This window comes from Acomys minous (genome assembly GCF_964271855.1).
Source record: "Acomys minous genome assembly, chromosome: 8".
Lineage (NCBI taxonomy): Eukaryota > Metazoa > Chordata > Mammalia > Rodentia > Muridae > Acomys > Acomys minous.
The window spans coordinates 71414626-71486714 of NC_140489.1; the positions used below are offsets into that span (position 1 = coordinate 71414626).

The 72089-nt window shown below is 38.5% G+C and overlaps 1 pseudogene across 1 annotated transcript; it reads left to right on the plus strand.

Annotated features, from left to right (window-relative positions):
* The first annotated feature begins 38503 nt into the window (after nucleotides 1-38503).
* LOC311604165 (protein C1orf43 homolog) lies at nucleotides 38504-39362 on the plus strand (annotated as a pseudogene). The gene has a single exon. The product of its transcript is annotated as a protein C1orf43 homolog (transcript).
* Nucleotides 39363-72089: the final 32727 nt, after the last annotated feature.

Here is a 72089-nt window from a genome sequence, read left to right on the forward strand (position 1 = left end):
GCAGAACTTCAATGCTATGCAATAATAGATTAGATAAAAGCTTCAACTCCTTTAAGGTGTTCCTGAATATTTTTATTAAGGGACAAAGGGTAGGGACAATCACTGCCCTAATATAGTATGGAAGAACGCAAACACTGAGCATTTAAAGATAACATGAGAAACAGAGAAAACAGTATGAGCCTCAAGTGACATAAAGGACGGGGATGTCCTTCATCTTTTCTCTTTGGTATGACTTTAGACAGTAAGAGCTGTTCTGTCAGTAAGCAATGTCCTGTTTTGGGGAGGGGGGTGTCACGTATACAATTCAAAGAGTTTAATTAGGCCACCATTAGAGGGGGTATATTTCTTAAGACAAGGTAGAAGCTCAAAGGCATCATCCTATCATGGAAATATACACAATTGTTTGAATGGCTGGAATAAGGGCATGGATGGAAAATTCTGCTATAAAAGAAGTCAGAATTAGGAGACTGTGGAAGCTCCTGGATACAGTAAGTCGTAGAGGAGAGTTCATAGGTGAGTGAGTGATCTTAGGACTTTGGTCTCTACCCTGCAGGTGAATACACAGGGTCTAGGAGGTCTAGGAGTATTAATTCATGCTCTGACTTTAGTTGATTATTGCACAACAGTCAATTGCTACCATATTCTGTCCTCCGACATAATTACATTTTTCACTCCAGAGACAAAGATTTATGTAGCACGTTGAAACTTACCTACAAAAATGTACTATTTGGGACAATTATTTCAGTTAAGGTTGGTAATGGAGTACTTAAAGTAGTTTGCATGCTTAATTAACTGTAATTTATTTAAAAGCACTTTAATATCAAATTACTGTGGGATGCATTTGAAGCTTAAATTATTCTTTCAAAAACTTTTATTTTTAATCTTTTTTTTTCAGATCAAAGTAAAACTAAAGTTATCAAGTGGAAATAAAAACACAAAGTAAAACAAAGTGAGTACTGATAAAATGTTAAGACTAAATAAAAACAGCTTATTAAACATCCACTCACAGATTATAATTCAACCCATGTGAAGACAGTTTTCAGAAAATTACAGTAATAATAATACTTTTAATTCCAAGGCACTTAATTTATTCCAATTTAAACTTGGCTACCTTTTTAATACCACTTTTCACTCAAAACTGCATTCTTTTTTTTTTTTTTTAAACTTTCATGCTATACAATGGGTTACATTAAATTCTAAAATTCTAATGAACTAGATTTGGTCAAGTGAAAACACTTTTGTTTGAATTGACTTTTTATCCATCAATTCAAATGGTCTTTGTAGCCCCCTTGGTTGCTGGCACCACAAGAGTATTATTAAATCCTTATGTACATTGGAAATCAGCTGGAGATATGAGCAGCTGTGATTTGATAAGCGTGAATATATCCATTCATGCTACATGGCTAGGAAGTAGGAAAAGTGACATTTCCCTTCCATTTATAAACAAGCCCACAACAATGTCATACACACAGCCACTGGTGTTCCATGTCCAAACACCTAGTATCTCTGAAACGTAGCCCCATTTCCAGTTCTTCCTGCCCGTGCCTTACCTCATGTTCTACCCATGCCCTGTCCTGTGTTAACCCATCTGCCATCAAGCTATCAGAAGACTCCCGAGCATATGTAACTGATGCTACATTAAAAACTTCCAGTGGCTGCATGCTTCCACCAGAAGTCCAAAATCGTTCGAGTGAAATTCAGTATCATGAAGCTGCGCATACACTCATATTCTCAGAGCCATCTGATGTAATTATTACAGGCCAGCAGCTCCCTGCCTTTCCATACTGCGGGTTGACCTGAAACTCTCGTTCAGTACTCTGCCTGCCTGGAGGTCCCTCCTTTCCATTCTGCATATTCCACCTGGGCTAGTTCTTGTCTCCCTAATTCTCCTCTTATATTTATTTAAGTAAGAACCTCCAAGTATCATAGAGATGATTAGTAGATCCTACCCTGTATCCAGTTGCTTACAATTTTCTCATCTTTAAAGGCAAAGGCAGTTTCTTAGGTGTCCATATTCCCTGTATCTATTTCAAGTGTTATCAGTGTTTGATCTATAAATTAATTTTTGATTGACTGATTACTTCATGACTTTGTCACAAGATAAACCCTCCCCAATCACAAAACTTTTTTTTTTTTATCGCTCTGGCAAGGATGCGGAGAGAGAGGAACACAAAACTCTTAATGCAAACTTCCCAAACGCTTATGTCTAAATCTTTACTGCTTTTCAATTTTGAAAATTTCAAATTTTTATGTATGAATAATAAAATATTAGAGATATAAAATAAAAATCTAAAATTTGGATGAAGAACATATTTCTATAACATAAATTTCTAGAAAAAAAAATGACATAGCCCTAAAGTTGTTTCTGAAAGTAACTGAGATCCATCTCTAGGAATTACTATTAAACCATATATAGCCTTCACTAATCAGGATATTATATTATATCATTTTATAGTATAATAACTGTACCATTAAGGATACCTTTAAAATATGGTTTAGTTAAAAGTAGCCACCTGTGATGGGCAGACGGAGAGCCATAGCTAAGGTTTTAATGTAAGGAACAGGAGGACAGATGACTTCACATGAGCTGTTCAGCTCACTATTGTGCCGGTGAGCTGAGCTACACAGTTCCAGAGAAGAAGTTTAATTTTCCAGAAATATTAGCTATCAACCTGGGAAATTAGGTTAAAATTTTGTGAGCATGTATTAAGCATCTCACAAAATCATTTTATTATCATGACACTTGGTAGAGGAAGTGAAATTACTCTCCCCTACTTTCCATTTGAGGAAATTTAAGGCACCAAGGGTTAGACTCAAATTATTCACCCATCTCTGTCTCCAAGTTCTATGTCATGTAAGTTTCCAATTATCTCTTCTAAAAGTAAGTTACTCTCATGTGCCTTGACTCAGGTTGAACCACACAACTGGCTTTAGCCAACAGAAAAAAAAAAAAACATGGTACCATGGTAAGTGTGCAATCAGGTCTATCACCATATACAGAACAGGGCCACAATATAGTGGGGCCTGCTTTCCTGAAAGATGAGTGCTGTGTAAGCAGAGCAGCCCAGGTGTCCCAGGCCCGATAATCCAGTTCTGCCTGACTGAAATAGATGAGGCAATAATGCGTGGGTTTGAGATCCAGGAGAGAGCCTGGCCTCTTACATTGAAAGCAATGCAGAGGTCAGGACCCACTGAGGTCGCTAGATTGTGACTGGTGTACCGAACCTCTACACAATGTTACATATTATTGCTCTGTATTGTGTCTGTCTTTGTAGTTGTTTATGCAGGAGATCCACAGGAACACAGAAGTTATAATTTTTAATTATTCAGAAAGAACACACAGGTGTAAATTTTACTAGATAGCCAAGTTTCTATAGAAGAACCTACTGAGTTGAGTTTATTTCAAGTATATCTTAATTCTTCAATAACTAAAACAATAACACAAACTAACTTCATAATTCTGCTTTATTATTAAAATATTACTTTGTTAAAAGACTTAAACACCAACTTGGGAGCATCCTCATGCTGCCATATGCCAGAGAAAAGGCAAGTCTGTCTGTTTCTGGAAGAAAGAATCTCAAGCCCTTCCCTATGCTCATTGTTTCTCCTACATACTAATGAAATTGCTAAGTGTATATAACTGTATCTGTCTTGAAAACATCAAGTTCAGAAGCCCGAAATAGTAGCTGGACACTGCAAACTCCTTACTTTACTATCTGCATTCAGAGCAAGGAGAGAAAAGTGATTGGCAAGACCCTTTGCAGATCCTGGGGATCAAGGTCCTACCCTGGATTTGCCTCTCCAAGCACTTCCTGGCATATTTATTTACATGACTAGCTTCCAGGCCCAAGACCACACTTGTTAGGGCCTACAATGGACTGCTACCCTTCAGTAGGTAAGTGAAATCCACAAAGCATCTTCCATTTAATAAAGACAGTATCACCCTGCTTCTAGGTTTTCTTTCTTTCTTTCTTTCTTTCTTTCTTCTTCTTCTTCTTCTTCTTCTTCTTCTTCTTCTCCTCCTCCTCCTCCTCCTCCTCCTCTTCTTCTTTTTACTTTCTTTCTTTCTTTTTTTTTTTTTCACCTCCTAGAAAGAGATGCCAAATAAAGTGACTTTCATTACTAGGGGAAATCACTGGCAAACACTGTGACATACTTCGTGATGATGTTTCCCACTTAATGATTTAACCATCTTTCCCCAGCACCAAATGGCACAGTATGGGCCAATGAATCATAGCTACTCTTTTGTGTTATTAAAATGATGGGAGTTGCCCTGGCAAAGGGAAATAAAACTAGATGCAGTTTAAAGTGCCTTTGTGTCCTTTCCTGAGCCTGCCTGACTGCTAGGTATGAAACTTTTAAAGTTATACGAGCTGCTAATTTTACATTTGCTGATGATCTTTGTTGCTTTCTTCTAACTTGGCTTTTTGCTTCAAATGGCAAATTGCAGGATGGTTGAAGGTTTGAGTTACTTCTCTATCCATAAAGTCTGTAAAATTGTGAAAGCATTAAAAGTAACTGTTCTTACAAATGTTAGTATTTGTGTCACTCTTCAATTGCTTAAAGAAGATGTCAGATTTGAAAGATAAATAATCAACATAATGTAATTATTTATAAGAAAGGATAAAATATTTGTTCCTTTTGTTTCTGGGTTGTTCTTTCCTAGCTTAAGATACATTCGCTTCTGTATAATTACTTATAAACAATTTGTAAAATGCTTGAGCACTTGAAAAGCAAGTATCAGGCAACTAACAATTTGCCCCCTATAAAAAAATACTAAAATTATTTTCTCCTAAATTGATCTAGTGTAAGACATATAGTCTTCATTAACAAGTTTAATTTATATCCATGATTAGGCCTGTTTCCTATTTCTAGAGAAGGCTGATCTCTCAGTGAGAAGGGTAGACTTTATGTAGCTGGTGGCAAGAATTACAGAAGGAATTGGTTACATAAAAAACAGTTTCCTGCAAATAGGAATATAAAAAACAGCAAATGCCTCTTCATTTTCTTAACATTAAGTTTCCATTGCTTTGAAACAAATCATTTGTAGGCTGTTTGGTTTATATGTGAGAAGATAAAAGCAATCGATGTTTCTTCCAAATGAAAAAGTAGATTCAAGTCATGTTTTTATTTGTTGAGAAATACAGTGTATCTATACTATGGGATACATTCTAATAGTTACTCACCTGTCTGTTGAGTACTTGTTGCCTAGCAACAATCAACAACCTGCAACCATTAAAAAAGAAAAGGCAGTCATCCATGCATCAGGACAGTGTGCTAGGGAGAATTGTAAAGAGCTCCCAAGATTGCTGCTTTTTGTTATGACACATGGCAAGATTTTCTCCCTGAAAAGTAGGTGAGCATGTGAGATGATGGCATTCACTCCAGCCATTAGGGGGCCTGACAAAGGTAGGATTTTGAAGATATAATTACAATTACAAAGCAATTGACTCTGAGTCCATCAAAGGCAGAAGATCCTGGCTATATCTCACCTGAAAACCTCGGTACAGCTTTGAAAAGGGACTAAGCCCTTCTCCAAGACACAGATTGACAGTGTGTGTGTGGGGGGGGGGGCAGGGAAATACTTGGTAAGTAAAACTGGTTTCCAAGGCACAAATGGAACACTTTCAAATGCGTCTGAAAATAGAGGGATGTACTGTGCATTTACCTTGTTAATAAATACAACATTGTTTCTCAACCTTTCTAAATGCAAGCCTTTAATACAGTTCTGCATGTTGTGGTAAACCCAAACCACAAAATTATTTCTGTTGCTACTTCATAACTATAAGTTTGTTACTGTTATGAATAATAATGTAAATATCTGATATGCAGGATATCTGATATGAGACCCCTGTGAAAGGGTTGTTCAAACCCCAAAGCGGTCCTGACCCACAGGATGAGAACCACTGAAATATAACATTAGAGAAAAGATGACTGGCTCCAATTGAGCATTGTACACAGGTAGGGGAACAGCATGGAAACCTCTAAGACATACTTTTGCACTAGCAGTATAGAAAAAAATAATGTTAGGCAACTAGAGAGAAAAGTCTTCACCATCAATGCTGATTTCTCATAAAATGTGTTCTGTAACCCATCTTTCTCATAATTATCTGTGATACTTGATTTAAGATTTAGATCTCTGGAATATCTAAACCTGGAGGTTCATACATTTTTTTAAATGCCAAATACCCACTAACTACATAATCAGGAGAATAGATATAAAACAATCTGTGTATATTCCAATAATAAAATACCATGTAGCAATGAAAATGAACAAAATACAAGTACACAAAACAAATGAACCTCAATAGCACTGAGGAAGAACCATACTAAGCACAGTATATCTAGAGATACCAGTCACACAAAGTTCACACATAGAATAAAAAAAAAAAAACTGTGATAACAGAAATTTGAGTAGTAATTAGAAGTAGGAGATTTCCTAGACAGTCAGGGTCCTCTTGTGTTGATGTATGTATTCTAGGTCTTAGGTTTTTATTGCTGTGAAGAGATACCATGACCACAAGCAACTCTTATAAAGGAAAACATTTAATTGAAAATGGCTTTTACAGTTTCAGAGATTTTGTCCATTATCATTATGCAAGAAAGCATAGCAATAAGGAGGCAGACATGGTGTTGGAGCTGAGAGTTCTACACCTTAATTTTCAGGCAGCAGAAGGCTGTGTCCCCCCACTGAGCATATAAGACCTCAAAACCTGCCCCCACAGTGACGCACTTCCTCTGACAAGGTCATTCCTAGTCCACTGGCCACACCTCCTAACAGTGGCACTCCCTGTGGTCAAGCATTGAAACACACGAATCTATGGAGGCTATTCCTATTCAAACCACCATAGTCTACATCTTTCTTTTTGTAGTGGCCAAGGGGCTGAGATATGTGTAGGTGGATGGGCCATACCAAGACATGCAGACAGAGGCCAGATGATAACTCCCAAGATTTGGTTCTCTCCTATCACCTTGTGTGATCAGAACCTCAGGAGTGTGTGCAAGCACCTCTAGACGCTAGGTTATTTCACAGGCCCTATATTTTTCACGTTAAGGATCACATGGACTATAGATATTTATCAAAGCTCATAAAAAGGGATGGCTTCAGATGTGGGCATTTCATTATATGTAGAGTTTACAGGAAAAATATTGATAATTATTTTTGTTGTTGTAAATTATCTGATAGGGGAAAGAGAAAAGGAAGGGTCAGCAGGGGAAGGAAAGTGGTCATTTGTTCTTGCAGTTTTATTCAAGACACATTTTTCATTTCCCACTTAGGACACAGTCATCTTGAACACCCTAAGAATGCACAGATTCTATTTACAAGTGATACATCAAGCACTTTATTCTGACTTTCTTAGGACAGGTAATATTTACCAAGCTAGAGTTTCTTTCTGTCTTTGTCCTTGAATGCTTCTATTTTTAACTTCTATTTTGTAAGTTCACCCAGGTCCATTAGAGGCAGATTGCAGAACCGTAGGGGGAATAAAGTAAATAACCAGGTATAGGCAAAAAAATAAATAAATAAATAAAAATAAAAATGAAGCCCCAACAGCATATTGGTTTTTGCTTGACACTAACACTGCTTTTAATAGTATCCCATGTCAAACACTCTACTAGCCATTAAGTAATCAATCCTGAACCCTCAAACTTAAGAATCATGCACACAGGCTTGACCAACTGCAGCGGAGACGAAACAGAGCTAGGGACTCATGGAGCTCCTCCAGATAAATAAGAATTCAACTGGCATGGAATGATGGTCATAGGTAATGAACATTTGTCTGGGCTGGTAAATGTTGAGCTGAAGTATGTAGTTGACCAAACACAGGCAGATAACAAGCCAATTTGTATGAAAGCCAGGCACAACAACAAAAAAAAAGTACCTGGTAATTAGTGGCAGCCAGTTCAGCTTGGAGCATCCCACATGATAATGGATGTCACCACTTGTCATTCACTTGGACAGTCATTAAGACTGTGGAACATCTCTATTGCTGCCTATTGTCTGCTTATGTCATGCTCTACTACCCATCTCTTAACCATCACAGTCTCTTCCACAGCAACTGCCTGTTCCTAACTAAATAACAAAAGATAACAAAATAAAAAATACTTACTCCACATAGACTCTAGGTAGAAGCTTAGATATTTTATTTCTTAAATATTTTTCTCTCACCTTAACAAGTGTTACTTATATAATAAACAATACAAGTACTAGAAAGGGGACATATTTTGAGTGTAGTAATGGAACAGCTCTCCAAATCCAGCCCAGAATGCAAGAAGTCATTATTTTTAAAGCCCTTCAAAGTACTCCAGAGTTGTGGAGCTTCTAGCCTAGGATTTAAGGAAACCTTCCTGTTAGTTAAAACTGTTAATATTTTTCCAGGCATATATATGCACTGTTAGTGCTATGAAGACTTACAATGATTTCTTAAAAGTTCAGGTCAGGGTTTGTTATAAAACAGTTTGCTATAACTCACAACAGAATTATTCTTTTGAATCTGAGCTGTATATGTAAGCTGGTCTAGGTGTGTGTCTGTGTTTGGCTTTCTTGCAGATTGGCTTGCACTAATAGCTCCTCATTAATGCTGATCATTTTCTTGCAGCGGAATGCTAATGTATTTGGAGGCAGTACATGAAAACTGCTCCTGTTTCCAGGTAAGCCAAAACATGACGACTCCTTTCTGTAGCCTGAGAAGATACAGAACATGCACTGAAACACCACTGACATTAACAACAATACTCAGGCAGATGTTCCCAACTGTACTTGTTTTTTTTAATATTTTATTAATTTATTTATATTACATCTCAATTGTTAACACATCCCTTGTAGCCTCCCATTCCTCCCTCCCTCCCGCTTTCCCCCTACTCCTCTCCCTTATGTCTGTAACTGAGGGGGGACCTCCTCCCCCTGTATATGCTCATATGGTATCAAGTCTCTTCTTGGTAACCTGTTATCCTTCCTCTGAGTGCCACCAGGCCTCCCCATCAAGGGGATGTGGTCAAAAATGGGGTACCAGAGTTCGCATGAAAGTCAGTCCCCACTCTCCACTCAACTGTAGAGAATGTCCTGTCCATTGGCTAGATCTGGGTAGGAGTTCGAAGTTTACTGCCTTTATTGTCCTTGGCTGGTGCCATAGTTTGAGGAGGACCCCTGGGCCCAGATCTGCCCATCATATTGTTCTTCTTGTAGGTTTCTAGGACCCTCTAGATCCTTCTATTTCCCCATTCTCCCATGCTTCTCTTACCTAAAGTCCCAATAGGATGTCCTCCCCTCTGTCCTACTTTCCTGGTACATGAACACTTTCATGGGACATGCCCCTTAGGCTAGTATGCAGATATAAGTGAGTATATACCATTTGACTCTTTTTGCTTCTGGGAGAACTCACTCATTATGATCATTTCTAGTTCAATCCATTTGTCCACAAATTTTGGGAATTCCTTGTTTTTAATAGCTGAGTAGTATTCCATAGTGTAACGTACCACAGGTTCTTTATCCATTCTTCTACTGAGGGACACTTAGGCTGTTTCCAGGTTCTGGCTATTAAGAATAAGGCAGCTATGAACATGGTTGAGTATATGTCCTGTTGTGTGATGGAGCATTTTCTGGGTATATTCCAAGGAGTGGAATAGCTGGGTCTTGAGGGAGCCCTATTCCCAGTTTTCTGAGAAAGCACCAGATAGATTTCCAAAGTGGTTGTACTAGTTTGCATTCCCACCAGCAATGAAGGAGCATTTTTTCTCCACATCCTCGCCAGCATGTGGTGTCACTTGAGTTTTTGATTTTAGCCAATCTGATGGGTGTAAGATGGAATCTCAGTGTTGTTTTGACTTGCATTTCTCTGATGACTAACGACGCTGAGCATTTCTTTAAGTGTTTCTCAGCCATTTGCTATTCCTCTGTTGAGAATTCTCTGTTTAGTTCTGAGCCCCATTTCTCAATTGGGTTATTTGGTTTGGTGGTGTTTAATTTCTTGAGTTCCTTATATATTTTAGATATTAGACATTTTCACCAAACACAAAGGATTATACCTTCTTCTCAGCACTCCATGGAACGTTCTCCCAACTGTACTTGTACTGCATTTATTTCAGCAGGAGACACAAAAGCACTGTCTCTTTTTTTCTCTGCTTTACCTCCTCTCTCCCTTTCCCCTCTTTATCTCTCTTTCAGTATCTAAGCCTCCTAGTGCTAGATTTGCAAGTGCCAGCAGTGGCAAAGGTTGGGCAAGATTCACCATTAAACTCATTTATTTCTCATTCCTCTTTCACTCTTCCTTGGTCCCAAATTGAGGAAGTTGTAAAGTCTAAGAAAGATGGTTGCCCACTTCTGACCACGAACATGCTTCCTGTGTATGATGCACAGTGCACATTTTCAGATTACCGTTCCTCTGAAGCCATTTTCACCTTGAAAACTTGGAAAGAATCATGGCCCAGAGAGAGCCAGTTACACCTCTCCTGAGAATAAGTTCACACTGAAACATTCATTTCAATGTGAACAGTCAGGAAAAGCACTTGAGTAAATATGTTTCTGTCCCAATTGTTGCCATGGGCATAAATTGATCTGAGATCCACAGAACGGAAGGTAAGAGAAGGACATCCTGAAACCATAGAAACAAGTAAATCAAGCTGGAGAATGGGATGAAAAAAGTAGCAAAGAGGGCACTGTTGAATCAGGAAGGAGAAGGCAAGGACCAAATCAAATAGCTGAGCACAGAGACCAGGCGGAAGGGAGGAAGCAGAATCTGCTAGAATACATCTGGATCCAAGCAATATGCAGGCAGAGAAGAACACCAGGACCGAGCTAACTCCTATTTGAAAGCACCTATCTGCTCACTGGTAAAAGTCACCATTACATTCACCTATTTTTCATTTCAAAGAGCGCGCTAGGCTATATAAGTTCTAACATTTATAGAACTTAGTTCGTATATATGTACATGAGAGAAATATAAAGAGAAAATAATCAAGGACTGTTCTCACATCAGAGTTATCAAAATTTTTACAAGCTAAACGTTTTATTTAAATTTATTTTTATTTTATGCATGTATATTTATGCATGTATCTTTGTGCACCATGTACATGCCTGCTGCCCCAGAGGCCAGTAGAAGGTATTCCCCACGGACTCTAGTTTCAGACAGCCATAAGCTGCCATGTGGGTGCCAGAACGGGATCCTCTGCAAGAGCAAGTGCTCTTAATGCTGAGAGCCAGCCTTCAACAAAATTTGTGAAAGCAAATCTCATGGAAGTACGATGTTTTCCTACCACAAATATTTCCTATAATGCTTTCCTTTTTCATTTCCTACATTATATCCATAGAGTCATAGTTTCCACAGAAGATAATCTACATAAAGAAAAAAGAAAATTAAGGCAAAATATACCACTTTTCTTAAAAACCCTCTTCTTACATATCACTATTTATTTGTTTGAAAGGAAACCATGTAGTGCTGAGTTTACCATTGGCATCACAGTCTGGACGTTTTGATATGGCCATAACTGCCGCATAGGGAAGAGGAGGCAAAGATGTTCCTTGAGATATTTTTATCTTGAATAATCAGCTAAATTTCATTAGGGTTTATATAAATACTACCCTTCAAGTCTTCCACGGCAAGGCTACCCATAGCAGGTATCTTTAAAACCTCTGGCTTCACATATGATATATTCTAAAGTATACTGCCCCCTGTTCAAGGTAAGGAAATGCCATAAAAACATGAGCACAGGAAGAGCTTCAGAAAGCAAGCTCCAGTTATACTGATGAGTCCAAGAACTCTGTGTGGCAGGATAGGATACGGTGAACATGAAAATGAGCCAAAAGGTGAACTTTCCTGAGCTACCAGATGGACTCCGTTAACTTATCAGAAGGCAGTTTACACAGCCTTACAAGGGGAAGTTGCTGTAGATTTCAAAAGGAGGAATAATGAAGACTGAGTTCCCAGAAAAAGGAAACAAAGGAAACTTGGATATCTAAGTAAAAAGACAAGAGAAGAGTAAACAGATCAGAGGAGGAGACCTTGTTTAGCCTGTGAGGGGACTGGAAAGATTATCATGAGATGTGTAGTCCAAAACCACTAGGCAACATATTTTGGAAAATAAGCCCCAAACAACCTGCACCTGTGTGTTTCTCTACAAAGGTTTCTTATTGTTGTTGCTTGGTTTGGTTTTGCTTTCTTCTAGTACTAAGATTTGAACCTAGGACCAGTTACATCTAGTCAAGTGCTCCAGCACTAAGCTTCATCCTCCTCTGAAAAGGCTTTTGAAAAAACTACACCCATAACTTGAAAGATCAGTTGCGTTTTCAAGAACTAAAATGTGTAAATTTCTCCCACAAAATAAAGTTCATAGAGAATATTTACAAATTTCTGAAGCATGAAAGAATCATGTCATAATATCAATTTGTATCATTTCATACATATTTGACTTGCTAATTGGATAGTTGTATATGCACAAAAACATGTAGAAGTAATATATTCAACATAATTTTATCATTCAAATGTAGTAGTACAAATAGTAACATTAGCTGTATATAATTTATTTTGTTTCCAAAGTGGTTCTAAGCAAGGAACTATACCTCATAATTTCTACTTTATGACATTTTACCTAAAAATATGGTCACTATTAGTAGAATTTTGGAAATCAAGCCATTTAATTCAGAGAATTTAGGAAACATCCAAAAAGTTAACAATTGTATAAATCTACAGCCTACTTTTAACTACACTACATATTGCCTACCAACTGTTAAATATATTATGCAAAATTAGGTTACACAAAATGTGAAATGGACTTTTTTTTATACAAGGTATTCTACCACCCTTGCCTCCATGTGCTTTTACTTGTGGAGCCACCTGGCCACCTGGTTCTGTGTTCTTTACATTATTAAGAGCAGCATATGGATAACATGTCTTCTGTGTATACTGTCGCTCCATGTCCACTTCTCCCCCTCAGGTTAGCCAGTGCATGTGCATCAGTCTGGGCTGGAGGAAGGGAAACTTAGTGGGGCATGTGGGTACCATGCAGGGCTGTGGTGGTACTGCGAGGGAAGTGCACGTGGTTCTCACTCTAATGCAGGTGGTGAGTGTCTCTTTCCCATTGTCTGGGGCCCAACCTCATAGTCTTTCATTGGCTAGTTTTAAAAGAATTCGTACAAAGAAAACGAAGGAAAGAGGTTAGTGTGGTCTACTTTTGACAATTAGGTTTCAATAGTAGAGAATTGCCTTTGTGTTTAAAAAAAAAAAAAAAAAGGTTTGCAAAATTGTGGTGGAGGTTGAAAATCTGTTTCCTCTTACAGAATGAGGGAGATAAAAAGATTTGAATATATTGTCATAAACACATATTTTACAATGTTTTATAGGAAAGACTAATATTTAATGTTTCTTATTGGTGGAGCTTGGCTTGGGTTTTGTGTGTGTGTGTGTGTGTGTGTGTGTGTGTGTGTGTGTGTGTGTGTTTTGTTTTGTTTTGTTTTGTTTTTGAGACAAGGTTTTGCTATTCAGCCTTGGCTATCTTGGTTGGACTTGTTTGTTAGTCCAGGCTGTCCTCAAATTCACTGGGATCTGCCTGCCTCTGCCTCCCAAATGCTGGGATTAAAGGCATGTGTCACCACACGCTGGTTCTAATTTTCATTTTTATAACCTTTTTATATCTGCATGATGTTTTACTTTGCAAGCATATACCTTGAACACTGTTTAGAATGACAATGGTAAGAATGGCCATGCCTTTTTCAGTTTTCTCTTTAATATAACATTTGATAGTTTGTTGTATTCGGCGTGGCCATGTTGAGGTCTGTTGCTTCTGTTTTCTGTGTCTTCACCTGGGAACAGCTTCAGGGAACTGGTTGAGTTCAGGGGGACTCGGGTCTTTATGCCCCAGGGCAGGTGGGCTGCATTTCTGGGGCAAGGTTTGTGTGGCCATGTACAATTGGCCACAACAGGGGTGTTACTGGTACTTCATCTGCAAACTCAGGGACTTGGAGGTCTCAGAGGGGGACAAAAACCTTATGAAGTCCAACAACAAGTGAGGCCTGATAACTGTTAAGGTAGTAAATTTTTATAGGGGTTGATGGTGAGGCAGTTGATTTTCTGGCACCAAGCTGGGAGAGGGTAGGGAGCCCAAACCTGCCATCCTCATTTGAGGTCTCAGGATTGAAACTCTCCTAGGCCTTTTCCCTGTTGATCCTGGTCCTCAGTGGTGGCACTGTTTTTGGAGGCTTAGGAGGTGCAGTCCTGCCTTATATCACTTGGGTCTGGCTTTGAGATTAAAAGCATCACACGGTGCTTGCATTCGGAGATGTGAACTTGCAGCTTTCTGTCCCTGCCTTGCTGCCAAGCTTCCCACACGGATGGGCTCTTATCCCACTGGAACTTTAAGGAAAAACAAACTCTTCCTTCTATGGCTTGTCTTCATCGTAGCGTTGTACCACAGTAACAGAAAAGTAATGAATACCAATACTTAAACGTATTAACATCCCCTTCAGTGTTTACATATTACGTGTTAAATCAGACAAGTTAAAAGTCTCCTTACTTCCCCCTCAGATTTTATCCTTTTATATTTTCCCCTTATTCTCTCCCAAAGAGCCTCATTGAGTTAAAGCAAATAATTATTCTAGTGGGCGTAGACATTTACATGGTGGCAGGGAAAGCAGACTCTACGTCCACTAGAATAATCATTTGCTTTAACTCAATGAGGCCTTTTTCTTGCTTAATTTTTCCTAAAATCTTACAGTGAAATGAGTTTAGATAGAATTTCATTCTTTTTTTTTCTACCAATTATGCAGTCTATAGTCAGTGTAGCATCTTTTTTTTTTTCATTTTTGAGTATCATTTGTTCCAATTATAATTCTGCTTACATGTAACTGCTAGATTGGATACTTGTTTTGTTATTCTGTCATTATCGCCTATGTTGTGATGTTTGTTTCCTTATACTTTGCCTTTAAACTCTTGGATAGCTTCACTTTTGCTCTCTACTGATTTTATCTCTAAGACATAATTCTACTATGCATTATCAGTGATGCGGTTTTCACTCTGCTGCTGAAATTTTTGTTTCTTTGGAAATGGTCTTTTGCTAACAACCTTCTTGCTTCACAAATAATGAATGTCTTCCCTCCTCCCAGTCCACTATAGCAGGAGTGGGACATGCTTTAGTTGTTGTTTTCTGGTTCTTATGTGGATTCGGAAAATACATTATTTTCATTGGCAGGCTCATCTACCTGGTTATGATGATGTTCTCATTTCTTATTCTTTCAGTTCTCACTTTTGTGAGTATCCGTACATATGCTTTGGCTGTGCTAAGTACCACTTTCAACCATGTTGATTTTCTGGAACTCTAAAATCCTGATGAACCTCATATAACACATTACATGTTACATCCCTAGCATTCAGGAAAGTAAAAACTCTTATTGCTTCACCATCAGCAGCTACTTGTGGTGTTTAACAGCTGCTTAAGGAACTACTACCCTCTCTTTTCATTCTGGACACTTACTGAAATTAATTTCCAAATTATGTATGAGGTGTGCATTTGTGCAGTGGAGAAAAGGATCTTAGTTATCTGAAAAAGCAGCATCTCTGCCACAAAGCAACACTTTGTCCAGGTCTTTGTTTGATGCAAGCCCAGCCTACAAATCGAGAAGCTGATAGTGAAAGCAAAGGACTTCTGTCCCTGGCAGCCACGGAGGGAGGGGTTCCTCTCTTGTCAGGCCAAGCCTGGGCGGCCATCAGTTGTTTTTCTCTGTGTGGTTCCATTGCCAATATGGTTAGGGGAAGAGAAAACAAGCAATCTATAGGTTGTCAGCCTTCATTTGGGGCCATGGTCTTGGTGTTGATCTTTTCTAAAAATTGGCGTTTTATGCTGCTGCTTGTCCTTAGTCCCTGGTCTACCCTTGCTCCAGCTAAGCCTGCACCAGAAGTTCAGTTAATCGCCCTTGCTCTGTTCAAGTGTTCTTGGTGTTGTTGACAACAAATGGGTAGCTGTGGTGAGGAGAGTGCGACATTAGGCACTTCATATATGCTCCTTGTCAAAGTCACAATAATTTATCAAGGAAAATATCAAAGTCAAGATGAGCTCAGCTATTCCTGTCCTATGTGCCTATTCCTAAACTTGATATTCTGACTAGTTTATAACACATAATACTGGTTAGTGTCAAATTTAAACCTAACTATGTTGCTCAAAAATTTTTTACTGTAAAATGCAAGAGAGATTAATTTATGCCATTATTTTCCCCTAGAAAATTATTCTCACAGGAACTTTTGACTACCAAATTCAAGTAAAATATAATATTTTACCTCATAAAATTTAACTATACATTGTGTCACAGAAAATTTTTCTACATTAGGAATGTTAGGTAAATCACATAGGTAAGAAACAAGCTTGGGAGAATGAAAATGATGGCAAAGTTTTTGAGTAGACATCTGAATCCTATCAACCTTCAATAAAAATAGAATCATACACACACACACCTAGCTGCAAGGTATCCCTAAAATCTGAGACTATTAAGTGAGAACTAAAACCATTACTGATCTATAAAGGCCAAAACAAGGGAATCTCTGGTCCCCAGAAAGCCTATGACACAAACCAGAATATTTAAGAGACCAAAACCAGAACAGCAGCCAATCACAAGACTTCCTGGGCTCCACTTACAGAATGTGATGTGTGGGATGATTGGAAAACAGTCTGGGCTTTCTCAACTCTGGAACCTAATCCACTGGTTTCAGATAAGACAGAGTTTCACACTCTGGATAAGCCACAGCAGGTAAAGTCCACATTGAATAAAGGGGAAATAGGACAAAAGAAAGATCCAGATGAAAGAGGAGAAGAGACAGAAGTCCTCCGCGTGTCAGAAAGCACACGGCGGTGTTTCTAAACACATTGAAGAGATGTTGTGAGTTAAGAAATTCTGTAGTATATGCCCCCTTATGAAAGAGAAATTAATAGGTTACAAGGTTACAGGAAAATATTATGATAGGACACTCAAAATTATCATTTAAATATTGAATAAGCTACAGAATGATAATCACATAAGTACATAAACTTTAGGAAATATACTGGAGGAGATGAAAATAATCTAATGCCCCACATTACACTAAAACAAATAGAAAAATCATGGTAAAATACTATAAATTTGATAGTGAAAGAAATCAATATTTTAATTACTGGAGAAAACTAGACTTGAACAGATACATGAAAATATATGAAATATTATAAATAAAAATAGTTAGGGAGAAATATGTCCCAGAGGGTAAACAACTTACTGCCAAACTGTTCAACTTAGGTCCCATACAGTGGAAGAAGATTACAGACTCACGCAAGTTGTCCTCCTGACCTCACCTGGTCTCTAAGACATATGAATATACCTGCGACCATACACACACCCGAAGTAAATTAACATAATAATTTTTTTCTTTCAGTATAAAGAATTAACTGGAAGAAAACTTAAGCATACTATATCAGTGAAAAAGATATAGACAAGAATCAAATTCTAAAATTTAAAATAATGCAGATATATATATACAAGATTTTTAGCAATATTGATATTAGAAATAAATGTTCAAGGTCGGGTGGCAAAGTCCAATGATATACAGAATTGAAAATGTCACAAGGGAACCCATTATTTTGTATGGCAACAAAAATTAATAATAAAAATGAAAAATTTAAAGACAATGCTCCAAAGAAACAAAGGTAAAAAAGATGCAGTGTATGCATGTATGTAAAGAGAAACTGTATATAGCAATTGAATATTTTAAAACTTTATTCCACACATTTTGATATAAAGAATACCGTAAAGCATATACTTTGAAATTATGACCATTATACACAACACAGAGACTCAAACTAATTTTATAATGAAATAAGAAAAGCATTACACTGGACATCCAGGCAAAAACAAAATCAGAAAAGGAAACATTGGCTGCTAACTATCTACAACCATGCTTCCTGGATGAGGCAACATAATAGTGGCTAGGCCAGCAGTGCGCCTATAATTTCAGCACTGGAGGCAAAGGCAAAAGGATCAAAAGATTGAGAACAAATTGGGGTGTATAACAAGTTCAAGGACAGGCTGGGTATCGTAGTGAGAGCCTATCTGACAAAATGCGAACAAAGGGTATTGTATTTAATAAAATCAGCTGGGAAATTTCAGCGGTGCTTTTATATTTGGCATGAATGTCATCAAGTAGAAAATCCATGACAAAATGCTATAAAGATTCAAGAATTTGGAAAAACTGTAACCATAAACAGTTTTTCTGTCTCAGGTACTTAGTAAAAATGATCTTCTGACTACAGCTAACTGACACAAGAGAAAACGTAATATCATAGCACATATTGTAATAATTATCTGCAAAAGGTTAAGAACCAGGAACACATATATACAGTATACCCAAAACAATTAGCTAAAAGAACATCGTGGTTTAAATTGAATCCTGAGAACAGGAGGGGAGAATACTACTGGGGCTCTAGCAATGGATGCTGATGTACATGCTTCATACTTGGGGCTGGAGAGATGGATCAGAGGTTAAGAGCACTGATTGTTCTTCCAAAGGTCATGAGTTCAATTCCCAGCAACCACATGGTGGCTCACAACCATCTATAATGAGATCTGGTGTCCTCTTCTGGCTTGCAGGCAGGATATTGTATACATAATAAAGAAATCTTTAAAAAAAAAAAAAAAGAATGTACTTTTTCAAATCTTGACATACTCCATGATATGTAACATTACTAGACAACTTGTGCTCTTAAGGAATTATTAATTATGTGTCTGTGGTCTTATATTTTTAATAATTCTTGTTGAGATATGTAAAGGTTAATGCTATTCCAATAGTTTGTATGGGATTAAGCAGTAAGTAGGGCTAACCTAAACCAGGACTAGACATAAGTTGATAATTGATGGATGGTATAAATGGAAATGCATGGGTTTACACAGTAATATATATGTTTATGTATTTGTCAATTTTTTATGATAGCCCACTTCCTTGAGGAAAGCTAGGATTTTTGCATATTAAATGAAAGATTGCTCTATTTCTCAATGAGTATTATAGTATTAGAGTAAAAAACAGAATCATTAAAAAGTTTGAGAGCAGCAACTCTAGGTTTATCTATCTAAGAGAACGGGATTACAATGACTCATTAGCCAGCCTGCATTATTTTGTTCAGGATATTTTCTCAGGATTAGTGAAAGCAAAACCACTTTTTAAAGACACAAATAGAGAAAGAGAGTTTACTAGAAAAAACCCTGATTTATAATTTAAATAAATACAGTTTTGTTTGTTTGTTTTGTTTGTTTGAGACAGGGTTTCTCTGTGTAACAGCTCTAGCTGTCCTGGAACTCTCTGTAGACCAGGCTGTCCTCCAACTCACAGAGCGATGCCTCCCAAGTGGTGAGATTAAAAGCCTGTGCCACCACTGCCTGCTTAAATAAATACTTTTTATCTAAGATGATAAATTTTTTAAGTATTATCTATTTTCAATTTAAAGGTATAGCTTCATATTCCATACTTCATTAACATGAAAGTCAATTTTATATGTCATTTTATTTTTAATTCTTCATCATATTGCTTTGTAATTCTTTTATTGTTAAAAACTATAAAGGCATTAAAGCGTAAGTTTTTAAGCAATTCAAAATTTCAGCCATTTTGAAATGGGATTAAATATAACAGGTATATAGCAACAAATTGAATTAACTTAAAAGCAAGGAAAGAAATCATAAACTGAGAGAGCTTTTTCTTATGTATTCCTGGAAGATTTATTCCACAATTACTGAAGATTGAATAAACACTCATTTGTGAGTTTGTTACACCGTTTTGAGGAGGCATTATGTTAGCACTGTACAGCAATGCATTATAGAATGACTGAAGCAGAAAGCAGTGCTCAGTGGAAATAAAAGTATCATTATGCTCTCTAGGAGCTGTTTAGTACTCTAATGTAAACAAGATTAAGGAAAATATACACGTAACAGGGAAAGCAGTGGAGATAGGCATCTACATAATTTAACTATGCCATTTTCATGATAGAACACAGACTAGGGGCCCAAGTAACAGCACATAAGACGAAGCCTGGGGAGATGGCTCAGTGGGTAAAGTGCTTGTCTTTCTGGGTCTGGGTTATCTCACTCAGGATAATCTTCTCCAGTTCTAACCATTTGCCTGAAAAGTGCATAATGTTTTTGTTTTTAATAGCTGAGTAGTAAATTGTGTAAATGTACCACGTTTTCTTTATCCATTCTTCAGTTGAGGGACACCTAAGTTGTTTCCACTTTGTGGCTACTATGAATAAAGCTGCTATGAAGATAGTTGAGTAAGTGCCCTTGTGGCATGGTATAGCAGCTTCCAGGTATATGCCCAAGAGTGGTTTGCCTGGGTCTTGATGAGTAAACCTGCTATGAACATAGTTGAACAAGTGTCCTTGTGGCATGGTGTAGCTTTTTTTTTTTTGGTATATGCCCAGGAGTGGTTTGGCTGGGTGTTGAGGGAGGTCTATTCTCAATTTTCTGAGAAACCTCTAGATTTCTTCCCACAGTGGTTGTACAAGTTCACACTCTCCCCAGCAGTGGAGGACTGCTCTTCTTGATCCATATGATCCAGGATTCTTACCATGTAATACACACTCAAAGATAAATATAAATTCCAGCTGAAGAGACATGTGTATCCTGATGTTTAAGGTAACACCATCTATGATAGCCAGTTGTCTGTTGCCCAATGGATGAATAAAGAATCAGTCGATAACAGAACACTTTTCAGCGACTAAAAAGGATGAAATCCTGTCATGCAAGACAATATGAATAGAAGAGACATTCATTCTGATCAAGAAAACGAAGCCACTTATAGAAAGCTGAGCATGGTGTGATGTCACTTGTATATGGACTTTTAAAAAGTTTATCTCATAGAAGCTAAGAGTAGAATGGTAGGTACCAGCAGCTACAGATCAGAAAGAAAGAAGAGATGGGAGAAGGCTGACCAATAGGTGCAAAGCTGTCGTTAGATACAGGAAGGGAGCTCAGGTGGGTTGTTGCACAGTAGGGTGACCATAGATATAATACTCACGTATTATTTACTTTGAAAAACTAGGGGACAGTCGTAGAGAATGGCTCAAGTGTTAAGAGTAAATATTACTACTTCCTAGTACTGCAATTCAGATCCCAGTACCCATACAAGCTGGCTCAGAACTGCTTGAAACTTCTTCTCCATAGGATCTGACATTCTTTTCTGATTTATGTGGGCACCTGCATACCCAGATCTATCCACAAAAATAACAAAATTAATCTTTATAGAAAAATCTAGAGAAAGGAGGGGGCTAAATGGTTTTAACTGGAAGAAAATAATGCATGATCAAGAAAATACAGATATCTAATTAGATTACAATATTTCACAATATATATTAATAGAAACATCATATGGTACCTCATTGTTACATTCAAATACATTTTTACAAATCAGCTAAGATAAAATTAGTGTTAATTACAATATTTATTTTTAAAGATGCTAAGAAATGAAGACAAAAATTAAGCATAGAATGAAAATAAATATTGAGTACTAAAATTGTTAAGTGGGAATATGACAAGTTTTAGAGATATGAATTTGACCATCATATTCAGTATGGATTTGGTGGAGAAAATACTGAGCAATAAGAACAGTAACTGCATTTTACTCCAGTCTACAGAACCTAATAAATGCCTTTGTTTTATATTATGGTATTTTCTATACTAGTCATGACTGCACTCTATAGATTCTTGAAAGTTTTCTCTTTGAATTCCCTTCAAACTTAAGGAAAAAGAAGATAGAATACTTATTTAATAGTAAATAGCTAAACTATTGTAATGCACAAGTATTCTAGCATGGTCAATTTGTTGTGATGGCACTCTGTGACAGAGAGCCAGACAAATTTGGTCCAAATTCTTTTAGCATCAAGCCATTATTTTCTCATCTAACTCAATGGTATACCAGTAACAAATTAATTGCCTAACTGTTAAGTACTTACTTATCAGAAGAAAGAAATGTGCTACCCAAATTTATAACATCCTCTAAAATAAAGGCTGGGAAAGGAATTAGGAAATCATATCCTATGGTGCTAAGGGCTACGCAGAACAGTAGGAAACAACTGCCCCTTAATAGGCCTTGGAGTAGCATTAGAGTCATTGGTCCATTAAGTTTCAATTACAGGCAGGTGGCCGCGAGAGCACTTGGAGGAGAGGGGAAATGCTCAGGTTGGGTACCAAGAAGATGCTCAGAGAACCCAGAAGAGAAACGTAAGGAGAATATCCAGAACGGCCACAGCAGTGAAACGCCTGGAGATGGTAGATTATTGCATGGGAATCCCACAATAGTTCAAATCCATCTTTGGCTCTAGATTGAGATAGTACTTGAGACTGTTCTAAAAAATATAAAGGAGATAGTAAAAGAAACAAACACCTCACCTCTTTTGTGTTTGCCTGTGGGAAATTCTGAGTGATCCAGAAGAACCGTCCTATTCAAGGGACACGAGGAGCAGGTGATGAACTCCTTGCTCTCTGCCTGGATGCTTTGCTTAATTTAGAGAGCATTCATTTTTTACTCCATAAGAGATCAAGAACTCCCATTTCCAAAACAACATAGCAATTATAACCAGCAGAATTCCCATAAAAGAGAACATAAAGAACCTTCAGAGACACTTAATTGATCGAAAATAAGAATGGGCCAGGTTTTTAGCACTCCCTGGAAGTATTAGGTAGAGCTACAGTTAAAATTATCTGTTTTGTTACAAGAATAGCACAAAGCTGTCCTTATGCCAGAGTAATTATCTAGTTAATTGTTCTAAAATGAGTATAACCCAGTTTCCAGATACATAACACACATTTTTGCCAAATGTAATTTGACTTATGCCAGCAGTCCGCAACAGTTTTAAATGCAGAAGTTGCCAGCAGAGTACAAAGGACACCCTGAGGCGGCCTTGGCACACCCAGGACTACAAACCATCAAGCCCAGAGACAAGGAGAAAAGAAAAAGAAAGCCACTGAGCCAGAATCCAGTAAATGAGAGTGAAGAAATGGGTAGGTACAGGGAGAGAGAGGACATAGGAGCAAGTGAATGAGAAAAGGAAGAAAGTAAGTGAGCATGGTGGACAACAGACATTCACGCTTTGGCACTGTGGACCTTATTGCCTTTTTTTTTTTTTTTAAGATGTAAATAAAATGAAGTACACAATGGTTTTTGGCAGAGTGCCAGGGACATAGTACCAATGAGCTGGCCTTTCCCAGAGGGATGTTTGTATATTCTCTTTAAGTACACAATACAGCTAGTTAGAATTTCAATGATGACAATGGTTCTTTAATTACTGAAAAAGCTTCGCCCGATTTGAAGGGGAAAAAAACCATGCTTTGTAAGTATATAGAATACCCCACTTGCTACTGTATATCAGACTAGAATTTCATGAATGGTCATTACTGTTGAGTCCTGCACCAAATGCATCCCAGAAGTCAAGGTTACATATGGAAAGATGATGATTGTAGAGAAGAATCATACATCCTGTAATTCCTACTATCCAGTAGCCATTGTCTGCCCACTGGTTGCAACAGGATATATAAAATGAATGAAAAATAAATGCACAAACTTATCAAATCTTAACCAAAATTCACAAATGCCTCTGTAATCGGCATGTTCCAGCCTTCTTCCCCACAGCCTCTTTATCTAGATGTGACTGAGGAGCACTGTGGACTTTGGTTCCTATGTTGGTTATTTTCTCAGCCTTGGATATAAGTATCAATAAGGGCTGAAAATCCTCAAAAGTGAGAGGCAGGAGCAAACAAATCCATCTCACAATGTCAGACCTGGCAATTAGCTGATCAAAAGCTAAATCACCAAGAAAGAAAATATGAGGTACTGAAAAGCACACTCTGGTCCTATCTGCCGGTTCTGTGATCTTTAGTATAGAATCGATAAACTCAGCCATTTCGTTGTACAAACCAAAAAGACTATGGGGGAAGGGATACTCTGCAGCTTCTTAAGGCCCTTATTGGCTTGCAGCAGCACTAGTGACAGGCTCCCAGTTTTCATGGCAGTGTCTCTCCTTTGCCTGACATCATAGCTAATCCAGAAGTGTGAGACCATTGTTCCTAATCAGTTCTCTTCCTTTGATAGTTTAAAGACTTCAGTCATTTAGGGAAGCTCATGACACATGCATCACAGGAAATCTCATGTGCACAGCTCCTGTGCTCCACCTGTACAAATCTCATTTATGAATGAGGAGAGATATAAGGATCATAGAAACACTGTGTATCTTACAGAAATCCCAGTGCATATCCAACACAGATGCCTGGAGGCCGGCTTCTCAACACTCAGTCAAGTCTTGGTGTGCTGGTGTTCAGTGGGACTTACAGGGTTATGCAAGACTTGCCATAGGAACCCCAATGATGTATTTTTATTGTCAGGTTCTGCATCATTTTGTTGTTGGTTTTTCAGGGCCTTCTTTAATGCCGTGTATAGGCAAGTTACCAAAAATACCCCCACCCAAAAAAATAATCTTAGCTGTAGGGAAATGACATCAATAGAAAATTTAATAATAATAATAATAATAATAATAATAATAATAATAATAGAAAGAAGAAGAAGAAGAAGAAGAAGAAGAAGAAGAAGAAGAAGAAGAAGAAGAAGAAGAAGAAGAGGCAGTCACAAAATTAAGTCAGACAGCTGGACTCCAGACATCAATTTAATTCACTTTCTACCAACAAGAGCAAGAATATTCTTCAATCTAGGAAAACCAAAAAAGAGAAAACCTTTGCCAGGTGTGGAGATGGAGAATGGCTAGCAGAGAAAGGATGTCATGGCAGGTAACACTAGTCACAAGGTGGAGAAGAGCTAGGTGATGAAGGGAAAGTGGCTTTAGTGAGCCAGGCTCTGCGAAGGGAAACTGGCTTGCTCAGAGAATGTATGTGGAACTCTGCCCTCCACAGAGCCCGACATGTCTGTACTCTCTGCACACTGGAAAATAAGCTTTGGTTAGACAGCACAAATATCTGCCAAAAATGGGATGCATGGGCTAGAAATAAAGAGTGAACAGTCTTCTGACTGGCACGCAATTTGGAATGCACCTCATGGTGCTTAACTCTACAAAGTGTCTTATTTCAGTTATTGCTTTCTATATGTTATTTTTTCCTTTTTTAAATGTGTTATTATTATAATCAATTTGCTTTACATCCTGGTTGTAATCCTTTTGTTCTTATCTTCTTTTTCCCACCCTCCCTCCCTTTTCCATTCTCTTCTTCTCCCCTTGACCTCTGACAGGTGAGGTCCTCCTCTGCCACTGTCTGACCACAGCCTATCAGGTCTCATCTGTATAGCCTGCATCCCTTTCCTCTGGGCTCCCACATGGCCTCTCCCCTAAGGGGCAGTGAACAAACCAAAGTCACCAGAGTTCTTGTTAGAGGCAGTTTCCTGCTCCCTCCCCTCTGATGGAGAATGAGCTGTCCATTGGCTACATCTGAACAGGGAGTCTTGGTCTTCTGCTTGGTGCATCAGTTTGTGCAGGCTTCCCTGGGTCTAGATCCACCAGCCTTGACAGTTTTCTTGTGTAGCTCCTGACAACTCTTGTCCCCCCTCTATCCCCCAACTCTTCCATACAATTCATAGCTCTTCACCCAGTTTGGCTGCATGTCTCGGTGTTTTTGTTGTTGTTGTTTTGTTTTTGTTTTCTAATCTGTTCCTATTTACTTATTATTTTTCTTACTTACTGAAATTCCAATGTGATCAGGCTGGGGGGAGGGGAGGCTTATTTGATTATTGTCATTTACTTAAACAACCCTTTGCAGCAAGAACCATTATTTTCCAAATTTCTCCGTGCGAGCAAGTTGTTAAGGGGGAGTAGGGTATGGGTGAGGACACCTTTCCATGCTAAGTAATCTTTTTTAAAAGGAAAAAGAATGTAATTCCAGAAAAAAAACCAATTTCTATGAATTGATAAGGTTTCAGAGGTATGAAACTGTTCACAAAAAAATAAAGTTGGGCCTTCTAAGCAGATCAGCAGAGTCCTTACAAATATTTCTAGCAAGTGTACATGTTGCATCAATTTCTGTATCAGGAAAAGGAAAAAAAAACCTTTGCATTGTGTTTTCTTTTTTTTGTAAGAAATTAAAAAACAAAAACAACACCACTATCATCATTGCTAAACCAAAACTATATTGCTCAACTGCTAGATCATTATCAGAACTTAAAAACAATATGTGGGGGAGATAATTCCTTTCCCTCATGATCAGTGCCATGCACTATGTTAGGATCATCCTTGGAAATTCCAGGTTAAAAAAAAAAATGTGCTCCTCCTTCACGTACTATTTGCAGAAGTCACTCATCTATTGATTCCTGATGTTGCTGGTTTTAGAAAGATAAGACTCCTAATCCATCCACTGAATGTTACTCTGCCAGAGATGAAATAGCGCTAATGCCAACAAAGATTACTGTGATGTTAGACTGGGGAAGATTGTGTTGTTGGAATTACAGCAGCCCCAGGAACACTTGCCATCTCATGTTAATGCCGGACCAAAGTCAAACACTGAATCTTCCTTCTTCCGTTCAGAAATCCAGCAGTACAACAATATTTGTGTGCTTAATGCTAGGTTCCCATGATAAGGTAGGATAGTTGCTTTTCAACTGGCTTCTTCCTTTAGATGTTTAGTTGTTCGTCAGGTACTATCAATGGAAAAAAAAATCACCATCAGCTTTTTAAATGCAATTCACTGCTCAGAGGAAGAAACACTGCACAAATAGAAATATACGAATCAATGTAAGAACCATGCTGGCACTACCATAGGCATTAATGTACAACAACATATGTACCCTAAATCTGGGCATGGTTGATTATGTCTATAGTCACAGCCTTTGGAAGGCTGAGTCAGGAGGATTGCTTTGGGTTTGAGGTCAGTCTAGGCTACATAGTAAGGACCCATTCGGCCAGGACGAGAGTGAGACCTGATTTTAAAAAACAAACAAGAGCTGGACAGATGGCTAAGCATTCAAGTACATTTGCTGCTTTTACAGAGGACCCTAATTCAATTCCCGGCCCCTACATCAGAAGCCCACTGCCATCTGTAATGCCAGCTCCGGGAATCCAATGGCAGTAGCATCTGTGGGCACCTATACTCAGATGTACATAACTTCACACAGATATATGCTCATATCCACAACTGAAAATAAGTATTTTTAGAAATTTTCACAAAAAGTACTTTTGAATTTAAGAATATCCTGCAAGACCCCCCAAACTGTGTCTAATGTTCAGCTGTGGGTCCCAGCAACTGTTTTGATCTGAGGTTGTATGGAGCTTCTCAGAGTATATTTATGCTAGGCTCCTTATCAGGGGTCGCTTCTCTCCTACGGAGTGGGTCTCGGGTTTGAGGCAGTCATCTTTATCCCTTTACATCTTGTACGTCGGGTAAATTTTGGGTCAAATGTTTTCTGGGTGGCTTGGTGTCCCCCTCCCTCCACTGCAAATCCTGCCTGGCTATGAGGTGGCCACTTCAGTCTTGTGTTCCCTGCCACTAAAAGTCTCAGCTAAAGGCACCCCCATATCCTCCCAAGGACTATCTTAGCACAGGTCTCCAGCTTGTCCTAGAGATGTGCCCCTGAGTTTCCCTTCTCTCCCCGAGTCCTCTCACCTCTCACTCCTCCCCACATCTAATCTTCAGCCTTGTTTCTCTCTTCACACTCTCTCCCACACAGTTCCCACACTTCATCCACTTTGGATGTCTATTCTATTTCCCCTTCTGAGTGGGATTCACGTATCCTTCCAGAGGGGCCAAGAACCCCACAAGAAGACCAACAGTGTCACCTAACCTAAGCCAAGGGGGCTTACAGTGACTGAAGCATCAGCCAAAGACTGAAGCATCAGCCAAAGAGCAGGCATGGACTGAACCTAAGCCTACTGACATATATGAAATTGGTGGACAACTTGGCCTTCATGTGGGTCCCCTAGCAAGTGCAATGGAGGCTGTCTTTGAGATAGACTCAGTTGCCTGCTTTTAGATCCCCTTCTCCTAGCTGGGATGCTTTGTCTGGCCTCAGTAGAAGAGGATGTGCTTAGTCCTAATGAGACTGAATGTACTCGGGTGGGTTAAAGGGAGGGCTCCCCTGTTCTGAGGAGAAAGAGAGGAGGAGGGGAAGAGGGAAGAGGGTGGGAGGGTGGAACTGGGAGGAGAGGAGGGAAAGTTTGCATTTGGGATGTAAAGTAAATAAATAAAAATTTAAAAATATTCTGTATATTTATGTTATCTATCAACATCTATGTTTGTATTATGTATATAGTGTCATAGCATACAAGTTTATATTTATGCCATATATACTATACACTAGTAGAAGGAATAGGAGCATTCATGGGAAATTTTGCTCATATTCCAAAGCAAACATACACATTCCGGTTATTTTCACACTTTTGATAGGATATATCAAGATACATATACCATGACATTTGCAGACAGAATTTAACCTGAACGATACTTTAAGTAGAAAACAAATGGAAAGCTATCTGTTCACAATTGTAATTACTGCTAGCTGGTACAAGAGAAATCATTGGTGATTTTTTGGGGGGTTGCTTTTGGAAAACACTCCCCCACCCCCTCCATATGCTCGAAACTCTGTTTTGAGTCTGCAGAACAAACCATGCCAGGGAAAACCTAGAATGGTTTAAATAAGCCAAAACACCAAAAGATACTTCCATAAGGAAGACAGAAGTAAATATCTCATTCAGGACACAAGACAGGTGCACTCTGCCCTGCCAAGGCTGAAAGTAAGACACGCATCTTTTAGCATGTAGCAGGACGCTGGGATTAAGTTGTGATGTTTAAAGTAGCCTCCTTATATATAATCCCTTATGTCCTCTTCACAACATTCTTCTAAAATATTATTGGGTCCACTTACAGATACTTTATTCAAATACAACTTATGCAAAATGCAAAAACAAGACACCCGTAACCACCAAGAGAAATGTACGTTATACCTATATGGATACATCAGATATGTAATCAGTATGACTCTATTAAAAGATGACAAAGTAAGGTTGCAGGTGCACCTAGTAGTCTCTAGGTGGGAGCAGCTCTCTGTTTGCTGGAGTCCAGCCCTGTGTGAGGACAAGGCCTGATGTAGGGTGGATGCAAGAGGACAGAGAGGAATGAGTCAGACACGGGGATGGGGAGGAGTTGTACATCCTGACTGGCCATCAGATAGCTCCGTTATTTGTACAGAACTCAGTAGGCAGGAATAGATGCATGTTGTTCCAAAACACAGATCATATCTTTTTGTCCCCAGACACATGTTCTTACTTCCTCTTGGTCATACATTTAGGCATCATTGGTAAATCATGACAGACTAGAATTATCTTTTACAATCATTTTTCCTCATCAACCCCACAACCGAACTCTTAACAATCTTGTCATTTCAAGGGCCATATTTTGCCAAAGCATGACAGCCTGTTCTCAGGCTGGTCGTTCTTTCAGTTTCAAGGGCACTAGATAAAAAGAAAAGCTCCAAGTCAGCCTGGGCAGATTGTCATGTCACAAGCAGCGTATTATTACCTTTTAATAGTCAGAGTGCTAATTGTCATTAGGCCCAGAAGAAGTCTTCAGGCCAAAGCTGCTGTGGTTATTATTCAATTTCTGCCATAATACAATGGTTATAATTTATAAGTTTTAGAATTTATTTATATGGCTATTCCTGATACTCTTTTGTTCCTTGGCCATAGGACACCACAGTGACCCTGTATGAGTTAACTTTTTCTAAGAAAAGGAGGTCTTAATACTTCATTCTTTTATCATTTATCCACATCACTCCTTGTCCATCAGAAGTAGTAGGAAACGTAATTTGATCTACTGCCAACTACTCTAGCCCACTGAATCTTGTTTACCTTTTAAAGTTCACTTTGTTCTGATTATCTTGATCCTGTGTAAGTGCAACGGCAGATGTTTCAATAGTATCTTAGCCTCATAAGGAGGTCTCTTGGATTTTTATTTGAATTATGACCTCCAGGGCATAAGGAAGATCTTCAGGTATAGCTAGATAAGGATATCTCTCTGATAGTGGGAGGTGTAGAATGCTCAAGACGTTTCCAGGAAAGCTTAGAAGCTGTACTCCTGGGAGAGAGTCTAAATGATTCATAAAGAAAAAATCCTATTAATCCAACATCCCCAAGTTGTACAAATAATAAAAGACCCCAAGCATGCAACTTGTGGAGATCAAGACCAAAAAGTGGGAGACCACAGGACGACGATTGCATCACTTGGCTCAGCTTTGCTGGATCTTTGTCAAACAGTTGTAGTGGCTTTATGACGTTCACTGTTTCTATTAGATATGGCTGTGCTACATCTTCATGGGAATAAACCTGGAAAACACAAACTACTGTGAAAGCAAGATACTAGACGTAGGAGGTGCTGCCTAATGAGTCTGGAGGCAAAGAAGCACGCGGCAGGCCCATGGGATGGCATACAAAACGGGGTACATTCAAAAAGAGGATTAAAAAATGGAATAATAGAGGTATTTACCACGCCAGGATGGTCAAGATAGAGACCACATATTAGTAACATGTAAGTCAGAATCATTTACAAAGTCAACTTCTTCACTGTAATGAACGTCTCTAGAAGTCAAAGTAAGAACTCAGAACTAAGCAAATATAATATTTGTTCAAGAGCTACCTCTCTTTCCAAGAATTCTGCCTTCCCAGGATCAGCATTCTTAAGTCAACTTAGTCCTGAAATTCTATTCAATTTTTTGGTCTGAAAAATTATCAAATTCATTGTTGTAACATATCTAACAAAATGAAACCGATAAAACCTAAAAGAAACTGGAGGCTTGTGGTCTATTTTCTTACTAATATACATTAAAATACATTAAAATAAATTGAATCAAAGGGGTATATGTAAACGTGTGATTTATTAGTTTAATGAGTTATTGGGTGTACTTACTTTCTGCATGACAATATAAGTTAGATTTATGCTTTCATGGGGTCGTGTTGTCAGGTGAATCTAACAAACATAAAGTAATGCTGACGTTTGGAGTAGAGGAGCACAGCAATGAAATGCACAGGCAGTAGAGTCACAAGAGTAGGGATGAGGTCCCTAGAGTGGCAAATGTTGTTTGTGTCTTTGCAGGTGACCTTGCCTCTGTAGCAGGCCTCCTATCTGTAAAATAGAAAAGAAATGTCATTCCGCATTCCCTCGGCTACTGCAGGCCTAAGTGGTCTTTCTCTCACTGGCAAGAGGGTCCAAGCCATGTCAGCTACTGGGCAGGATTGATGGAACCTCAATGTCTTAGATTCAGCTTCTTTCCGGAGTGGCTAGAGCACTCAGAGCAAGAGACCTGAGCATGAGGCTCTTGGATCTCATCTAGGGTATAGAAAAGAGTTTCCCACAAGGTATTACAGTTAACTCCTTTTAATGAGATTGCCAGTACCTGATGGCAGTGGAAACTCAGATGTTCCAAAGCCAGAGATGAAATCACAGTGTTATAGTCCTTCAGTTAAGCTGCCATGCTAATGGTAGAGGGTATGGTGGAGGGGAAGCGGATGACACATGACACCAGTGCCTTGTCTCTGCTGCTTCATTGGCAGTCAGCTAGCCTCCTCTTTAGTAGTGACCAAGGCAGCTAGCTAATCCAAGCCCCAAGGATCCAGCAGTGGGTTCTTCAGGGAGGAGGGGAGCCCTCTCTTTCCCAGAATAAATGATGAATCTTAGGTGGTCATGGTGGCGGAATGGAGTGACAAAGCAAGCTAGCATTTATTTCATGAATCAGGGGCATTATAAACCTTGAGCAGTGGGTGAGATTTTGGGGATGACTGTGTTTGATTCCCTCAGGTTAGGAATGCCAGGAATAGTACAGTCTTATCATAAAAGGGGGAATGTTCTACATAATTATCCTATAGGTGGTGGAAGAACTCCAGGTATGGTTAAAGGTCATTTGCTGAAAGCTAAGGTCTCATTAGCATAGGGTACAGTGTTTCCAGGAATCCCCAGGCGTTTGCTGGGGATTAGGTGCTACAGGGATAAAGGGAGCTCAATCTAATTTCCCCCAAGGACATGAGACATCCCTCAGGTAGAAGATGTGGGGATCAGGGCTCCCCAGATCAGGCAGAGAAGAGGGAGCCCTGCTGATAAAGGAAGTCCATCATTTTTCACTGAGCTCAGGAGCAATCCAGTAATGCCAGTCTTAGACCTTAACATCATGGTTCCACAAAGAAAGACTTCTTTTATGGGGTCAGTTAAGGCAGAAGTGAGAAGATTGATAAGTATGCTCTCAAGCCAACTTCTTAAACTATATGTTGTGACCCCCATTAGCAACTGGGTGAGTAGGGTCATGAGAAATTTGACAACAGTAAAATGTTTCAGAAAGCACAATGACAAAAATTAATCCAAAATCAAACAGATAAAACACCAGAGATATTGCTGGCACCACTTGTTCTTGCTGCTTGCAACTTCAGTACAGCCTTTGCTCTGAGCAGACAATATGTACACTTTGTACTCTGTAAAGCCTGTCACAGCAGAACAGCAATGAACACTTCCTGAAATGCCTCACCCCAGACTTCACACTACTGCGTGCTTTAGATTGCAATGGCTTTACTCCACATGCAAAGCTTTCTGCTCATAAAGGACTATAACACCATGGTTATAAAAAAACAAAGACTTGATGTTTTCCTTCCATTCTCCCTCAGCATGTAAACATCTAGTGAGTTTTTCTTTAAGTTGTAATGCACTAGAAAGTTTGAATAATAAACCATAACAATCAACATCAATGTTGATATTGCTTTTAATTTCATGAAATTTGGCTTGGGATTAAGGTATATTTTCCAAATTTCTAAAGTAGCCTTACACACAATTCTGCCTTTTTGTCCTATGCAAGGTGGTAATATTAGCACTGATAATTATAAAATCGAAATATCAGTGAAATCTAAAAACTGTGAAGATGCTCCACATCCTGTAGTATTGTCAGCCAAGATTGATACTTTAGATAAAAATTAATAAGCATATGTCATTAATATACATATTCTTTTGTCTTTAATAATTAATAAAGTTTTATATATATACTAAATAATTGTTTTAAAATAAATCTGATTGATTATCAATAAATGTTTGGTTTGTCTTATATACGAAAATACAAAAAGTTGTTTAAATTGTTCTCAGAGAGAAGACAGCTGAAATTGAAAAATTTTTTAAAAGAAAATAAAAAAACTTTGCTCTAGAGCTCCCAAAATACTATAATATTGCAAAGATTCTTAGCAAGTAAATACTTCTGAGGACCCACTTGGTACAGAATGTTAGTGGCTATTTTCCATAAGTGTGGTGTACTTCTGCATGTATTCCATGGATACTCCATAACTGCTCTTTTGTCAGAGACTGTAGGCAAGAGTTTATGTATATAAATCACTTGGAAAGCATAGGTGGTATTGTCCTGCAATACAGGGAATGCATGTGCTATACCGCACTGTGATATAAAGAGAATATCTCCCTCAAGAGAAAAGTTCTAGCAGCTTTTCTGAAGTTTTAAAATATTTTGAGTTTCCTAAACACAGAATACCTCTCTTGCACACAATCTGTCAAGTGTGCAGATGGTCCTTGTTGCATTATTCTGTGGGAATTGGGCCCAGAAAGTAGCAAAGGGAAACAATGTCCCTCTGGTTTTTTCTAGGCGTGAAGGAAGAGGTAGGGGGTAAGGCTTAGTTAGCAGTTGGGTAAGGATGAAGCAAAGCTATTAAGAGAGGTTTCCTGTAGGTGTTTATACACTACTACAGGGAACAAAAACTACAGACTACAGTGTGTCAGAATTACTCATAAAGATACTGAAAACCCAACTACTTTTAAATTTTTTCTATATTTGATACTTTAAATTAATTTCATATTCTGTGTTAAGTAAGAAAGCCTGAAGAAAGTTGTAGTGAAGTACCATCACCATCTCCTGTCTGCTCCTCACCATTAAGTGCTTTTCCCACAGATGAAGTCTTCCCAGCAAAATATGGACCCTATTAAAATACGGCTCTTGGGCGTACACACAAATGAAGCTTTATTCTACTACAAGAGCATTTGCCCAACCATATTTACTGTGGCTCTATTCATAATAGACAGAAACTGGAAACAATCTAGATATCTCTCAACAAAAGATTGGATAAAGTGTGATACATTTACACAGTGGAGTATTACTGTTTTTTAAAAAAATGACATCATGAAATTTGCAGGCCAATGGATAGAACTAGAAAAAAAAATCCCGTGTGAGGTAACATAGACCCAGAAAGATAAATATGGTATGTATTCACTTTTGTGTGAATATTTAACTGTTAAATAAATGATATTCAAGCTACAATCTAGAGACTTAGAGAGGTTAGGTATAGAGTGAGGGACTGAAGGGCAGGGCATATTGATTTCCTTGAGAGGGGGAGATAGAATAGATTTTTATAGATGGACTGGAGCAGGGGGAATAGGAACAAGGGAATCCGGTGAAGAAAGGAAGTGCGTTTGAAGGAGGGAATGTGGAGAGAGAGAGAGCTAGAAATAAAGAGCATTCGAGATGTAGTATATAAATCTAGTATTGTGGGAACTTCCTAAAGTCTGTAAAGGCAAGTCTAATGAAGTCTCCAAATAATGAGGGAGATAGAACCCCAACTAACCATCTCTTGTCCCCAAATGAAGCTTCCAATACTATGACTGGGTTGCACCCAATTGAGTTGTTGGCCAGTGAGGGTCCCAGAGAAATCCCACAATTTTGACGGAAAGGCTTGATTGTTGAAAACACCACCCACACAACTCATCGACTATGGAGAGGTTGAATGAGGCCTACACAGAACCTTTGTCCCTATGCTCTAGTGTCTTTAGTATGGGAGAATATTCTATAGACTACCAAAAGAGAAATGTAAACACCAATCCAAAACCAAAACCTTTGATCTAAAATCTGCCTTGCCTGCAAAATATGCTAGAGAAATGATGACACAAACCTTGTAGGAGTAACCAACAAATGTCTGATTTTTACTTGAGACATACTCCATGAGATGGAACCCATACCCAACACTGAGTGACCAAGAACCAGAGACTAGATACCACAGAGAGCTAGGGTAAAAAAGCAAATACTACAAAAAAAAAAAAAAAAAAAAAAAAAAAAAAAGAAGAAGAAGAAGAAGAAGAAGAAGCAACAGTGGAATGGTTCTTAATGACATTCTGCTATTCTCATAGATCAGCGCCTTATTTAGCCATCATTAGAGAAGCTTCTTCCTGTAGCAGATGGGAACAAATACATGGACCCACAGCCAGACATCAATCAGAGAGAGTGCTTGGAACACTTGGCTCTAAATATGATGTCTACACCACATCCTTCCCTTGAGAGTTCAGGGAACTAAGTGGAAAAGGAGTCAGAAAGAGTGTAGGAGCCAGAGGAGGAAAAGGACACGGGGAGTACAAGGCCCTCTAAATCAACATGAGCAAAGCTCATATAAGCTCACAGAGACTGAAGCAGTAAACACAGGGCCTGCATGGGTATGTATTGAGTCCTCTGTGTGTGTGTTATAGTTTCAATTTAGTGTTTTTATAGACTAAAAAAGAAATATCTCATCCAAGGGTACTTTTCCATTTTTCACTACACATGGAATACGCAAAGTATTTCACAAACTAATCAGTGATACAATTGGCAGTTACATGCTAATGACTCATTTTGTTTGTGGGGGTTTGATAGAGAAATGTCACAGGTTCAAGCATTTGAAGACTTGGTCCCCAGTCTAGTTCTTGCTCTGCTTTGTGCTTGCTGTTGAAATCGTGATCTCTCTGCTTCCTGCTCCTGCTGCCTCACCTTTTCTCTCAGTGGGCCTCATAGAGAACCTTGCAAATGCAAAAGCATCCTGCCCTGGACAAAAAGGAAGCCATTGTCATGAATCCACACTCTCCTGTCTAACTCCAGAATACCAGAACCTCAAAACCAAGATGAAAAACTAGGCAAATAATTCTGAGCTATGTGCAACATTCAAAACTTGTAAGTGTAGCATTCACAATGCTGAGTTAATTTATTCAACAGACATTTTATTAATGGCCACTTAGCACTTTTAAACAACATTGAATTAATCACATTCTAAACTAGTTCCTATGAAGAAAAATATTATTGTTCCACTTCAACCAATGCTTTATTTAGATAGCAATTATTTAGTTTCTCAGTTTGGCTCAACCATGTGATAGGTTGTAATTTTTAAAAACCCACAATATTAATTCTCTCATTACAGAAAGCTAGAAAAGTCAACACACAGAAGTCTAAACTGACAAAATAGTGGGATTAAATGGTGCCTGTTCAAATAAATAAGATGATATATGAAAGACCTTCAGTGTGTAGTACAAATTATGAAAACAGTAGCTATTTATATGTTGCTAAAAATAAGATCTCAAAGCCATGCTTTTGATGAGTGTTATATCATATGTTGATAAAAATATTTGTTTTGTTACATTTAGTATTTAATTTGCTATCCTGTGATTTAATCTTGAGATGTGTGCATGCTCAAAAAGCTTTATTTGTAGTCCTTTCAAATAAAATATTTTGAACCATGGTGTTGCTAACTTTCCCAAGCTGGCCTGAAACTGACTCTGTAACCTAGGATGACCTTGAACTCACTCTGTAGCCCATGCAGATATTGATCTTGTGAGTCCCCCTAAAGTTTTAAGTTTCAAATTTCAAATACATGGGGTTACGTGCAGGCACCATCAAGCCTGGTATGCACACACAAACATGTACACATCAATTTATACAATCATGTACACCCTGATTTAAAAATTAAATACTCATCAGGTGCCAAATATTTAAAGTAGGGTATATTTAATAGTTGAAGACACTTGAGATCATGAACACAAGGGTTTCATGAATTAAACATTGTACAGACTTGGGAAGAATACTGATAACTGTAACTCATGTAATCATACAAAATTAGGTGAATATGACCCTTATAATGTGGTAAAGATGAAATATACCTGCCCTAAAGGTATGTAGTACCTAAGGAGATTTGAGCTGAGACAAGAAAGTAAAATTCTTGGTTCTCTCTATCCTAAATGGCCCTAGTCTGAGTAGGATAGTTTGGTTCTAATTTGTGAACCAGGTGATTTCTACTAACCAGAACTAATCTTAAAGACCCAGATATTTTACGTATAGCTCCAACTTCATTCTGTAGAGGTAAGTTTCCCACTACGAAGTGCCACCAAATACAAAACTTTCTTGCTTTTAATTGCTTACACTACTCAAAGCAGACATTTAGAAAACAGGGGAATTTTTCATTTCTACATAAGAATATTTAGAAAACCACCAGCTATCAAAATTAAAGGATAATGCCTGCACAGTCCATTAGTACTCCTTAATTGCTTTTGTATAATGAGCTGCAAATCATAATTGCTTGCCTGGCACTGATATGAATCTCAATTGATAGACTCATAAGTTGTACACAGGAAGGATAGTATGATAATCCTGACATCTCAAAGTCCAAAAGGCAAAGGAGAGAGACAGCAGTCACCTGCAGTTGGTTTTCATTTCAAAGGGTTTGCACCAGTTAGCAAAGGAAAAGCAGAAATATGAGCAGGCAAGCTGCCCTGACTCTTCCTCCCCCTTCACACAGCATCAGCCAGTATCCCTTCCATCTACCCAGACCCGGAGAAAAGTGTTCCTCACCCCAAGCTAGGACTCCATCTGAGCTCTGTAATCTACCCCCTCTTTTTTCTATATATTCAAAATGTTCATCGCTTCCAGCTCCTGAACTGAAATTTAAATTGTTATGTTAAATATACCTATGCATAGGCTTATTTCTCACCCTAAGGTACAGGGCCTATACCACCCTATAAGCCTGACCAATCTTCAAGTATAAAGTTGGTAAACTACATGTTTATACTGTCTCATATTCATTGTACTCTCAGCTTTATTAAAATATCATTAAGGAATATCCATACATGCATGCATACATATACACATACATAAATATAACAATTAATTTTTTAATGATGATAAATTTGAAGCCAGGCATGGTGGTGGATGCCTTTAATCCCAGCACTCGGGAGGCAGAGACAGGTGGATCACTGTGAGTTCGAGGCCAGCCTGGTCTACAAAGTGAGTCCAGGACAGCCAAGGCTACACTGAGAAACCCTGTCTCAAAAAAAAAAACAAAAACAAAAACAAAAAACAAAAAACAAAAAAACAAAACAAAACAAAAAAGATAAATTTGAAAAAGAATAAAAAATGGTATACAGGAGGATTTAGAGATAAGAAAAAGAAAGAGAAAATGGGGTGGGTGGAGCAGAAAGGCTCTGTGCTTAACTAGCGCCCCATCCACCATATTTTCTGACAGACTCTAGGTTTTTTTTTTTCCTTTCTTCCTCCCCCACCCCCCCGCCCCAAGTCCAAATAGAAATGGCTAGAGAGCTCTAGGGAACCTAGATGCCCTGGCTTCTGCGAGCCTAGCCGAACGCGCAAGCATGGCGGGAATATCCTAGTGGGTCTTCGGGGAGAGAGAGAGAGAAAGAGAGAGGGGGAGGGAGGGAGGGAGGGAGGGAGGGAGGGAGGGAGAGAGGGAGAGGGAGAGGGAGGGGGGGGCGGCAATGGCGTCTAGCAGTAACTGGCTGTCCGGAGTGAATGTCGTGCTTTGACGGCATACAGGAGCCTGGTATTTGTACTGCTGTTTATTTTTGTGAAGAGACAAATCATGCGCTTTGCAATGAAATCTAGAAGAGGACCTCATGTCCCTGTGGGACACAATGCCCCCAAGGACTTAAAAGAGGAGATCGATGTTAGACTGTCCAGGGTACAGGATATCAAGCATGAACCCCAGCTTCTGGCAGATGATGGCACCAGACTGCTGTAGCTGGGAACCCAGGGCAATCAAAGTTGCTACAACTATCTATACAGGATGAAAGCTTTAGATGCGATCCGCGCCTCTGAGATCCCATTTCATGCTGAAGGCCGGCACCCCTGTTCTTTAATGGGTAAGAATTTCCTTTCTTACTTCCTAGATCTGTGAAACACTAGCACTCTTTTCAAGGGTGTTCACAAGACCTTCATTGATACCCTGCTTAATGGATATGAGACAGCCTGCTGTGGGACAGGGGTCTTTGGCCAGAGTGAGTACTTGCGGTATCAGGAGGCCTGGAGTGAGCTGGCCACTGTGGTCAAAGCACGGATTGAGAACTCTCAGAGACAACACCAGTCAGCAGCCAAAGACCTAACCCAGTCGCCTGAAATGTCGCCAACAACCATCCAGGTCACATACCTTCCCTCCAGTCAGAAGAGCAAACGTCCTAAGCACTTTTTCGAGCTGAAGAGCTTTAAGGACAACTATAACACACTGGAGAGTACTCTATGAATGCTACACAGACGCCAGCTGTGCGCCTTCGGGCTGTCTGGCTCAGCAGGCCCAGACTTTATTGGCCGAAACTTCTGTTGAGTCCAGCGTTCTTACAGAGCTGTGTCTAAAGGTCCTTCCCAATGCTTCTCTTGCCTAAGACTCCTTCTCTCCCAGTAGCACTTTTTCTGGATTTGAATTCAAATGTCATTGTCAAAGCTGTCTTGGAAATCTTTGCTTGTTTTTGGCTGTAACTCACCTACCCTGTTCAATGCTCTTTGGCTCCAAAGGTGTACCCCATAGAAATATTTGGGTTTAGAGCATCACACATTTGATTGGTGGAAAAGTCAGTCAGGACCTCGTGAGGAAAGGGGAGTGGATAGGTGGAATGTCCTCTGGAATTTTGGTGTTCATTCAAACAAGGTGTATAGAGACATGAACATGACTTTCCTGAGGTGGAAGCATCTGTCCCACTTTCACCCAATACTGTTATGATAGTAAGACACAACATGAAGAAGTGGTTTTCTCTAAATTCACTGTATTAGTCTCAGTTTACAAATTATTTAATAAAATTAACTACTAAAAAAAGAAGAAAATAAAGAGAAAATGATATTAATATAAAAAATAAAATAAATAAAAAATGTATTTATGGGCTGCAGAGATGGCTCAACAATTACAGGTTAAGCTCATAACCAAAAAAAAAAAAAAAAGTTTCCTTACCCCAGCTCAGACATGGAATTTAAAACATAATTTCCTCATAAAATTCAGTTGTGAAATTATAAACTTTATTTATAATTTTATAATTTTACAATATTATTTTATTCTCCTTTAAAAAATTGCCTTGTGGGTAGATTGGTTTCCTCCTCCCTGCACTGGAAGTCCTGCCTGGCAACAAGAGGTGGCTACTTCAGGCTCCATATCCCTCACTGCTAAGAGTCTCAACTAGGGACCCTTCCATAGAATCCACTAAACCTTCAACCCAACTAATCAATGATTGGTCACATGCCATGAGAGAGACCTACCCTTGATACTATTATTAATATTCTGCTATACTAGCAGACAGGAAGCTAGCATAACAGTCATCGAGTGGCTTCACCCAGCAGCTAATGAAAACAGATGCGAAGACCCACAACTAAACAATAGGTGAAGCATGGGGAATCTTAAAAGAGGGAGAAGAAGGATGAAAAGAGCCAGAGAGGTCAAGGACACCACAAAAAAACCTACAAAATCAATTAACCTAGGCCCATAAGCCTCACAGAGACTGAACCACCAACCAGTGGGCAGCCATGGGAGAACCTAGGCCCCCAATGCATATGGAGCAGATGTTTAGCTTGGTCCTCATGTGGGACCTCTAACAGCAGGAGCAGGAACTGCCTTTGACTCTGTTGCCTGCCTTTGGATCCCTTTTCCCTAACTGGTCAGCCTTCTCTAGCCTCAATAGAAGATGTGCCCAGATCTGATTGATATGTCAAAGCCAGTTAGTTGATAACTCATGGAGGTCTCCCTCTCTGAGAAGAAAGGGAGGAGGCATAAGAGAGGAGGCACAAGGGGAGAGGAGTGCGAGGGTCCGGGAGGAGAGGAGGGAGGTGAAGTCCTGATTAGAATGTAAAATAAGTAAATAAATTTAAAAAGATAATGAAGTGGGAAAAGTTGTCTTACTTGATTCTGTCCTTATCTTTCCCCTTATAACTACTTCCTTTTTTGTTTATTTTTGAGATTGTATTTTAATTACATTTCTTCCTTCTCTGTCCCTCCCCAAAAATCTTTCCAGTTACCCCTCCTTGCGCTCCTCCAAATTCAGTCCTTTTATTAATCAACCATTATTGCATTCATATATTTGCAGAAAGACATATTTGCATATACATATATATTCTCAAATATTACCTGCTGAGTCAGAATAATGCTACTTGTGTGTGAGTTCTGGCCTATCACATCAAGGACTAGCATTGCAAGATAATCAATCCTATGAGTACAGTAATGACACACATACCTTGGAAGTAACCAACAGCTTTCAAATTAGCTTTGAGATCTACTCAGCAAGAGGGTTACCATGCCTCACACTAGAAGCATAGCTAACCAATCAGTGCTAGTAAAATCTAAGTGCTTCCTCTGAACTCTATTCAGCATGTTAAGGAAATACTCATGTTAGGAAATCATTTTTCATCCATTTTTTTCTATTACTAAAATCTTTGACTATGGGAATTAATGTGTCCCCACTGTCTGCCTCTCTCTGCCTCTCTCGGTCTCTGTGTCTCTGTCTATGCCTGCGTCTCTGTCTCTCTCTGTCTCTCTCCGTCTCTGTGTCTCTGAATATGCCTGCGTCTCTGCCTCTCTCTGTCTCTCTCTGTCTCTGTGTCTCTGTCTATGCCTGCGTCTCTGTCTCTCTCTGTCTCTCTCCGTCTCTGTGTCTCTGAATATGCCTGCGTCTCTGCCTCTCTCTGTCTCTCTCTGTCTCTGTGTCTCTGTCTATGCCTGCGTCTCTGTTTCTCTCTCTCATACCCTTGTATACTTTCACCATATCCATGTATAATTTTTCCGTAACCAATATGACACAAACACAGTGGTTTGTGAAGTAAAAAAGAACTGAATTAGAATATAGTCTTGCTCTCAAGGTGTTTGAAATCCATCTTGTGTGTGGTCTCTGTGTGTGTGTGTGTGTATGTGTGTGTGTGTGTGTGTGTGTGTGTGTGTGTGTGTGTATGTGTGTGTGTGTGTGTCTGTGTGTGTGTCTGTGTCTGTGTGTGTTTGTGTGTGTGTGTCTGTGTCTGTGTGTGTTTGTGTGTTTGTGTGTGTGTGTGTGTGTCTGTGTCTGTGTGTGTTTGTGTGTGTGTGTCTGTGTCTATGTGTGTTTGTGTGTGTGTGTCTGTGTCTGTGTGTGTTTGTGTGTGTGTGTGTGTGTCTGTGTGTGTGTGTGTGTGGTATTTAAAGGAGGAGCAATCATGCATGGAGCTACAGCATGTGATAATAAGTAGGTATTTACGAAATGAAGTGGACATTCAGGAAACACTATCCTTTAGTCAGTGGAGAAGAGGTGAGGAATTTAATATGATCAGGCAGAGCTTGCACTGGAATTTGAATACACCTAAGGAGTTGGATATGTGAGGGGGAGGCCTTAACACTAGGCTATAATTTGATACAGTTATTCTAATGAATCTATGTATTACTCATATTAGTATTGTAAGTATTCTATTCTATCTGATACGATGACAAATATATAGTTCTGAAAATGATAATGGTTTATCCCCATACTTAAGGAAAGAGTGAAACCATCAAGCAAAAAAAGGAATAGTGACATCCAGGAGGAAAACTCTGGGATGTGGGCAGGGAGACTAGGAAATAAGGACCACCGAGGATATTTCTGGACAGAGAGTATCCTGTCTCCTCAGAAAGTCATCACGACGACATTCAATCTGCATGAAAGAAAGAAAAAAAAAGACCAGGGTGAGCAGGACAATTTTTCTTTCTCAAATGATAGTAACTTATTCACGAATCATTATTGGCACCACACAAAGTAAACTCAGAGTATGGGTGAGAAATTTTGAGTAGGAGGAGCATCCTCTCACTGTTTTTTAATTAGTACTGAATATCCTAAGATTGAGCCACTTTGAATTACCATATACATAAGTGGTTCCCTCTTTCTCCTGATTAGGAAAAGCTTCAGAAGTGAAATGTGGAAGCAGAACAGCAAATAAAGAAAAAATAATAACAGAATGATAAAAAATGAGTAAAAAAAAAAAAAAATCACAGTGGCCGAACAAGGATCACAAATGAGGAAGGGGAGAAAATGAAGGACCCTGAGAGTTTCTCAAATGGTGAGAAATTAAATTTGTACCTCTTAAGATTTTGGAAAAATAAAACCTTAATACCATTCAAGATTTGATACACTTATTTGCACTAACCTATGTAATTGCTAGCATTGCTGCTGTATGTGTTCATCTTATGGGAGAGAGCAATCTGTTCATTGGTCATACAATGATAATGATTCATCCCTCAGCTTAGGTTTTGATATTCTTGTTCATAATACTATTTCTGGTTTAACCAACAGCTAATGGCTTTAGCAGAAAAAAAATGGTTATTGTAGGAAAGAAAAAACATTTTCTAAAGATACACTCAAATTGCAAGTGAGAGTAGAATCTTCATGTGAAAAGCACAAATAAATGCCATATCGAGTATTGATGTGTTAGGTAGGCCACACATGGTGACACTGTGTTGATAGCGACACTTACCCAAATATTTTTATACCACCACTTTAGCTTCTGTATCAGCATACTTAATTTATTCTGCTTTTGTTTTCAATTATCTGTTATGTCCTGCAATGGGTTTATTGTACATACTCTGAAAACTATTATGACCCCTCAAAGACATAAGGCAATTTTCTTCTCACCAGGAGAGTTTAAACAAATTACTTTCAATTTTAACAAGAATAAGTCTGTGAGGTTTCATTCCAAAGATATAAAGCAATGCAATTCTGTTATGATTTCAATATATATGTATATTGAAATATATATGGTTTCAATTATAATTGTCATATCATGTCAGTTATTTGAGATAAAATTCTATTGAGGTGTGATTTTGCTTCCCCTCCCCCAACACCAATTTTGGTCCCAAGCCTTGGGAGTACTCTGAAGAGTAAATATTTTGTAATGTGCTTGAAATGGTTCTAGCATTTGCAAAGAAATGTCCTAACTGTTGCATATAAGATATACTATCTCTGTTAGCATTACGAAGTTTTGCCACAGCTTGCAATAATTAAAGGCTGCTACAGTTAAGGCTTTTATGATTATCTTTATTATGGCTCATTGAGCTTAAATTTTGGAAATTTGTACTATGTCGAAGATTAAAATGCTTCTTAGTCATAGAATGCATTCTAAAGTTTAATTTGGACATTTTTCCAGAATATTCTGTCTTGTTTTCCCCACCCTTGGGATACCATACTGTGATGCTATTTCAAGGTAAAAATTAGTGGTAGTATTAGAAGTTTATACTCCTGAAGAACAAATGAGATCTTCTCTTCTTTTGTGGTCACCCCCATCCCATGAAAGGAGGATCTTTAGAAGGTTGTCTTATCCAGGTCTCAACTGCCAGAGCAATGGCCATATATCAAAGAACAACACCAGAAGTTCACTTTTAGAAGACTTTCTGAGTGAAAGAGAGGTACTTAAGCTAAGTTATACTGTAACTGTAAGAAAATATTTCATTTTTTAAAATTCACTTTAAAGCCTGATCCCAGCCCCCACCCTCCTCTCTTCCCAGTCCCCCCTCACACCTCCTCTCCCCATTTCAACCTCTCCTTCTTCTCAGAGAAGGTAAGGCCCCCAAGGGATATCAACCCACTGAGAAATGGCTAGAAAGGATAAAATTAACAATAAAAAATAACAAAATCAACAGCTAGCCTTTATTGCTCATTAGAAGTTGAAGACCCTATTGCTGAAGACACTACACACCTTAACCATACCACACAGAAAAATCAAGCTCAAGCTAAGATGGAAGCTTTCTCCCTAGTGGCTATCTTTTATTGTGACATATAGCCTGGGTGAGAAGTCTCATCAACAGGTTTAATCAGCTGTGAATTGTGGAAACTACAATAACAATATGCCAGACAAGATGTGCCCATGGTACAATACTGGCATTGGATGTGAGGCCCATTCTTTGGCAGAAGAATGGGTACGGGAGACTGAAATATGAAGACTAACATGTGTGGGAATTGAGAGATTGCTCAATAATTACATGGACTGGTTTCTTTTATTTTTTTTCTTTTTTTTTTATTTATTTATTATTAATTTATTCTTGTTACATCTCAATGGTTATCCCTTCCCTTGTATCCTCCCGTTCTTCCCTCCCTCCCATTTTCCCCTTACTCCCCTCCCCTATGACTGTTCCTGAGGGGGATTACCTCCCCCTCTATATGTTCATAAGGTATCAAGTCTCTTCTTGGTAACCTGCTGTCCTTCCTCTGAGTGCCATCAGGTCTCCCCCTCCAGGGGACATGGTCAAAGGTGAGGCACCAGAGTATGTGAGAAAGTAGTATCCCACTCTCCACTCTACTGTGGAGAGTGTTCCGTCCATTGGCTAGATCTGGGTAGGGGTTTAAGGTTTACCGCCTGTATTGTCCTTGGCTGGTGCCTTAGTTTGAGCGGGACCCCTATGCCCAAATCTGCCTATCTTTTAAAGAGGACCCAGGTTTGATTCCTAGTACACGCATGGCAGCTCACAACCATTTGAAATTCCAGTTCCAGGGGTATCTGCTGCCTTCTTCTGGCATTCATGGCCACAGTACACATGCATGTTGTGTGCGCGTGTGTGTGTGTGTGTGTATGTGTGTGTGTGTGTGTGTGTGTGTGTGTGTGTGTGTGAGTGTGTGTGTGTGTGAGAGAGAGAGAGAGAGGAATGTGTATATGTATTATGTATATGTATATTTATAGATATACATATATATGTGTAGATAGATATACATATATAAATGAGTATACATATATATGCATGTGTGTATGTGTATAGGAAAACACTCATACACTTACTTTTTTTTAAATTTTTTAAATAGCAGCAAAAAATTAAAATGTGACAGAAGGCATATTCAGAGGAAGACTGGAAGCCCTTTCTTAGGTGGGTTTTATGTGGGGAAGACAACATACAGCAGGAAATCTCTTAAATACAAATGAGAGGAGCAGGGGCTAAATAAGTGTTCTATAAAGAGCCTTAGGCCTCGTGACCTAGGGCTTTCTGTGCTCTTTCCTCAGCTCACTATTTACTTCCACTCTAGAGAATATTTTCCCTTTCTTAACAAGCTATCTCTGTGCATGTCTCTAAACACGTGTCCCTATGCAATCTTTTGCCTTGGCTTCACCAGTAACAGCTCCATGAGAAGAAATCCGTGCCTGTTTCTCTAAACATTGGCAAGAGGCCTTGGATGAAGAGGTCACAGGCCCTAGGGAAACATTAGAGCTATTGATATAGTTTTGCTGAAAGTTTATACTATCAAACTGCCTTCCAAATACTCGTGTTTATAAGCACAGGTTAGTGCTGTCCTCCGAAGTCTTCAGGTAAGTCTTAATAATACAGCAGGTGGTGACCAATGCAGAAACCCAACGATGGCCAAGACTAAGTGATGGTAGAGTGATCTGCCTGAAACTGAATATCTATAACCTTCCTGGATGTCGGAATATTGTCAAAAGAGTGAGCTATGGTGAACAGTGCCTTGGGGAACTGTGAGAGTCTCCAAGAAAAATGGCAAAGAGCCTTTTACCTCAGTTGCATTTTATTCCCCGGATCAACATCTTGGGCATGATTCAATGCTTCCTGTGACAAACATTTACATTGAATTCATAAATATGTTTATTCTTATTGAATGTTAGAATATAGGTATGGAGTCAAATCTGGTGAAAGGATGTGCTGAGAGCTGGTCTCAGTGTACCCTGAACTTGGATATGGGCTTCTACCATGTTTCCATGCTTTTGAGATATAATCTATAGTACATGCCAGGCAATTGTTTTTAAATTGGTCTGTCCTGAGAAAGTTTTGGGACAGGGCTGCCCTGTTAATATTTATTGTGTGCTTACTGGTGTTTATTTGCATTTTTAAACTCAACAACCTTCCTTGAATTGTTGCTTTCTTTGTTACATTCATGTATAAAAGTACACTGAAACTCAAGTAAGGTTTTCTACAGCATTAGACTGTAATCTACCCCATCCTTTCAGGTCCTCAGATGCCAGGTCAGGCAGAAAAGATCTGCATATATCAGCTGTAAAAGTCAACATGTAGGCTCAGAGAATATTATGAAAGAAGGGTAGAAGGGGTAAAACTCAGAGGATGGGGAAATATTTTTAAAAAGACATTATCTAAAAATGATATAGATGTTGTATTTATGCATGCACTACAACTGTGGTTATGTGCACAAGATTAGGCCTGTCAGCAATTCATCAGGTATAGAAAATAGTAGTTGCTTGGAGAAAAGCATCTTTTTTCCTTTGGAATAGCCAATGATGATCAGCCAATGTTCCAGTAAATAGCGTTCTATCCATGCAAGCAACTATAACTAAACTAAGTCACACAGACACATACACACACACACACACACACACACACACACACACACACACACACACACACATACACACTGAAGAAAGTTGCAAGAAATAATAAGTGCTCAGTAGGAGAGGAAGAGAATGATAGAGGGGAAAGAAGAGGTTTAAACAACTAAAATTCATCACAACAAATATGAAACTGTCAAAGAATAAAAAACAAATTAGATTCATTTCCCCTTAGCCTCCTGTTTTAAGCATGTGTCCTGTGCTGGCTACTCTTATGTCAACTTGACATACAAACTAGTTATCTGAAAAAGGAAACTTCAATAAAGAAGATCCCTCCATAAGATACAACTGTGAAGGATTTTCTTAGTTAGTGATCGACGAGAGAGAACTCAACCCATTGTGGGTGGTTCCACCTCAGATCTGGTGGTCTGGGTTCTATAAGAAAGCAAGTTGAGCAAGCAGGGGAAGCGAGTCAGTAAGCAGCACCTCTCCATGACCTCTACATCAGCTCCTGCCTCCAGGTCCCTGCCCTGCTTCAGTTCCTGAGATGATGAACAGCAATATGGAAGTATAAAACAAATAAATCCTTTCCTCCTCAACTTTCTTTTCTGTCATGGTGTTTCATCATAGCAATAAAACCCTAACTAAGATAAGTCCTATGATTTTATATATCTTAAAATGAATTAGGGAACAATACAGTTATCGATGAAGAAACTATTACTCAGAAAGAGCAGCTTACTGATGGCTAGTTTAAGCCAACATGCCCATGTCAGGCAGTCACTTAACTCAGTCTTCCTCTACTTCCTGCCTCCAGGTCCATCTATTCAAGACCTTTGCTACACAGTAGAGAGGTCTGGCTTATGGCCAACTCTAAAAATGTTATTCTACTCATTCTAACCTGAGATTAATTGATTGTATTTATTTTGTAGACCAATCAACAAAATATTATAAACCAATAAAAATAATAAGAGAGGTCAGGCAGATGAGGAACATCTGAATTTTTGTAAAAGATGGAAACAAGGCACAGAGGTGGTAAGTTAGCCTATAAGACACAAGGCCACCAAATGCTTAAGGACTGAAACATTCTAAAGATGAGAGACAGCAAAAAGCAACAGACCCCTAAGAGTAGAATATTTTTTCAATAGGGAAATGTTCTTATCTCTAGAATTGGGCTGTTTAATGAGTATGCATCTTTCTGTTATTGTAAATGTAGCTGATGTAACCACAGATGACTTTATTACTGCAAAGATAGAACATGATGTAAGGAATGTGCATTCTCTCTATTGTTAAAGGAAAATAAAAATAGGAAGCCAGAGTTTAGACATACCCTCAAGAGTAACCACCCACAGCCATTAAGCCAAGACTTGTTTCCTGATTTCCTCCGAAACTCTAATCATGAGTGAAAAACAGAACTTAAGCTTTATTCCCTGTCAGCATGATTCATTGAAATTAAGCCAATCAGTTATAGAAAAATCAGCACTAACAGTTCTGCTTACTTTAAAAAGAAGTGGTGAATAGTAGCCAATCAACAGACAACACTAAATGGTTCTCTGTGCTTTGTAATATGTGCGCTGTGACTTCCATAAGGTGACCCTCTTACATGGGGATCTGAGAGCTTCTATATTGTGACATCTACCTTCTCTTTCAACTTGATAAAGAATTTTTCAAAAAATTCCACTCATTGTGGGCACTATTATTACAGCAGACTTCAAACTCAATAAATGGCAGCATGTGGAGACATGGCTGTAATCACAAAGAAAAAGCTGAAAGGGAATGGGGCTGAAATGTGGTATATGGTGGAAGACAGTTCACTTTTACCATAATTGTTTAATATTCTGAATTTTATAGCCAACATTATGATACTCTTAAGAAAAATCAAAGGCTAGAAAAAAACATGCTGATATAAGTAAGACAGCTGGACAACTGAGAGAAAAGCTGCCCCGGCATAAATCATGGCTGCTTGAATTTCTTGTCATTTCTGACACTTTTCTTCAGTCCCATGATGCCAGAAACCGAAGACTAATGTTGGGACGCAAAATCCAGCATGCTTTTTGCTATGAAACTCTTTTCTTCCTTTTATAAATGTGATCAAATTTGAGGAGATACCACCACAGTCCCCTCCCTCCCTTCAACTATACAAGACGAGATGCTTAATTAGAAGCGAATGAGCACTCATCTCCATCCAAGAATTGCATACACTCTTCTTTTCAGTGAGATGTTAAAATGCCAAGCAAGTGTCCATGGGAAGAGTTTAAACCACAAAAGAGGTAGGAAAGAAAGGTTTCAAATGGAAGTAAACTTAGTATGAAAGGACTCCTCCCATTATGCTGTGCTACAATACAGTAAAAAAGAGGAAATGTCAAGAAACATGAAGCTCTAGAAGCCCTCAAGACGGAAGAAGATCATCTTCTGGGCACAGTACTTGTTAGCAAGGCAGAGACGGTGGAAAACATAGCAGGAGATGGAGCAGGGTAGTCAGACGAGATGGAGGTAGTTACACAAGAGATATTTTCCCCCAACACCCTCTTCGCTCTCTGAAAGTTTCTAGGGGGTAGTTAGTGCTAGTGTGTGGTGTTTATGTGGAAAAGGGCAAAAGTCTCTCTCTCTCTCTCTCTCTCTCTCTCTCTCTCTCTCTCTCTCTCTCTCTCTCTCTCTCTGTGTGTGTGTGTGTGTGTGTGTGTGTGTGTGTGTGTGTGTGTGTGTGAATGTACAGCCCACAGGGCAACCTTGGATGTTGGTCTAGTGATAATATGACAATTTGGCAGACGGAATCATGTTCTGAAATTTCACATCTGGAATTAATTGTCTATGTGAGCATGCATTACTTCCGGTGATACGGGTATTTAAAATCAACCCCTATTCATGCAAAGGCTCCACAAGTGGGGTGGAAACCAGAAGAGCTTGGGGCTGAACTAGAAGTGTTCTTGGCAGTTCGCTAGGCAAGAACCTCAGACAGATCACTTAAAAATCACTTGCAAGCCAGGCAAGATACACACGCCTATAAGCCTTGCCCTTTGGAGGTAGAGGAATCAAGAGTTCAAGGTTATTCTCAACTAAGTACCAAGTTTGAAGCCATAGTTTACATTACATGTGTGTAATTTTCTTTTACATATTTGTCCATCTTTAATCTTTCTTAAAAATCATCTTCTGATAATTTCATACATCAATTGGGTACAGACTTAAAAATGTCTTTCAAAACCTAATAATTTAAATTCTCAGTCTCATTTACAACCCTGAAAGCAAACTCCCTCCACATTTTGTGGCAGTTACAGTTATAATCCACTTTGCTCTCTTTTTCCCACATCGTCTGCTCCTGGTCAGTTTCCTCTTGGTGGGTTTTATTACCTTCTAGAAACAAAGTTTTCCTCTAGATCCGTTATAAATTGTCTGTCTTTATTTTTTTGTGCAACAGTTTACATCCAGTTTCAGGTGGGTAGGCATGGGTAGTGTGTGTGTGTGTGTGTGTGTGTGTGTGTGTGTGTGTATGTGTGTGTGTGTGTGTGTGTGTGTCTGGGAGTGTGTGCGTGACTGCACATGTGTGTTCCTAGGTTACATCTTATTCTGCTCTACCATGGCCAGCTGCACCATCACACTGCCTACACTCTCTCATCAACCAATATCCAAGCAGGTTTAAGGTTTGGGAAACAATGAGGAATGGGGCATAACTAAAGGGTGGGAAGAGTGAAAACACTAGAGTTCTTCTTTGCATCTGGTCTGTCTTGGTGAGAGGGTAGTGGCCTCACAGTACCACCTGCATCTTCTCTGTAATGTTGTCATCATCAGTTCACTCAGAAAGCTCCTATTTCCCTCCACAGTTTAACCCCTTGCAGACAGGCCTTACCTAACATTGGTCTAAACCCAACTAACTGCTGCAATGTAAGGAATCTGCCTCTCACTACTTTTCCATCTCTCTCTTCCTAGTGTTAGTGATTCCCCCTCGTTCCTCACAGTTTCTTGTTTGCCCTGCCATGCATTCTAATACTCACGTAAACACCACCCTTCATTAAATTCCCTGCTTAAGAGACCTAGAACAGAGTCTGTTTTCCTATGTTCTATTTTAGTTGTTGTGTTATTTTAACTGCATGACTGTGAACTCAATCAGACAAGGCTTTAATGGTGTCCTTGGTCTGCCTTTCTGCACTTGTTCTGAGCCCCATGTCATCATTCTCACAGAGGCACCTACATTATATTTTCTAAAATATAACCAATTTATCACTCTTCTTGGTAATCTTCAAACGACTCTCCATTGGCCTGGCATTTTAAAGTTTGCTTTTTCATTTTTTTTTACAATAAATTCGGTGATTACAAATATATATAATGAAAGAGAAAAATAAAAATATAAATTAATCATCACTTCAGAAGAAATAAAAGAATTAAACCAGAGGAAAATTTGTGAAGGGGACACACAACTAGGACATCTGGCTCCAAGTACTTTAGCAATCATAAAAGGGAAACAGTAACCACATGACTGACTTTATATCCAAGCCAGCAGAGGACTCTTGGCATTTTTATGAAATGGAAACTGCTCACCTTCTCAGGATAAAGAGGAAGACAAGCAAATAAGACTTTAAACTTCATGGATAGAATATGCTCATACTGATAATTTATGATGGATGTATTGCTTGTTATTCTATAATCTTTCACATTTACTAGTTGCTATTAGGATTCTAATATATGAGAATCAGGAATGAGACGACTTGGTATATAGGCATTTTTTCAAATGCCAAGAAGAATATCACCATATTGTTAAACCCAAGGAAATAGTACCTAACTCTGACAACACTGCTATATGAAAAGGGGAAGCTCACAGCCTCTCTCCTGAATGCAGCGGCTTCTGATTGTCTCACTAATATCATCCAGGGAATGCTTTCATATCAACATATCCTCCCAGTTCTCTCCCACAGAGAGCAGAGGAACAATTAAGTAAGCCCTCCACCTTCTATACTCTACACTGAGAAGGCCAGAAAAGTATGCAGTCAGGTTTATGAACTGTTGGCTGACACTGGAAACAGTAAGGATCTACAGGAGAAAACAAGTTCTCTATTGAAACTCTAGAAATAAATTCATAAGAATCTGCACAACCAAAGAATATCATTTGTCAACTAAAGCATCTTAAAAATAAGTTAAATGTAGAGACTTTTCTCAAACACACTATATCCAGTTTAGAGTCAAATATTTTGGGAGTTCTTCCTTAAAATTATATTATAGTGTAACTATTGTGTTTAACTAATTTGGGCTTTAAAAAGTAAATTAAAGTATGTTTATTCTATTTTTTATTTATCATATATTTGTGTTTAATATGCATATGTGTTTTGTCTGCATATATGTCTGTGTCTGCCAAGCATAACCCCAACTACCCCTGCTCTCCTTGTCACCATATCCCAGGCCACACCTCCAGAGGCCAGACCATCTCCCCAAGCAGTAGCTGAAGCCCCTATGCTACCAGAAGCCAGGCTGGCTTCCAAAAAAACCAGGTAGCACACAAACACACACACACACACACACACACACACACACACACACACACACATACACACACACACACTACCTATATCTACCCAGTATAGCTCCAACTGCCCCTCCCCTTTTCATCACCATATCCCAGCCCACACCTTACCAGAGAACACGTCAGCACTCTAAACCACAGGTAATACCATCCTTCCTGCCTGCCTCCTCTCCTCATTACCATACCCCAGCCCACACCTTAAGTGAAAGCCTTCTACTCCACTAGAGGCCAGGCCAGCATCCTGAACCTCAGAGGACCCTCTAATTCCCACCAGATAGAGGCCATGCACATCACCAGAACTTCAGCTCCCAACTTCAGAGGCAAACCCCTGCTAGACAAGAGGCCATCTAAACTATCAAAAATCAAGCCCCCCAACTCAGGCAGAGACCTTGTACTCAACCTCAGGCCACATCACCCATAAAACCAGAGAGGAAACAGAATCTAAGGATGAAAATACCCACTCAAAAAAGACAAAACCAGAAGATATCACCCAGATCTATCTATGATCATCCCAATTGCAGATGGCTAAGCACCAGTGTAAAAACACAATCTAGCAACAGCCATGGCAATACGGCACCACTAGAGCCCAAGTATCCCACTACAGCAAGCCCTGAATATTCCGACACAGCTTATGCACAAGAAAACAACCATAAACAAACTTTAAGAAGATGATAGAGGTCCTCAAAGAGAAAATGAATAAATCTCTTAAAGAAATCTAGGAAAAGATAATCAGAAAATTAATAAATCTCATACAGAGTACCAAGAAAGGAAAAAAAACAAACAAACACAAACAAACAGTTGAGAGGAATGAATAAAACTGTTCAAGACCTGAAAATGAAAATAGTAACAATAAAATACAACATAGCCAGGCATGGTGGTACATGCCTTTGATCCCAGCACTCAAGGAGCAAAGTGATCTATGTGAGTTAGAGGCCAACCTGGTCTACAAATCGAGTCCAGGACAGCCAATGCCAATGATACACACACACACACACACACACACACACACACACACACACACACACAGTACAAGGTATGGAAAAGAGAATCAGATACATCAGTCAAAGAAAATGTTAAATATAAAAAATTCCTAATACAAAACCTGGGACACTATGAAAAGACCAAACCTAATAATAATAGGAACAGAAAGAAAACATTCCCAGCTCCATTGCCCAGAAAATGTTTTTAACAAAATTATAGAAGAAATTTTTCTTAACCTAAAGTAGGAGATACATATAAAAGATACAAAAAGTTAACAGAACACCAAATAGATTGAACCAAAAAAGAGTACCTTTGCCAAATAATTGTCAAAACATTAAATGTATAGAATAAAAAATGAATATTAAAAACTGCAAGAGAAAATGGCCAAGTAACAGCAATAGGCTGGTGGATAAATGGAATCAAATCAAAGACTCAGAAATGAATCCACACACAGTCACTTGATTTTTGACAAAGAAGCCAAATCCATTCAATGGAAAAAGGATAGCATCTTCAATAAATGGTCTAACTGGATGTATAGATGTAGAAAATGCAATTAGATCCATATTTATCACCATGCACAAAACTCAGGTCCAAATGGATTAAAGACCTCAACATAAAACCAGAGACACTAAATCAGTTAGAAGAAAAAGTGGGGAAGAGCCTGAAACATATTGGCACAGGAGACAACTTTCTGAATAGAACACCAACAGCCCAGGCCTTAACATCAACAATCAATAAATGGGACCTCTTGAAGCTGAAAAGCTTCTGTAGGCAGGAGACAGCTGTCAAAAGAACAAAATGCCAGCCCACAGACTGGGAAAAGATCTTCACGAACCCTACATCTGACAAAGGTCTAATATCCAATATATATAAATAACTCAAGAAATTAAACACCACCAAACCAAATAATCCAATTGAGAAACGGGGCTCAGAACTAAACAGAGAATTCTCAACAGAGGAATATCAAAAGGCTGAGAAACACTTAAAGAAATGCTCATCTTCGTTAGTCATCAGAGAAATGCAAATCAAAACGACACTGAGATTACATCTCACACCCATCAGAATGGCTAAGATCAAAAATTCAAGTAACACCACATGCTGGCGATGATGTGGAGAAAGGGGAACACTTCTTCATTGCTGGTGGGAATGCAAACTTGTACACCCACTTTGAAAATCTATCTGGTGCTATCTCAGATAACTGGGAATAGGGCTTCCTCAAGACCAAGCTATTCCACTTCTTGGAATATACCCAGAAGATGCTCCACCACACAACAAGAACATATGCTCAACCATGTTCATAGCAGCCTTATTCATTATAGCCAGAACCTGGAAACAGCCTAAGTATCCCTCAGTTGAAGAATGGATAAAGAAACTGTGGTATATTTGCACTATGGAATAGTACTCAGCTATTAAAAACAAAATTCCTGAAACTTGTGGACAAATGGATGGAACTAGAAATGATCATAATGAGTGAGTTAATCCAGAAGCAGAACGACTCAAATGGCATATACTCACTTATATCTAGACACTAGCCCAAGGGTTATGTCCCATGAAAGTCTTCACTTACCAGGAAAGTGGGACAGAGGAGAAGACTTCCTATTGGGAGTGTAGGTGAGAGAAGCAATGGAGAATGGGGAAATAGAAGGATCCAGAGAGTCCTAGAAACCTACCAGAAGAACATTATGATGGGCAAATCTGGGCCCCGGGGATCCTGCTCAAACTATGGCACCAGCCAAGGACAATACATGTAGTAAACTTCAAACCCTACCCAGATCTAGCCAATGGACAAGACATTATCCACAGTTGAGTGGAGAGCGGGGTATGACTTTCACACAAACTCTGGTGCCCCATATTTGACCACATCCCCTGGATAGGGAGGCCTGGGAGCACTCAGAGAAAGGATAAGCAGGCAACCAAGAAGAAACTTGATACCCTATGAGCATATACAGGGGGAGAGTGAAAGTGGGAGGGAGGGAGGAATGAGAGTATACAAGGGATGGGATAACAATTTAGATATAATATGAATAAATTAATAAAATATATTAATAAATAAATTATCTCACACCAGCATAACCCAAAGAAACACATACATGCACACACACACACACACACACACACACACACACACACACACACACACACACACCCCACCACCACCACCACCACCATTACCACCAAGTACAATAATCATTGGTTATTGATATCTCTCAATTCCAGTGGACTCAATTCCCCAATAAAAAGTCAGGCTTACAAAATGGATGTTAAAAAATAAGAACCATCCTTCTACTCGATAGGAGAAACATACTCAATATCCAAATAGACATTACCTTGGAGAGTAAAAGCTTAGAAATAGATTTTTCTAAGCAAATGGACCCAAGAAACAAGTTGGTGTAGTCAATCTAATATCTTTTTTTTTAATTTACAAGTAACTTTGCTTTAATTTCTAAACTGATTCTTTTTAGTATACAAAGAGTTTTATTGTGACATTTTAATATGTATACATCACTATGCTTTGTTAAACAATATTTTGTGCTGCTGGAAATTGACCTATGTCCTTGAAAACAGTTGGGAAGTCCTTTCCTCTGAGTTGCATTCCATTTTTTAATGTTTTTATTATAATTTATTTACATTACATCCCAATCGTAATCTGCTTACTCTTACCTTTCTTTTTCCACCCTCCCTCCCATTTCCACCCCATTCCCCTCCCCTAGACCTCTGACAGATGGAGTCCTCCTCCTCCACTGTTAACAAAATATACTTCAAATGAAAATTAATCAAAAGAGATAGGGAAAGACACCTCACCAAAGGAAGGCATACTCACCAAAGGAAGAATCCACCAAAATGATGTTTTAGTTCTGAATATCTATACCTCAAATGCAAGCACACACTCGTTTGTAAAAGAAACATTACAATAGTTTAAATCACACAACAATCCTCACACATTGATAGTGAGATAGTCCAATACACCACTCTCAACTGTGGACAGGTTACCCAGTCATAAACTAAATAGCAGACATTATAAACCAAAGGAACCTAACAGATATTTTTAGAACACCCAAACAGAAAAGAATCTACCTTCTTCTCTGCACCTCATGGAACATTCACCAAAATTGACTACATACTCAGTCATAAAACTAGTCTCAACAGATAAAATAAAATTAAAATAATCACCTGCATCCCAGCAAAACACTGTGGGTTAAATCTGTATTTCCAATGACAGTAAAATAGAAAGCCACACAGATAAGGAAACTGAACAACTTTACACGGAAAGTCAAGTCAGAAATAAAGAAGAAAATTAAAGACTTCCTAGAATTTAGTGAAAATGAAGTACAACATACCAAAACTTAAAAAGACATGATGAAAGATGTGCTAAGAAAAAAGTTTATAGCACTAGGTGCCTTCATAAAGCAATCAGAAACACTAGAAACCTAACAGCACACATGAAAAATCTAGAAAAAAAGAAGCATACACACCCAAGAAGGGTAAATGTCAGGAGTTGATCAAACTCAGGATAAAAATCAATAAAATAGAAACAAAGGCAACAATACAAAGAATCAATGAAACAAATAGTTGGTTCTTTGAGAAAATCAGCAAGACAAACAAACACTAACAAAAAGAAAGAAAGAGAATATTGATATTAACAAAATAAAAAACAAAAAGGGAGACATTACAATGAAGAAACCCAAAGAATCATTAAGTCATGCTTTAAAATCCTATACTCCACAAAATTACAAAATCTAAAAGGAATACACAATTTCCTCAAGAGATAACATTTACCAAAATTAAGTCAAGATCAGATAAACAACCTAAATAGACCAATAACTCCTAGGGAAATAGAAACAGTGTTTAAAAGTCCGTCCCCCCCCCCCCACCACCGCCAAAAAAGCAAAGGGCCAGATGGTTTAGACATAAAATTCTATCAGACTTTCAAAGAACAGGTATATAATATCAATACTTTTAAAATTATTGAACAAAGTAGAAACAGAACGATCATTATGTAACTCATTTTACAAGGCCAGTTACTATAATACCCAAGCACACAAAGACTAAACAAAGAAAAAGAATTAAAGACTGATCTTACTTATGAACATGGATATAAAAATACTCATAAAATACTTGCAAACAGAATCCAAAATACTCATAAAATGCTTGCAAACAGAATCCACGAACACATCAAAAACATCATCCACCATGATGAGGTAGGCTTCATCCCAAAGACGCAAGGGATAGTTCAACATATGAAAATCTGTCAATGTGATCTACCATATAAACAAACTAAAAGAAAAAACATATTAATATTTTACTAGTTCTTAAAAACACTTTTAACAAAATCCAACACTCCTTCATGATAAAAATCTTGGAGAGATCATGGATACAAGGGACATACCTTCACATAATAAAGGCAATATCAAGCAAGCATATAGCCAACATCAAACTAAAGGGAGAGAAACATAAAGCAAGTCCACTAAAACCAAGAAGAAGAAAAAGTTGTTCAGTCTCTCTATATCTATTCAATATAGTCCTTGAAATTCTAGCTAGAGCAATAAGGCAACTAAAAGAGATCAAGGAGATACAAATTGGAAAGGAAGAATTAAAAGTATCACTATTTTCAGATAATATGATAGTATACATAAGCAACCGCAAAAATTCTATCATGGAATACCTATAGCTGATACTACATTCAGCAATGTGGTTAGATACAAAATTAAATTTAAAAAAACAGTAGAACTCTTATACACAAATGACAAAAGGGCTGAGAATAAAATCATGGAAACAACATTCTTCACAATATCCACAAATAATATATAATATCTTGGTGCAACTCTAACCAAGCAATATATGATAAAAGTTTCAAGTCTCTGAAAAAAGAAATTGAAGAAGATATCAAAAGATGAAAATATCTCCTATGCTCATGGATCCAACATAATGAAATGGCTATCTTATCAAAAGCAATCTATAGACACTTAAATCAACAATTAGTTAATTAATGGAACTTTATGAAATTAAAAAGCTTCTATAAGGCAAAGGATGCCATCAATTGGGCAATACAGCAGCCCACAGAATGGGAAAGATTTTCATCAACTTAACATCTGACATAAGGCTAATATCCACAATATATAAAGAACTCAAAACTAGACATCAGCAAACTAAATAATAAAATTTTAAATGGGGATACAGATTTAAATAGAGAATTCTAAACAGAGGAATCTCAAATGCCTAAGAAACATTTAAAGAAATTTTCAACATCCTTAGCCACCAGTGAAATGAAAATTAAAATGACTTTGTGATTCTATCTTATACCTGTCAGATGGCTAAGATCAAAAACAAAAACAACAGCTCATGAGAAACACTCCTCTATTGCTGGTGGGAGTGCAGACTTATACAATCACTTTGGAAATCAATATGGGAGCTTCTCAGAAAATTGGGAATTGATCTACCTCAAGACCCAGCCATACCACTCCTGAGCATATATCCAATGGATGCTTCATCCTATCACAAGGACACTTTTCCAACTATGTTCATAGCAGCCTTATTCATAATAGCCAGAAACTGGAAACAGCCAAATGTTCCTCAACTAAAGAATGGATAAAGAAACTGTGGTACATTCATGCAATGGAATATTACTCAGTTGTTTAAAAAAAATGACATCATGAAATTTGCTGCCAAACAGATGGAACTAGAAAAAAGTCATCCCAAGTAAGGTAACCCAGATCCAGAAAGACAGATGATATGTAGTAACTTAAAAGTAGATGTTAGCTGTAAGATGAAAGATAATCATGCTATAATCCACAGACCCAGAAGCTAAGTATCAAGGAGGCTTTAATGAGGATCTAAAGATATAAGGTCCTAAGGATCTTCATAAGAAGGGAAAATAAAATAGAAATTGTATATGGACTTGGCGTGGTGGGTATGGGAAAAGGAGGGATAAAGTGGGGAGCGATGGAAGGAGAGAATACTGGGAAAGATAACTGGTATTGGGAGTATTTCAAGAGTGATGTAGAAACTTAGTACAATGGAAACTTCATGGAATTTGTGAGGGTGACACTAGGGAAGACTCCTAGTAATGGGAGGCATGGAGTCTGAAACAGGTGCCCTCTGTAACCAGGAAAGGCTTCAAGTGGAGAGATTGGGATACCAACCCAGCCACAAAACTTCCAACCTACAGTTTGCCCTGCTTCCATGATGTGATGGCACTGGAGCCTACTATAGTCATCACTAGACAGACCAGAGAGACCATCCAGCAACTGATGGGAGCAGATGCAGAGTCCCACAAGAAAATGTTAGGCAGAGCCTGGGAAGTCCTGTGCAGGTGGGAGGGGGCAGGGCAAAGGATTGGAGGAAGCAGAAGGATAAAAAACACCACAAGAACACAGCCCACAGAATCAACTGACCGAGACTTAAATGGGCTCACAGAGATCAGGGAGCCTGTATGTGTTTGACCTAAGTCCTCTGCATATATGCTATGGGTGTAGTTGATTGGTCTTATAAGATTCAAAACAGTGGGAACAGGGGCTGTCTCTGATGCTTTTGCCTGCCTTTAGGATACTTTTCCTCTTACTAGATTGCTTCATCCAGCCTTGATCTGAGACTATGTGTCTTGTCTTATTTATTGTAGCTTGTTATGCTATATTTGGTTGATGTCCCTGGAAGACCTTTTATTGTCTGACAACAGATAAACTGGGGGTGGTTCTGTGGGAATGGGAGGTAGAAACAAGACTCTGGGGGAGGGAGGGGGTAGAAACTGCAGTCAAGATGTAATAAATGAGAAAAGAATAAAAAAGGGAAAAATAGAAAAACAGAAAGTTAGAATCTCTGTAATAGTATTTATGTAATACATTTGAAACTATAAAATTTTAGAGAACACATACTAATAATTGCAAAGGGTGGGGGAAAATATAGCATAGGAGGAAGAGGATGCATTTGTAAAAGGCTTTATATTAGTCTCAAGTTTAGAAACACTAAAGTGACAGGATCACAAATAAACCCAGATTCAAAGAAGGGAAAGAGAAGGTGGCAGAGGCTAAGACATAAAAAGGACCAAACGCTCAGGCCTGGTGAGACATAAACACTCCTCTGCTGTTTTCCCAGTAAATGTTCAGTACCAATGTAGTCTGTGGTAGCATATTCACTAGAGACATAAAGATAATTTAGACTTGACTTCTGAGGGATGTGTAACTATTCCCCAAATAAGGACTAGCTAGGTATTTTTCAATAAAAATTTCAATCAACTGTTGTCTGTCTGTGATTATAAAATTATTCTTCCCTGTAGAAAATGCAGCTACAAATGCTTCAAGGAACAAAGGAGAAGGCACATCTATGTACTTGATAGCTATAGCTCTTTACAATCGCTGTAGATTTCACAGTGAAGAAGTTTCCTAGGCAATCCAGACAGGGTAAATCTCTGTTTTTAAAAAGAGAATGGTGCAGTAAACATCGAATCCCTACTCTTATCTACCCAGTGGACAGTATATTCTCCACAGTTATGTGGAGAACAGGGACTGACTCTGACATGAACTCTGGTGCCCCATATTTGACTACTTACCCTTGGTGAGGAGGCCTGGTGGCACTCAAAGAATAAGCAGGCTACCAGGATGAGACTTGATAGCCTATGACCATAGAGAGGGGGAGGAGGTCCCCCTTGGTCATAGACCTAGGGGAGGAGAATGGGGTGAAAGCGGAGGGAGAGAGGAATGGAAGGATACAGTGATGGGATAACAATTGAGATGTAATCTTAATAAATTAATAAAAAAAATAATACTAAAAAGAAAATTAAAGAGGAAAAAAAGAGAATGGTCTTAGACACAGAGAAACAGCTATGCAGTAGAATACTGAAAATATGTTACTCCTTGTTCATATTGAGAGTACCAAAACAAGAGTTCCTTGTTACATGAGTTAAATTAAAATGGCCCTTTTCTTGGTTGCAGATAGCAGTGAAAGCCCTTAATCCCTCAGAGACAGAGGGAGGAGGGCTGGGACTTTAAGCCTGTCTCACCGACATTGCAAGTTTGAGGTTGTCCTGGACCCTGTCTCAGAAACTCAACCCAGCAAACAGACAAATGAACAAATCAGAGGTGATAGGAGAGAAAACTAGTAAATTACCAATAACTGTGGGCTCAGTTCATGATTCGATCTTTAAAAAGTTAATATGATGGTGACGAGGACCCTCAGCATATGAATAACTACCACATTCCATATGTTAATGCCAAAGTAACCATGATCGTGACACATAATTAGATATTTTCAAATCTAGTTTTCACTGGATTAGTTTATTTCTCTTAAAGTTTAAGAGCAACTCCTTATGTATCAAATGTTGCCCACTGTCATACCAGCCAATTTAACTTAAACAGAAAAGCATATTAATTACTTTGGATCAGATCAAGCATCATACTCTCACATTTATATTTTCTCCTTTGACTTCTTTGACAGTGATGGGCTTAATGACTGCTTTCCATATATAGTAATAGGGCCGCTTCAGCTGAGGACATCAGACTTTCTGGATCTGTTTGACTGACAGATGGAAAGTCTGTCATGTGCTTAAGAGGAAAAAGATACTTTAATTAACACAGTTACTTATGAGGGTCTTAGACACTGTGACCCAGAGTTGATGACTATAACAAACACTGACAGAGATTCCTGGTCTTTGTCTAAAAAGACTCTTTGAGCTGTCACAGCTCTTATTTGAAATGGATGAATCATTTAAAAGTCACATGTCCTTCAATCTAAGCATCACAAATCACAGAATTTGAAGCATCTATTTTCTACTGTGAACTTGAGAGCTATTAAACCGTCAGGAGCAAATCAGCAAAGGCAATTTAGGAGAAAAATAATAGTTTTATCAAGAAATGATATATACTACTGCCAATCCATATGCAAAAGGGAAAACTAGTTAATCAGTTTATACCTCAAGATATATAAAAAAAATTAACTAAAAAATAATAATAAAGTAGTTGGACCAGTGAGATAGCTCACCAAGACTCCTGCCTCTCATGAGCCGGACAACATGAATTCAGTCCCAGAGACCACTTGTTAGTGGGTAAAAACCATCTCTCCCAGGTCATCCTCTGACTTCCACATGTAGGCAGTGGCATTTGCATACCTCATCCCAAGCATATGCACATCGAAATAAGTACATAAACAAATAGATAAATATTAAAAACAAACCAAAGCAAATATAGTTATATCAATGATAACTTTCCATAAGGAAACATGTTATTGCTCTGGGCAATTCTTTCCTATGTATAATGTGAAAATCATGAGCCATAAAGAAAGATACTGTAAATTGGACTTAACAGCAAAATTTGTGTCTTAAAATTACTATTAAGAAAGTGAATATAGAGGCCAAAGTATAGAGAGAATATTTTTAAAGCCATTGTTCAAAGGATCAATATGTAAGAATATTAAAAAAAAATGCATGTATGTGCTTATGCGTTGGGGCATATAACAGTTATTTTTCTATTGTTGTGATAAAAACATCATGACCAAGGCAACTTATAAAAGGAAGGGTTTATTTGACATCTACAGTTCTGGAGAGATAAGAGTACACCACCATCATGGCAGAGAAGTATGGTGGCAGATAGTGATAATGCCTGAATCACCAAGCTGAGAACTCACATCTTAAACAACAGGCAAGAAGTAGAGACTTTGAGAGCTCAAACTCCAGCCCCAGTAACAGGCTTCCTCCAGCAAAGCTGAATTCCTACGCCTCCTGCATCTGGAATATCTTGTTTAAATCACCACAGGTAAAAAATAAACCACATTGCTGTTAGTTACAGAAACAAAATAAAGTATCACATGTAATTCAATCCAGCCCATCAGAAATAATATGTATTTTAAAATAACAATATTAAGCCCGGAGCAGTGGTGCACATTTGTAATCCCAGCACTCAGGGAGGCAGAGGTAGGCAGACCTCTGGGAGTTCAAGGCCAGCCTGGTCAACAAAGTGAGTCTAGGACAGCCAAGGCTACACAGACAAACCTTGTCTTAATATATATGACATGTTTTTATTCTACCCCATCATATGTTTCCTTTCCTTGCTTCTCTTCTAAAGTGTAATAGATTATTTAGACAAACTGCAAATCTTGTTTCTATGTCTTTGTTCCAAACTCATTAACTCCTAGAAAACCCAAAATTGAAGCCACGGTGTTTCCTCACCTAAGTCTAGGAGTGTCATCTCATCACCTCTTTTTCTTGCAGCTGTTTCTTTGTTTTATTTTGTTTTCTAGGAAAGAGTTGACCAAAACACATGGCAATTATCCTTTCTCAGCCTCCCAAGTTTTGGGATTACAGGTGTGAAGTGCTAGATCTAAGTTTACCCCAACACATTTATCACTTGCTGTTGGACATGCTGATTGATTCTAATGACTAGGGACTGATTTCGCAGAATGGCTGTTCAGGAATGGAGTTCTGGTAACACAGGACCCTTACTTCTATCTACCTCATCCCTGACTCTCAGATTCCAAGTGCACAAAATGAATAGACCTTTTTTTCTGTAACAGAAGGGGTTAGATTTTTATAGAGCAGTGACCAAGGGGGGAGTAGAAGATCCCAGAGAAATTGTTTGACTTCTTTGGTTGATCTAGATGACTAGACAGAGTTTATAGCAGTACTGTGAATGGGGACATGCTAAACAATAAAAGACATATTCTAAAGAAAATATGTTTGTGCTGTTTTTAGTAGAAGTGTGGCCTGCAAGCTAAAAAAAAAATCTCCTAGCATCTTTGTGAAGCTGTACAAAAAACAAAGATTGTAAGAGTTGAACAAATGTTGGACAAAAGCCTGATTCTTATCTCTGAGATCAGAAAGCTGAGATCCTAGTGCTTCAAACTCTCAGTGCTCTGTAAGATTTTTACCTTTAGCTTCTAAGAAATCCCACAGTCATTTCCAGTGATGCTACTGCTTAGGCAGAAGAAGAGAGAAGTCACCAAAACAAAAATATAAGGGCAAAGGTGAATCAACTTTGTAGACTCGGGTAGTGAGGTCAGGATACTATTATCTATTTGGGGATTTTAATTTCTGTCTTGGTATTCTTGTTTTCATTTAAACAAAGATAGCATGTATAAGGCAAAGATTTACCAGTATAAATCTTTAATTTCATTCAGAACAGTACAATAGAAGATCTACCATGCATATGTTCTTACTGCTCTGGGACCCCTCAAACACATGACTGGAATCAACATTTGTTCATCTTCACAGCACTTCTATGCTTCTTAATGAAACTCTCACTACTATTAGTCAGTGTATACTTAGTCTATTACCACTACCATTCTACTCCAACTTTGTCTTGGTGAGAGTGATTCTGATTAGGAAAAAAACTGTTTCAACTTGACTTAAAGCACAAGAAATGCTTGCCCTATATAGCTGCATGTCTCAGTGTAATGGAGGGAGGCGAAAAGAAGGGAGAGGAGAAGAATCTAACCAGGGATTCAGTGCCATAAGCAGGAACTCAGATGCCGTCAGACTTTGTTCTCTACTTTTCATACCAGTTCTCCTCATTGATGCTGAAAAGTGACAATAAGGATGATACACTTTGTCCTGGAAGAAGAAAGAAACCTTAATCCGTTGGATTAGAAATTGTGTTTTCTGTGCTCTTCTCTGTTCTTTGTTGTTGTTGTTTGTTTTTGAGATTATGATTTAATTACAATGTTACTCCCACTAAATCTTCTCATATGGCCCTTCCTGCTCTTCTTCAAGTTAATCACCTCATTAAGTGTTATTGAGCGCATATATGGATTCATATGTGCATATATATCTCTAAGTAAAATCTGTTGAGTCTGTGCAATATCACTTGTTTAATATGGATTATATTTACTTGTAAATGACTGGGTAAAATGTGTGCTTACAAATTCCATGTACACTCAATAAACTTGCTACTATATATTTTCTAAATTAATAAGTCATGTCCCAGGAAGAAAAAGCAGAGGAGTCATATTTTCCCAAGTTATTAAGTCCTGGATACATAAAGAAAAGAAGATGGGACTGCTAAGGTTATTTTTATAAAACTGAGACTATTATATTATGTGTTTACAAGCTTTACAACACAATCCCAAGTAGCTATTACTTTATTCTTCACCCTCTAGGCTAGTCTGGGATCCTTCCAGCATAAATCCCCAAGATACTCACACTTTAGGACTTTTCCTGCTCAGCTACTCTCTCTTCCTGATGTCTCCTGAACCTTTCAGGAAGTCCATCCCTATTCTCTCTCTCTCTCTCTCTCTCTCTCTCTCTCTCTCTCTCTCTCTCTCTCTCTCTCTCTCTCTCTCTGCTCAGCGATTGGCTATAAGCTGCTTTATTGTCATATAAAAGGACAGTTGAGGAATGGTATTTACATAACATTGAGACAGATGATTCTCAGAACAAGGATTGCAACCAAAATGGTGCAGAAATTCAGCATTTTAATTACTCAGTAACCTTACACCTACATGGGACTAGATGCAACTTCTTTTTAAAATGTATTTTATTAACTTATTCATATTACATCTCAATTGTTATCCCATCCCTTGTATCCTCCCATTCCTCCCTCCCTCCCATTTTCTCCTTACTCCTCTCCCCTATGACTGTGACTGGGGGGACCTCCTCTTCCTGTATATGCTCATAGGGTATCAAGTATCTTCTTGTTAGGCTGCGCTCCTTTCTCTGAGTGCCCCCAGGCCTCCCCATGCAGGGGATATGGTCAAATATGGGGCACCAGAGTTCGTGTGAAAGTCAGTTCCAACTCTCCACTCAATTGTGTTCTGTCCATTGGCTAGATCTGTGTAGGGGTTCGAAGTTTAATGCATGTATTGTCCTTGGCTGGTGCCATAGTTTGAGCAGAACCCCTGGGCCCAGATCTGCCCATCATAATGTTCTACTTGTAGGTTTCTAGGACCCTCTGGATCCTTATATTTCCCCATTCTCCATTGCTTCTCTCACCTAGAGTCCCAGTAGGATGTCCTCCCCTCTGTCCCAGTTTTCTGGTAAGTGAAGACATTCATGGGACATAACCCTTGGGCTAATGTCTAGATATAAGTGAGTATATGCCATTTGAGTCTTTCTGCTTCTGGATTAACTCACTCATTATGATCATTTCTAGTTCAATTGTGTAGATCCAGTTTCAAACACAGTGACGAGCAGTCAGTGTCTGCTCAGTGTGCTCTGTTCTATTTCATGATCTTGACATCATAGCTCTTGGCTTTGTACATACTGCTCTTTCTACACAGAATTGCCACTCAGTTCTGTTTCCATCAGAAGGCTAGCATGTATATGCCAAGGACTGTGGTTCTTTGCAGTAGTTAGAGATTGTGCCTGACCTGAGAAGCAGAAATCACTCAGATTCGGAGCTTCTGACTTAATTAATCTATAGAAAATCACAGAACTGTGGTTAGCTTACTGTGGCCATTTTAAGTTTGGAGAGGGGGTGTGGTAAATGATGGTTATTTTGTTTAAACTTCTCTAAGTGATTCAAATGTTAGCAAGAACTGAGGGGCTTATGTACCACAGAGGAACTCTTTGGAACTTAGAGCTGGAGATAACCCTCCTGTTCTTAAACTTCACACACTTTATTCTCTTACTAGCTTTTGTAATTTTATGTATGTTTAACTTAACAGCTTTCCAAGACTGTAAACTTTGTAAAGATAAAGTCCATGTCATCTTGGTTTACAGTACCTATCACAGGCTTAGCATATGACAGATAATGACAATTAGTTCATGAGACTATAAATACAGGGCCTGCAGTAATGGCTGAGATGTTAAAAGCATGTATTCTTCTTGCACCAAATCTGAAGTTTGTTTTCCAACATCTATGTTAAGCTATGCATAAGTACCTATAACTCCAGCTCTAGGGAAATTTGAAGCCTCTCGTTTCCACGGACACCTGTGTACACACACACACACACACACACACACACACACACACACACACACACACACACAGCACACATTTAAAATTATAAATATTGGGGAAAATAATTTAAAGACCAAAAGACAAAAAATGGTTTGACATGCAGTATTCTTCAAAAAGATATATATATATATATATATACATATATATATATATATATATATATATATATATATATATATATATACACCTTTTGTACCAAGCAATAGTTTTGTTAAACTATCAGAAATTCTAAATAGCTTATCAGAACTTCTGAGACTCAAAATACTGATAATGAGAGAGAGGGAACTTCGCTTTTTTTTTTTTTTAACAAATAAGCCTTGTTAAACTACTTTCATATTTTATAGAACTTGTAGGTCCCAAAATCATTTTAATTTTGAATCATAAGGATGAGTTCTCATCAATGCACATACCTCAGTCTAGACTTAATATTTATAATTGAATGGATTCTTTAACGCTAATCATTAAATGTTTACTCTATGTTAAGCCCTTTTGAAATTTTATCTTCTTATTCTAAAAACATAGCACCTATGAGTAGTAAATGCCTGAGATGATTAGTTTATAAAGAAAAAAGGTTTGATTTGACTTACAGTTTTGAACATCTCAGTCTCTGAACAATCACCTTCAGTATTTGGATCTGTAGCAAGGTAGTATGTGATTGAACAAAGCTATTCCAGTGATGACTGGGAATCTGGAAAGACAGGAATAAGTTGTGTGTTAGCTAATCTTGACTGTCAACTGGACACACCATCCCTAGGCACGTGGACCTAGGACATAGGAAAAAAGTAGGTGAGCAAGCCAGAGAAGGCAACCCAGTAAGTAGCATTCCTCTGTGGTTTTTGCTCCAAGAGCCTGTCTTAAGTCCCTACCTTGGCTTCCTTCAATGATGGACTATAAACTGTAAGATTAAATAAAGCATTTTCCTCTCCATATTACTTTTGGTCACAGTGTTCACCATTGCAACAGGATAAGAATGGGATCCCACAATTCCCTTCAAAGGCAGAGCCCCAATGTCATAAACTTTCAACTATACCCTACTTTGTCAATCATCGACCATCTCCCAACAGTGTCAACATTGCAGATCCGTGTTGATAAGCAATTCCCTAAGAATACCACAGCTTGGCAAAGAGCAGGTCACTATCTATCCCCAGCTGACTGGCTGTGTATACCAAATCCTGTCTTCTGTACCAGTGTGCTTCTGGAGTAGCTGAGACAAGAAGATCACAAGGCGAAGGCCAGTTGATGCAACTTACAGAGATCCTGTCTCTCGCCAGCACCAAAAGGCTGGGATAGCTCAGTGTAGAGTGTTTGCCCAGTGTATAAGAGGCCCTTGATTCACTCTCAGCACTAGGGAGAGGGAAGGGAATGTCCCTGACTAGTCAGCATTCTTTATGTAAAAGACAAGCTCTGGTCAGAAAATGTAATCCTTTTATTTTTATTTTTTTTTCTGAAAATGATCTAATAGGATAAACCGAATTAATTATCTCTAGTACAAATTACTTCATCAAACAAACTTGATATTCACTTATCTTTGAAGTCTGAGGGAAAATGCTGAAATTTAATCTGCACAATCAAGTCTTTTTCCTTTCCAAAAATATAACTGTGACAGCAGAAACCCATCCTATGAAAAAGGTTGAAAGATGAGGCCTTTGAGAATCTTCTATCAGAAAAGTGATACTCGGAAAAGAGCTGGCAGATAAGAACTATCACTCAATATTAGCAATTCTATTTAGGATTAGTTTGCACCATAAAGTCCTCAAGACTTCAAGCCAGGGAAAGCTTATTGAACTTTCATTTAATATATATTGAAGATAAAAATAACTCAGGTTCAGGTGGTAGCTCAATGCTAAGAAAGAACAAAAATCTTTTTTACATTAGAATCTTGTTATACGAGATTCATGGACTCCATTCTCTTTGGTAACAGCCAGCATATTTAGATAATTGATCATGTGTGCTGCCCTTGGGTTCCTACTGACTGTCAATTAAGTTTGTTCTTAATGTCACTGTATAGGAATGGCTACAGGCAAAGGCAAATGACACTGTTCCTTTAGGGTGATAGGATTTAAGAGAACATCCTGACAAATGCATCTGGCAGCCAGGAGCAGAATATTCAGATGTAAATTCCCTTTTACATCAGCAGAGCAATATTTATCTTTGACAGCCATGATTGCCTACTAGGGAAGTCCTTTTCAGAGATTAGGTTGAATAAAATTTCAGCTTTTAAATGGAAAAATTCACAATCAGGAATGACAACAGTTAACTGAACACCCACGTCTCATGGAAAGTTCTTATTTCCCCCCCCACCCCAAAAAAGGAAATTGCCTTAAAAGAAGTAGAAAAATAGTAAGGCATATGCCGTGCATATTTGGATTTAAGTGAGATGGTTGCATCTTACTCTTTTTCAACTGTTGCCTTATTGAGAGAAGGTATTAGTCATGGCTTCTGTTTCGAGTGACAACTCCTCAATGGAATTAACTAAAGTGGACAGTGGAAAATTTAGTGACTCAAAATCTACCTGCTGAAAAGGCAAAGTTGAGCCAATCTCTGGGGCTGAACCCAAGGCCTCAGAGCTTGCATGTGCACAGTTTAAATCTTATATTTCCCCTGGCTCCCATCCCTCCACCATCATCTCTATATAGTAGATGACATAGCACTGGGCTTCTCTAAGCTCACACTCATAGAAAAGAAAAAATTATCTGTTTTCACAACTCATATTTGAAAACTCCACACACAGGAGTTGACCAGTCACAGTTTGGTTCATCTGCCCATCCCTTAGACCACTCAACATAGTCTTGGATCAATAATTAGGACATACAACTCCCCTCTCCATCAATTCTCACTGTAATCACAAAAGGATTTGGTTCTGTTGTCAGAAGGATGCAAAGGATGTGGCAACATACAGAAAAATGAGCAAGAGAACGAAGATTATTTGGCTAGTGTGAAAAAAACAAAACAATACACTTATCATCTTGCTTTTTAATTTCTGATGATATAATGTTGATAGGTTTTTATTTGGACAAATGTGACATAATTAATTGAGTTGAATGATTTGTAAGTTCAATTTTTCCCACCTTGTGTGAGGGGCATTACTTTGGGGTAAGCTAATGGAATATAGATTTGATCCTTTGGGTTCTTTTTTTTTTTAAAACAGTATGTATTAAAGATTCTCACTGGCTAAATTTTGAATTATATTCTAGCCAACTGAGGAAGCATTACAGACTTAACATGATAATGGTTACTTTCCCACTTTGGGTGCCATATTAATATTTTAAAGATAGTCTTTATGTAGATTCCAGCTGGGTAGCATGTGTTAAACTATTGTTCAAGCAAGTATGTGTGTTTGAGATAATTATACTGGTTTCTCTATTTATTTATGAAGTGTCACATTAAAATTTAAAGCAAGATCTATCATGACTGGAGACGTCTTATGCATAGCAAACAGTAGTCCCCTCTTCAGACTGTTTTTGAGTGTTAGCTTCAGCTTTCAAAACCAACTGCTTAGAACTTAAGAATGAAGTTAACCAAAATAAACACTAGGGAGCTTGAAATGGAAAAACACACACATGTCTAAGAATCAGCTTGAAGAGTCAGGTTTCCCTGAATAGTTAATAGAACTGTATAAGTTATTCATGATTTTAAAAGGAGTCTACCTTTACTATATTTCTATATTCCACCCTTTCTAATGATTTCTTTTTCCTGATGGGAACATCCAGGGTAGGGCTGAGTTTTACATTGATCTTGAATTTATTGAAATCAATTTGTGAAATTAGGTAAAATTGAAAAGCAAAAGACAGCAAAATTGAAATCCTTAAGATGGGAAAATATCTTATTTTGTCTTTCGCCAAATCTGCTAGATTACTTGTTTTTATTTTTTTAAACAAAAATAACAGAGGAGTAAAGTAAAGGCTAACCATGCTAACTCTGCAGATCCAAAGATGCTAAGTCACAAGGAGGGCTCAAGGGTAAGATGCAAGTCAAATCTCACTGAGACAGGAGGGGGAAATATAATAGGCCTCCTGAATGGCTACCCAGGGGGCACTGGGTGAGGGTTGAGCTAGGGACAGGAACAAGAGGGATCAGGTGGGGGTAGGAGGAGGAGAGAGGGAATTAGTACTGGAAAAGAGGATTGGAATCAGGAAATGGTGTATCTCTGGGTCAAGGTGGAAATCTAGGACAATGGAAACTCCCAGGAATCCATGAGGGTGACCCTCACTAAGAGTCTTCACAATGGGGGATATGGAGTCTGAACCTACTATCTTCTGTACCCAGGCAAGATTTCCACTGGAGGGACTGGGACACCAACCCAGGACAAAACCTTAGATCTACTATTTGCCCCACCTACAAGATGTGCAGGAGCAAAGATGAAGCAGAAAATGAAAGAATGACCAACCAATAGCTGGTCAAACTTGAGGCCCCTGCTATGAAAGGAAGCCCACTATGACACTGTTAATGCCA